This window comes from Engraulis encrasicolus, unplaced genomic scaffold (genome assembly GCF_034702125.1).
Source record: "Engraulis encrasicolus isolate BLACKSEA-1 unplaced genomic scaffold, IST_EnEncr_1.0 scaffold_28_np1212, whole genome shotgun sequence".
Classification (NCBI taxonomy): domain Eukaryota; kingdom Metazoa; phylum Chordata; class Actinopteri; order Clupeiformes; family Engraulidae; genus Engraulis; species Engraulis encrasicolus.
In genome coordinates this window covers 1,619,250-1,680,197 of record NW_026945577.1, presented here as the reverse complement: position 1 = coordinate 1,680,197, position 60,948 = coordinate 1,619,250, and the positions used below count along the sequence as shown (strand labels likewise).

Here is a 60,948-nt window from a genome sequence, read left to right as displayed (position 1 = left end):
TACAATTTAATAAGAATGAAAAAAAACATGTATTGGGGATATCAATTGTTATTGAATCTGAAATTCATCTTGCATCCCTGAACAACACTGATTTAAGTAGCAGGTAGGACAAGACAGCCTACATGTGGGCCTAACACCACGGGACTATTGCACATTAGTACCATGCATGTGGAGCATCAGACAAGCAGAACATGGAGCCTGACTCCACAGTAAACCACACTCACATCCACAGATACATGCAAGTTGTTGAGAACTTTTTGTGATGGCAAATGCAGTTTGATTGGTCAAATAACTCATGTTCAAATACAATATAGCTTTTCTTTTTTTGTTGTCATAGCCTAGGCCTATTTGTTTCAATTTGAATTAGCCTACACTTTGTAAAGTTGAAGTTTTCTGTTAACTTGACAATATACTCTAGGCCCCTACTTTAACACGAGTCCAATAAAATGCATTGTGAGCGATTTCCCATATCAAAGTGGCCTAGATGTGAATTAAAATCCCGGCCTGATTACAGGGCCCACTCCGGGCCTGATGTGTGCACTACAGGATTTTAAACCTCTGTGGCATTAAGTTCTACCAGTAGTTTTCTCAGTGATTTTGGTCCCAGTAGCTTTGATATCATTGCCTAGTTCATCCCGTACAGGTCTAGGGTGCTTTCTTTCTGTTCTCATGGTTATCAAATCCCCAAAAAAGGGTAAATCTTGTATAGAACCCCAGACAGGCTGATGGATAGTCATTTCGTATTCCTCACATTTTGGAAGAAATGCATCAACAGCTGGGTCATTAATACCCAGTCTCTTTCTTGTGGCTTTGCAGCCCATTTAATCTTTGTTCAGGTCTAAAATCTTGTCCCTGATATCATTTGACCGCTCTTTGGTCTTTCCCATGATGGTGAGGTTGGAGTGTGACTGATTCACTCATACTATGGACAGATTCTGCTGATTAAACGTGTCTTTTATGCATGTTAGTATGTACAGGTGTCTTTCATTCAGATGACAAGTTGATCGGAAGTGCCCATCTGGTCTGTGGGCCCGGAACTGTAATCAGTTGGCAGGGGATCAAATACTTATTTCACTCGATGAAATGGAAATAAATTGATATATATTCTCTTAAGTTAATTTCTGGATTTTCTTTTTTATATTGTGTCTCTCCATATTAGAATACATGTTATCAAAACATTTATTGACTGAGCATGTCTTTGTTAGTAGGCAAACCAACAAAATCAGCAAGGGATCAAATACTTATTGGACTCACTGTATGTATATATATATATATATATATATATATATATATATATATATATATATATAAACAATGTGGTATGAACATGACATTGCATTGGACCAATGTTTGCTACCTGCAATCAACATTTCTATTTTGCATTTTTTGCATTTGTTTTGTTTTACTTCGTATTTGTACGTCATTTATGTTTTTTTCTTGTTCTTTTGATGAAACTGACACCTCCACAGAACAGACAATTTCCTCATCTACAGTCATTAGAATGGAACTGGTGCAGGTAGAGTCACCATTTATTTTCCCCAAGAAATTATCAGGAATGTTTTTGTAAACAATTGAAATGTACAATTTGAACCAATGGTTGTTTTTGTAGTGATAGGAATCCCCATTCAAAGATTATTTGTAAAAGCATAAAAAACGCACAACATTGGCAGTTCAGTGCCCTGCATTCATAAGTGTCAAATTACAAGAATATTAAGCCATTTTGTACAGAAACTGCTTGAAATTGACTTTTTCTAAATGATTGCACTTTGCGTTCTTTGACAATGCATTTCAGGAAGAAGATGAAAAGTTAGACACGACTCCAGTCGTCAGCTCTGATCCACATCCAGTCGAGTTTTTGAGATTATCAGTGCAGTTGGTTGACTGTTGTGCAACACAAGGTCATCAAAGAGAAAGCCCCAATAATGGTAAGACTTTAGTTGTTTATATACTCACTAAACCAAGACGTATTATAAAAAAATAATGCTGTTTTTTATTGTTATTATAGACATTCTGTTCACAGCTGTGCAGTTAAGTGTGTGTTTATCAAACTTTTTCAGACCGAGGACCACTTTGTCCCCCCAAAACATTATCAAGGACCACCTATCAACTGAATTGGCAGTTGATGGATGCTAATTTGACACTGCTAATTGTCTGTCTTATTGTGTTGAAAAAATGAAAATGTTACCAATATAGCCTACTGCTAGCTTATCTTGGAAAAGTAGAAATCCCCTCGCGGACCACCTGAGCTCTGTCGCGGACCACTAGTGGTCCCCGGACCACACTTTGAGAATCACTGAGTTAAGTGTGTGTGTGTGTGTGTGTGTGTGTGTGTGTGTGTGTGTGTGAGTGTGTTTTCAGTAGGGATAGCAGGAAAGGCATCAGATTTACCATTGTCTGCAGTCCCCAACTTCCCAGCCGTCCCAGAGACAGAGGTGGATAATGGGAGGCTATACAAGTCTCCTGTCTGTGGAGAGAATTTCTCCAGAAAGTCAGCAATGGAAATGCACCAGCAGGACATTCACACAGGAGAGGAGCCTCATCTCGAACAAGACCAGCACACACACACACAGGAAAAACACCCCACCACCACAAACATCATGGCAAACGTGTTACGAGGACAAATGCTCTCTCCGCACAGAAGCACATTAACACAGGAGAGAAGAGCCACCACTTTGGAGAATGTGACCAGAGTTTCAAGCGAGCAGGAAACCTGAGCAGGCACAATCTCATCCACTCAGGAAAGAAGTCCCACAAATGTACTGAATGTGGCAAGTGTTTTACTCAGCCGGGCGATCTCAGAAGACACCTACTCATCCACACAGGAGAGAGGCCGTACTGCTGTGACTGCTGTGCAATGTGGTCATAGTTTCAGACAAGCAGAGCACCTCAGGAATCACAAGCTCATCCACACAGGACAGAAACCCTACAAATGTACTGAATGCAGCAAATGTGGCCAGAGTTTCACACATGCGACCAACCTCAGGACGCACCAGCACATTCACACAGGGGGGAAGCCATACCAATGTACAGAATGTGGGCGATCTTTTAGCTGAGTGGGACATCTCAAAGAACACCAGCTCATTCAAACGGGAGAGGCCGTATCATTGTGTGGGAAGAGTTTTGCACAAGCAGAAAACCTCAGGAATCACCAGCTCATCCACACAGGAGAGAGACCGTACTGCTGTGGAGAATGTGGCAAGAATTTCACACACACCTCGCCAGGCACAAGCTCATCCACACAGGACCGAAGCCATACTATTGTGAGCAGTGTGGCAAGAGCTTCAGGCAAGCAGGACACCTCAGGAGACACAAGCTCACACATGACAGAAACCCTACAAATGTACTGAATGCAGCAAATGTTTTAGAGAATCTAGAACTCTCAAAAAGTACCAGCTCATCCACACAGGAGAGAAGCGCCAACGTTTTGGAGAAACGTGAACTCTCAAATAACACCAGCTGATCCACACAGGAGAGGGGCCGTACTGTTGTGACCAGTGTGGGAAGAGTTTCAGACATGTGAGCTTCCTCAGGATGCACACGCTCGTCCACACAGGAGAGAGGCCCTGCCAATGTACAGAATGCAGTTGATCTTTTGGCCGTGTGGGACGTCTCAAAGAACACCAGCAGCGCATTCACACAAGGAGGCATCTTCACGATGCCAATGAATGTGGGTGATCTTTTTATCATTTGGGGCAACTAAGAACACAGACTTTGCTCTCACACACGACGCAAGCCCACCCAACTGCAACTGTAAACAGTGTGTCAAACGTGTAAATGTTCGACATCTCGCCTCACACGAGTAAGAAAAATGTGGGGAAAGTATTCAGGGATTTTGGCACTGCCACATGTTAAAAGTTAAGATTAAACATTTAGACACTTTGGGATTGCTACATGGCACCAGTAGACGTGTGGTGTCCTGATGTAGCCTGGCATGACGGACTGTTACATTAGTCTGGAATCTCACCATTCAGATAGTTGAGGGATGAGAGTGGGACCACATCTTTGTTCTTATAGTTCAAATTGCCTCTGCACTGACTTCGCCAACACTGACTAATCAAATGACTAAGTTTCGTGGGTTCATCTTGTTCACCAGTTTACTATTCCTGAAGGCAATGCATAAAATAACTTTTGTAAAGGCTTGTTTAACGATTTATAATATAATTTTGTACCCAAATCGGTTCTATTTCTGTTTCAAAATTTTACTGAAATTTGACTTCAAAGAAAACAGTAAACATTGTCTAATTCATTCTCAATACTTTCTGTTTCATTATTTACCGTTGGTAGCTATTCTGGCTTTAGAAAATAGAAATATTTTTGGTAACCCTAAATCACTTGTAACAGATGTTAATTGAATGGCAAAGTGAGGGATGTAACTCGTATGTACATAAAGTCATCGCTTATACTGTAGAAACTTGTAAAGGCTTGTTTAACGATATACAACATACTTTTAATTTGTACCTTAATTGGTTATGTTTCAAAGTTTTACTGAAATTTGATTTCTTTTGTTCTTCTTTCTGTCATTATTATTCTGGCTTTAGAAAATGGAAATATCACTTGTAAAAGAAGATTTAATAGACAGATGTTAATTAAATGCCAAAGTAAGGGGGGGGAAACAATTGTGTGTCTGTTGGGGCCACATGCATGAGGCCACAAGCAAGAGGAGAGAAAGGGAGGTTAGATATTGAAAGTCACTCTTGATGTGCTCACACCACCATTTCCACTCAGAAGTCATAAATCTTGGACGTCATTCTAGTTTTTTCTCCTGTCCCTCCCCCCAGCCCTGTGAGGCTGTATGTTTTATTTAATAATAAAAAAAAAACTAAAGAGGTGCTTGTTGATTTCCTCACAGAGGAGGACCGATACCAAGGCACAAGGTAGCAGGTTGGACTAGGAGAGGATGGGAGGATCTAGAATGACTTGTTTGCATCTATATTGTGTCTTTTAATCATTCCAAACTGAAAGGCATGGCAAAGGCTTGTTGCTTTTGATGTGCTATATAGCAAAACTTCTGGTTTTCCTATATGACCATCATTGAAGAAACAACACTATTACCACAGTAATGTTAGCAATTTAATTAATTAGCTATACAATATTGCAGCACTGCAGATAGAGTGGCAACCCTCCTGTTATACACTGGCGACATCTAACCTTTTTAGATTCGATGTAGAGAGCCACACCCCCCGTACAAATATGGATATGATTCTATAATGTTATGTAGCTGCTATGTGTTCCTCGAGTCCTCCCCGTAGCAGCAGGGGGCGATAGAAATTTGCCGAAGTTGAACCCGGCGGAACGTCTGCGGTTGAAGAAGAGTGTACCACAGACTTCCTTGTTTTGTTTATGCCCGTGTTCAATCATATGTTTTGTAAAATACCTCTAGCTTATTACCGTCACTAACCGAAAGAAGAATAGAAACACCACGGTAAAGTTTGGTAGAGACTTTGTGATTCAGCATGAACTGAAGGTGTGTAAAATAGTTCGGTTGTTGTTTTCATTCTGAAATTCACGGGAGTGGGAATAGTCGTGCCTACTCGGCTTCTGTTGTCAAAGTAGCCTGAATCTGTTAATTTAAATTTATAAGCACCCTGGTAGAACTATTTCACGGCCAAATCGAGCCGATCCATCATTAATTGACTTGACGTTCCACATCATCCGCATCTTCCTACCAGAGCACCAACAATGGCCTGCGATGTGAGTTAAAAGGCAATTTGTTATTTTTCAAGAGATTTTAACTCATTACAACGGTTTTATTGTAATGGAAAATGTATTTACTTTTAGATGACTGAGATTTATTGCCATATTAATGCGAATCACAAGGAAGTCTGTAGTGACCTTGAGAAGGCCGGTCTATTCATCACAGAAGCATTGCAGGTAGGTAATTCACTTTGTGTCACTTTGTGTCTTTCCAAAACTATATGGCAACTAAACAACTCTGTGCACTTGGCACCATAACACAGTTGTTTAGATTCACATAATGCATCTCATTCCGCATGTATCACTGCGTCATCTTGCCCAGTGACAGTAGATAGCCTCAATGATCTTGCCCCATTGTTTACCCATTGAGTTATTGAGCACGGGGCAGGTTGGCTGCCCCCTTGCACGGATGAGGCATGCAATTGCGTTGTGTGCAGCTATGTGCTGTGTCATAATGACAATGGGAGTTGGAGTTTCGCAGTTGGGGTTTGCAAGCAGGGAACACTTAGTGAATCTGTTTTAAAATGCACATATCACAGTTTATTATCAAGTTTTTGGAGTAACTGGTTCCATGAAGTGCTCATAAACTGATTAAACAGTTTATCATTATCTGTTTATTGACAGTCTCGAATGATAAGTTGCCAATCACAAGCCTTGAATTCCAGTTATGTGTCACGCACTTGAGTGGAAAACACACAACCGACAGACTGCATGTAAACATCAATTTACGGTTTATTACTCCAATAACCTGTTTAATCCAATAGCTTTATTATTGTGGTAATGTAAACAGGCTCAGTGTCATCTGTATACAGCGTCACTGGTAGAAAATGTGTTCTCGTTCGTGCTGTCTTTCTTGAGGAATATGAATTTCCCCCCCAGAGTATGAAAATAATGTGTGTTTCAATCAGAGTGAGATCCGGAGGAACACAACTCTGTGCATGTTAATCCACCGTCTGGAAGAGAGGGCGGCTGAGAATGGAAGGAGCCAATCAGAGCAGGTGGAGTCAAACCGGCAGCTGAAGCTCCAGGTGGATGAACTACAGAAACAACTGGAGGACAAAGACAACTCGCTAACACAAGCCAAACAGGTGTGTATTTTCAGAACTTATGAGATGAAGAAAAGAAAGACAACGTTCACCGACCTAAGTTTCATACAACAAGGGAAAAAAAATGGTGTTTGTGTAGAGTTGCTAGACATGACTAAATGGCATATTACTTGACATACCACTTCTCTATAAATTGTGAATGTTACATTGAAGAGCCCATTCTCTTAGTTCAACTACATCGATACACCGATTTTTTTTTTTACTTCAGGCTTTTAGTTTGAAGCATTGTTGATTATATTCTTGTGAAAACAGGCAGCCAAATCTACTATGTTTATGGACAAGGAAAGATGTCCACGTTGAAAATGTTAGGGCCAGCTTACTCAAGGGGGAGAGATAACGCTCATACAACAACTACAGCCATGACGTGAGTTTTTATGGATGCACATCGAGTGAGTGTATATGCACATTGTTCTTTTCTGCAGAGTATTGCTGTCCTGAAGAATGAACTGGGGGACCTAAAACAGCAGCTGCAGATCCATCAGTGTGATCACAGGTATTTACATTTAACTACTTTTATTTGGAGACAAACATTTAAGGTACAAGATTAAACCATTTTAGAATCTACATTTTTGTTTTCTCCTGGCTGCACGAAACTAGCTGCGCACAACTCAACCTCTGATTGTTGGAAACTGCTGTTGGTCAAAAAATTAGCTCACGTGATTGGCTGCCAGTGTCTTGCCCCTCCTCACAACACTGTGTTTATTAAAAAAAAACAATCTATAGGGTATTGACTGGCTCTCAGATCTTCGATGATTAAGCATTGCACAAACAGACACAATAAATGACCCCTGTAGTGTCCCCCTTGTTGTCCACGTCTACAAGGGCGCCGCCATTACTGTTTTGGTAGCCGTTGTAGCAGACCGCAAATCCTGTGAGAACACGATAACCATTGAAATTAGTTATTGGGGTAATAAGATGGATAGATTTGTATTTGTTTGACATTATCATCAGTTGTCACTTTTGAACTTTGACCTCTGAGATACTGTATGTCTCTGTTGCAGGATGACTCAGGAAGTGAATGAGTGGCAACAGGATGAGAGCCTGCCCAATATTGTGGTACGCACACCTACGCACAGACATGCATTCTCTCTCTCTCCCTCTCAGTTTCTTGCTATCTCTATATTTTCTATATGTCTATCTGTCTGTCTGCCTGACCAATTTTGTGGTACGCAAACCTACACACACGCACACACACACCCATTACTTCTTTATTTGGATTGACAGATATACATTTATCATGGCACAATAGGGTCATTTCACGTGAAATCAGACACTTTGGGACCCGACCGACACGGATTTCAATCATACTTGCTGTGCCTGTTTAGTAGCAAGGTAGCACCCCAGAACTGCATTTTTTTTTAAAATCTGACACCAATATTAAGGGAGAAACAGACTACCAAAGGTTTACATGTGAGGGTAGGACACTATGCATTCAGACTTGATTATATCAGTCAGTGTAAGTCACAAAAGGATGTCTGAGGTATTGTTTGAAAGCTCTTGTCTGGCTCTACAAATTACACACACAGCATGGAATACAACAGCCTTCAGAATATGAATTATGATACATTGAAAAATGTAAAATTGAATATAAAAAAACTTATATTTTAAAATGGCTGGTTTCTTGTCTAAACATAGTCTGTAGGGTCATAAACAACACCTGAAAACACCTGGGGTGTTTGGTTCTTTATTCATTTCAGAGCTAATGGGACATAAAGGTTGAAATGAGTTGTAATGAAGTAGTAATAGAGTAGTGTCAGGGACAGGACAGGACAGGACTGAACTGGTCATCTGGCATAACAGGCATTTTCCCGGTGGACCCTGCACCCTCGTCGGTCCCTATTCCAGGTACTCAAAGACTACACGACTTTTGCCCATTGTCATTGGACACAGAAGAAGCTAGAGCATTTAAGCATTCAGAGAAGGCAGGGTTGAAAGAATAAGCTCAGTTAAGGAATTCTGTAAATGGTCAAGCATCAAAGGGTATGTTGTAGCTTTATATGATGGCAACTAGTGGCTAGCATGTGTTGAGGAATGTATGCCGAGCACTGGAGAGGTGAAACTGAACTTCCTGCATCCTCATGGACCATCTCCATCCTTCACATATTCTGATAGACATGCTGTCATGTGATATTACTACGGTATCACCATATTATTACTAGGTGATTTGTATGATGCCATATTTTTGAGTCCCATTGTCTCTGAAATGAATAAAGAACCAAGCACCAGCATTTCAGGTATTGTTCATGACAATGCATGCTATGTTTAGACAAGGAACTGGCCATTTTAAAATACAAGGTTTTTTTATATTCATTTTTTAATTTTTCTGAGAGTAGTTGTGTTCCATGTTTTTGTAATTTGTAGAGCCAGAAAAGAGCTTTCAAATAACACCACACAGACATATTTTTGTGGCTTACACTGACTGATATAATCAAGGCTGACTGCATAGTGTCCTACCCTCATATAAACCTTCGCTAGTCTGTTTCTCCCTTAATATTGGTGTCAGATTCACACAAATGCAGTTCTGGGGTGCTACCTTGCTACTTAACAGGCACAGCAAGTATTATTGAAATTTGTGTCGGTCGGGTCCCAAAGTGTCTGATTTCACGTGAAATGACCCAATACAGATTTGGCTCAAATGAGTCTTATAATGCACTAGAATCTTCTGTTCATAATGTTCTAAGGATAAAGGTGGCACCTGCATTTCCATATGAAGAGGCTCCCAAATTGGTCCCAATGATACAAGATATTGAACAGAATTTTGTTAATTGCTTTGCCCTTTTTGACAGTTCACAGATAGGTAGACCTCGCATGCACAGTTTGTGCTCATTGTTTGTAGTCTGGGTCATGTACATAATTACTTTAAAGAAGTAATTGCAGTTATTTAAAGTAGTACAAGTTGGTTGGCATTTCAGTAGCTTCGTTGAGTATCACATATCCATATATGAATCAGATGAACATCCAATTTCTAAAATGATAACTTATCTATTGTTCTCATCAATCAAAATCACTCACACAACCACTCAGTCATTTCCATGCAGACATGATAAAGTTGTCTATACAAGGTGTAGTATTGGGTTGCATCCCAATATGTGACCTTGCCTCCTCCACTTGTGCTTGTCTCCTCGTCCCGCCTCCTGGCCCCTCCTCCGTGGAGAAAACGATAAAGTTTCCCAGCTGTCAGCCTCGCCACAAGAACTTTTGAGGGACTGTTTTTCATTCACCATCCCAATTGCAAATGAGAAAAAGACGATATTGCACGATATTTAAATATAATGCTGTTGTCAGTGATGTCATCATGACGAGAAGCAAGTGGAGGAGGCAAGGTCACATATTGGGATGCACCCTAGGACATTCTAGACCAGTGGTTCCCAACCTTTTTTGGGTGACCCAACTGCGCTAGTGCCTGCACGAGAGAGAGTCACATGATACCCTCTGTGTCCTGCGAAACCTCATTTTAGTAATTTTATTCCTCAATTCGTCTTCGGTCAAATATAGAATAAATGTTTGTCAGATTATAACTTTATAAATGCTATGTCATTTATTCAACATGGGTGATATATGGTATTTAAAATTAAACCCCTTGAAATCAAGAGGGCTTCGCGACCCCCTGTGGATCTTTGGCGAGCCATATGTTGGGTCCCGACCCATAGGTTGGGAACCACTGTTCTAGACTCACTCATTGTTCTTTGAGGTGAACCTCCCTTGCGTGATCTTTGTTGCAATCGCTTATCAATTAAGCATATTCTACTGCTTTGCCCTTAAAATGAAAATGCTGCATTTTCTTTAAAGAAAGCACTATATTAAGTCATTTTTAATAAGGTTTTTAACTCTTTAAATTGTATTGATGTGAACAAACTTATTTAATGTATACTTATTTGTTGGTTTTTAACAGGCTATAAATGAAAACAGACACACACACACACACACGCACACACATACCTGTAGTCACACACCAAATATCTGCTGTGTGTTTTTCAGAAAGAAGAGGATGGTGTCCAGCAGAATTATCTTGTTGCAGTTAAAGAGGAAGATAGTGATGATTGGTATCCATTTAGTCAATCAGGTATGATGCGCTCTATCTCTCTCTCTCTCTCTCTCTCTCTCTCCCTCTCTCTCTCTCTCTCCTCTCTCTCTCTCTCTCTCTCTCCTCTCTCTCTCTCTCTCCTCTCTCTCTCTCTCTCTCTCTCTCTCCCCCCCCTCTCTCCTCTCTCTCACACACACACACACACACACACACACACACACACGTCTACCAGTGCACAATGTTTAATTTAACAGTCCAGAGTAGGCAGAAGAGTGGAGTTTAGGGATTAAATTGACAAGTATCTGCTTTGTGTACCTCTGGCCATTGGTGGCAGCTGCCTTGGCTTGTAGGTTAAGCCAACATGGATGCATCCCACGTAACTTAAAAGGAAACGGACACAAGGGTCGTAAGTGGAAGTTAATTAGAAAGTCAAACAATCAGGGGAAAGTGCAGGGGAAAGACCTCAGAAGCTTCCAAAAGTTTGGAAAATGAATAAACGATTTGGTAGCAAGCCAAGCCATTGAAGGACGAGGCATTTTTTCCTGATGGGGCCCTTATTTATTCATAGTGTAAAATGCAGTTTGCTACTCACCCATGGTAGCTTCGCGTCATTTGGAGCATTCTCAAAGATATTGGGTTTGGTGATATTGGGTCATATCCATGAAACAACATTCTTTCTGGGCAAGTCAACATACTACTGTATTGTGTGGTATTATCCGCATGGACGAAGGAACACCACCTTCTGCTAAACCTCCCTAAAACTGAGCTCGGGATGATCCCAGCCAAGGACTCATGTTGCCACGATATCAAACTCAATATTTGCTCAGCCACTGTCGCCCCAAATAAGCAGAGGTGGAACGTAACTAAGTATTTGTACTTTATTACTGTACTTAAAGAAACACTATGCAACTTCTTCAGTCATGAAATGGCTTGTAACTCAAGGTTTTGCTTGACTGATCCGTTATGGCAATATTTCCATCACCATCTCGTGGTTCTGCTCCGAAACAGCACTTGCAGTTTTGCCTGGAGGCGCCGCGCCCGTTGTTGTGGAATTAGTGGCCGCTAGGGGCGTCTAGATTTCTATGGTGTATGAGTGGAACGAATTCATCCCCTTCGTATGCTAACTAAGCAGCAGCAGCTCGCTGAAAGCTGGCTACTGGCTAGTTGATTGTAAAACATCACGCTGACATGCAGCAAAAACAACGAATGGGACTGAAAATAAATCAAAAGCTAATTGAGATGAAAGGTTTGGACAGGCAATTTAATCACTTGTGTGAACATTGGAAAAGGGCTTCAAAACGGAGAGAGCCGAACGCCAAAAGAGCAAATATGTGGATTTTATCACTCATTCACTGCACTGGGATATATGCATTAGCATTCTCAAAGTCCACGCCACCTCGTTTTAGTTTACAAAGCTACACAAATGTATACGAGTTGAAATCTGATGGCGCACATTTTACTTGATGTCAAAGGACACAATCAGTCGAGCGAGGCTAAAAATGTTGTTGCCGATCAAGAGGAAACAAAACGCCCACTTTCACTTTCAACACCACACAAGATAAAAACGCGTCTTGTCACCTCGACTTGGAAATCAAATCTTTATTATTACAACAAAATAAGCAATAGCCTTTTGTCTCCTCGTTCTCCTAATGTACAGGCAATATATATACTGGAAATGTGAAATAAAGACGGGGATATCTGCCGGGAACAAGTGGATCAAATAATAGTATCCATCTGAAGGAAGTGCAAACGTGATTGCAGTTGTGTGAAGTGAATAGACGAAGCAGCGAACTCATAAGCAGGGGGGAGAATCGCTGATAAAGCCCCTTAGAAGTGGAGAGAGCTGAATGCAAGGAAGGGAATCTGGCTAATTACAGAAGACGAAGAAATTTAATTCGCACATAATCTCGAAGCCAATTTAGTTTAATGCACATTTTCGGCAGAACCACTAGAGGCCGCCATAAAGTTGTTTACATCGGTGTGTTTATGTCAAAGTTGCATTGGATATCTTTAAGTAGTTTTTTCAGGAATTTGTACTTACTTGAGTAAAAATAAAAATGCAGACTTTTACCTGACCCAATATGCTAATCAACATCTGGTACAGACCATTGTCATCTCTCGCCTTGTATACGGCAACTCCCTCTTGATTGGTCTTGTATACTGTGCAATAAGACCCTTACAAATGGTCCAGAACGCGGTGGCGCGTCTTGAGTTCACCCAACCCCAAAGGGCAGATGTCACGCCACTTTTTGTTAACCTGCATTAGCAACCAGTGTCTGCTCCAATGAAATTCAATGCCCTGGCCCTTGCCTGCGAAGCTTAAGGTTCTGCCTCGGCTAACCTGAAGGCCATGCTAAATCCATATGTTCCCTCCAGGGTGTTGCATTCCTCCAATACCAACCGTTTATCCTTGCCATCTATAACTCATACAAGGCCATCTGTCATTGTCCCTCAATAGTGGAATAAGCTACCAGTTGCTACAAGAGCAGGGTCCTCCCTCTCAACCTACAAGAAACTAGTGAATACTCTAGATCTAATCTAGATCTAATAGACTCTAATCTTTTCTGAGAGAGCTTCCCTGCATGACATCTTAACTACTTGACAACCCCAAGTAGTGTCACTTTTACCTCTTATTGCACTTTACTTGGAAACCTGCTGCTACTAAGTATTGCACCCCAAACAATTTCGTTGCCTTTTTGACAATGACAATAAATTCTTGAATCTCTTGAATCTCTAACTCTACGTAATCATGGGTACTAACCTGCATTACATTTCATAGGTCCTCCACTACTTTTCTGCTCTCTATCTGTTAAACATTACTTGTATACTGCTGTACTCTGGACTGACCCCTTGGCCAAGGCCCACACTGTACTTGCTTGAATGTCCTCCTTGTAAGTCACCTTTGGTCAAAAGCGTCTGCTAAATGTAAATGTAATGTAATGTAATATGGTATTTTGCATCATAACTACTGGTCAGATTGCAAAAAAAGGTCTTGCACGTAAAATGAACTGTGACAGCATCATAGTCGTTAGCAGATTCATCTGGTGTCTTGTCATTTATCTGGTGGCCCACATTGCAAGCCGTCCTACTAAGCCTTTAAAACGCACTTCAGTGGCGCCCCCTAGGGGCTGGGGTTAAGGCAAGGATTTGGGTCAGAGCAGTGTCTGAAAAAAAAACGTTTCAAGGTCGCATCAGAGAGGCTTTATGGGTATTACGAGACAGAAAACTCCCGACATTGTCTGGGTGGTACTGTACTGTATTAGTGGCATCAACGGAGGAGTGCAGAGCCAGTAAGAATGAATGGGGTTCGATGGAGCTCCACCATTGATGCTGCCGTTACTTGGAAGACAATTGGTATCATGTTTTAACTTTCCCAAAAGCAGGATGAATTATCATTTCAGACAGCACTTAGTTTGACTTTTTAAACCCACTTGATCTTTATAAAATATGCCTTTATTGACAATTACAGCTGCGTCCCATTACTACCACTTTCACTCGTTTTGAACCTTAACACTCGCTTTTGCGCGTTCCCGTGAAAGTGTAGGGTGTCCCGTTTCTTAGGGAGGCGAGTGAAAGTGCAAAAAATCCACTTAAAATTCCACTTCGACCGAGTAGGGGTAGGACCCCCCCTAACGACCGAGTGAAAGAACACATTACCCAGAATGCTGTGCGAACCCCACCGGCAAAAGCAAAAACAAAAACATGGCGTCCTAGCAGAGGGAATAGATTCCCTGATTGTCGCTCCCAACGCGGGACGATCCCCGGTCGGCACGCTCCCACTAGCCAGACTATCGAGCCCACCGCCATATAACGGAGCTAGTTATCTTGATGATGATGTTAGTTTTTTGTTACGTACAAGTGTATTTCACATATAATTAGTGCCTAACCCTAACAACAACAACAACTCCGGACTAGCAAAACAGTCATATTACTGCCGTCCTGTTACTGGCATTACTGCTGCTTCGACGTCATACGACCCTAAACCTAACCCTAACCCTAACCCTAACCCTAACCTTAACCCTAAACCTAACCCTAACCTTAAATCGCTTGTTTGAAATGTTTGATTACCATGTGAAGTACCGAGAGGGCGTATATATATGATAATACGTGAAATATAATCGGGTGGGACAGAACGTCTGGGAGTGATGGAACCACCTGGGGCTACACGTCTGGGAGTGATCTCAGTTGGGAGTGTCCGTCACCTACCGGAGGGAACAGCGAACTCACTACTTGGAAATAGATGACCACTATTTGAATATTGTTCGAAAATAAAAAATAAAACATATGAAAATAGACTATAAAGACAAAATAAATCCCCCTCACTGAAAAAACATCACGTTTAGTTTGCTGGTTGGCCTACATTAGTGTTCGCTAGTTAGCTCAGCACAATTAGCGGTAGCTAACGGTTGCTATGAACTGGTAGCTTGCTTTGAAAAAGTTTACTTCTGCCTAATAATTAGTCTTGAAACATTTAACGTGAAATGGCTCCCAAAGTTGCGGATTAAAGTCCACATTGTGAGCAGATCAATATGGAGGACAATAGAGTTCACTAATTAGCGTGGCTTTAGCTTTTGGCACTGATGATGGCAGTGGTATTGGCTAATAGCTTACCTTGCATTTGAGAAATTAGATGCAGATATGAAATGACTCATGAATAAATGCAGATTATATTCCATGTTTACAAAAACACCGACAAATGCAGATTTACAGTGTGCTTGTGAACGATTTATTGATAAATGCAGTGTCTTGTCCCAGACACAACATGAATGGCCTCTTCCCTGACTGTAAACAGTGGTTGTGGAGTTGGACTGGATCCGGAACTCCCTGACACTGGCCTTTCCTGTTGAAAATTACAAACGGTCCATTCGTATTTGCTATTTGCTGTGTAAATACAATAATAAAATGAAACAGTAGGCCTATTGGAGGAAGATCTTTTATGAGATTATGTGTACTTGAACCACCTGAAGTCTGTCCCAATCTATAGGGGAAAATTCGACTTCTCTTTATTCTCGAGGGAATGACTCGCTTTTTAATTTCACTCCAAACGAGGTGACGTTCAAGTGGAAGTGTTAGTAATGGGACGCAGCATACGTCACTAGTGGCTTCACACACTGCGATTGGATTTGTCGAACGGCTGCGTTGTGGTGGTGATCATGATTCCCGTAAAACAATTTCGTTAGCAGATGCTAGCGGAGGCTGACTCACAAATGCCAAACCTGTAATAAATCAGAAGGATGTACAGTGAGTCCAATATGTATTTGATCCCTTTCTGATTTTGCCGGTTTGCCCACTAATAAAGACATGATCAGTCTATACATTTATGATAATATGTATTCAAACATGGAGAGACAGAATATCAAAAAGAAATTCCAGAAAATAACTTAAAATAATCTATTTTAATTTATTTGTATTTAATGTAGGCAAATAAGTATTTGACCCCTCTAGCAAAAGAAGACAGAGTGCTTTGTGTCAAAGCCCTAGTTGTCTAGCACTGAGGTCAGATGCTTCTTTTAGTTGATGACAATGTTTGTGCATATAGTAGAACATATTTTTGCCCATTTTTCTTTGCAGATTATCTCTAAAACATTAATAGTTTATGGCAGTAGCTTGGCAAATGGGAGGTTCAGTTCTCTCCATAGATTCATAAAACACTGGACAAGATGGTGTTACTATCCATTGTGCCATTAGATGTTTTACACATGAGTCACATGAGCTTCCTTGATGGTGAGAGTGGCGTGTGTGTGTGTGTGGGGGGGTGTACCATGTCAATTTAGGACACATCGTCAGTAGTGTTCCTTCGAATCAGGGGATGTTTCGGCCCTTTAACACTAAACACCCTCATCAAAGGTGGCCAGCTACGAGGTGATCAAGCCCGAGCTTGTGTCCCATGCCCAATTACAAGTCCAAGGGACTATGCATGGCAGGGGCGTCCACTCCCCTGAGTCAGGCTTGGAACTGACCGCATACCTTGGTCCCTTATCTCCTGGTTGGGAGAAAGGGTGTTGGGTGGGTGAGCCTAGTGAGTGTGTCCTGATGTTTTTTGAGCCCAGCAGGGGTCCTTCCGCTTCATCCAAATCCACTGGCTGCTTCTTTCAGCTGCTTCAGACATGGATTTAATTATCTGTCGAAGTGCCTGTCCTTGGATACCAACATCTTTTAAAATCCTGATGGTAGAAGCGGCCACAAAACCTCGGCATCCTACTTCCACTGGGTACACTTGCGCGTTCCAGCCACGATGTTGTGCATCAGCCGCCAGCTCTGTGTAGCGCAGCTTCTTGCGTTCGTAGGCTTCCTCTGTTGCCCCCTCCCACGGGACTGTGAGCTCAATGATGTTGACGGCTTTGAGAGAGGGAGACCAGAGTACCAAGTCAGGTCTGAGTGTTGTAGCTGCTATCTCTGGTGGGAAGATCAGTTGCTGTCCAATATTAACGAGCATCTTCCAATCCTGAGCCATGCCCAACTTTCCAAGTTTTGGCTTGGTAGGGGGGTGTTTGGGTTTTGGCTGTCCCTCTCGAATGAATGCTTGAGCTTTGATGGAGTTGGATGCCCTAGGTGAGGAGTTGATGTTGGATCTCTTTGTCTCCAGAGCTGCTGCCAAACTCTTGAGGACCTGGTTGTGCCTCCAAGTGTAGCGTCCCTGTGTGAGGCTGGTTTTACACCCGGTCAAGATGTGCCTAAGGGTAGCTGGAGATGGACATAGGGAACAGGTTGGATCTTCCCCATACCAGTCCTGGAGGTTTTTTTGAGATGGTAGCACATCGTATGTTGCTCTGATGATAAAGCTTATGGTGCTTGCCTCCATTTCCCAAAGTTGCCTATAGAATTACTATAGGTTTAATATTTGGAGACTGTCTAGGCCACTTCACGACTTTAATATGCTTCTTATTGAGCCACTCCTTCCTTGCTTTGACTGTACAGTTGAGGACGATATTATTAGCCCCCCTCCTGAAATTAGACATATCTCTTCATTGATAATTGAGAATGGTCATTATTATCAAATGTATGTTATTCTGGAAACAAATACACCATGGAGATAGTATCCAATAAGTTAAATTTGGGCTTTTCCATTTTCACAATGAGTTTAAACAAAAAAGTGTAAAAATGGCAAGGACAAAATTATTAGCCCCCTTATCATTAATAGTCAATACAGTGCCATTTATGAACAAAAATTGACACCAGGCACTTTGATTAGTTGTTAACTATGTTGGCACTTAGGGGATTTTGGCCCATTTTTTTCATTGCAAATAGTTAAGCTGGTCCAAATTGCATGGATGTTGAGGATGGACATTCATTTTCAGCACTCTTCAAATACTATCTAAAGCAGTGTTTCCCAACCTTTTTTGTCTTGTGTACCCCCTAAGCATTTTCGTTGTGCCATGAGTACCCCCTAAGTCAAGTTTTATATCGCTTTCTCTATCCCAATATAACTAAGCTCCATGTATTTGTTAAAATTATATTTTTCCAAGTACCCCCTGCAATGTGCCCGCGTACCCCTAGTGGTACACGTACCCCTGGTTGGGAAACACTGATCTAAAGGATTGAGGTCTGAACCACTCCATGACCATGGTTTTAGTATCCTTGAAGAACATTTGAACTATTTTGGATGCAAGTTTTGGGTTATTATCTTATTGAAAGATCCAGTGAAGATCTTAGCTCCCTCTATGAGCATATTTCTGCAAGGTCACTTTCCACATTCTATCATCATTTTCAGTTTTTATGGTGCCGTACACCCAAACCAGGTTTCCTGTGGCTGAGGCTGCCACAGAATGATGCATCCACCACCATGTTTAATTGTGGAAACCATCTTATAACGATTCAAGGCCTATACCTTTCTTCACCTGACAGAAGCAGAATTCATGCATCAAGGTGCAGGTGCAATTGAATATCATCAGATGAAAGCAGAGACGTTGAAAACTCATTTTGACTTTCAAATGTTCACAGGCAAAGCTCAATAACACTCTGATATGCACTGCCTTTACTAAAGGGGTTCTTCTGTGATGATGGCCCCAAAGCCCAATATGATGACAAGCCCTAACAACTGTCTTTCTTGGGGGGGGGGGGGCCTCTAGGTGAGGCCAGGTCAATAACAATCATCTAGGCAGGTGTCCGATGCTTCTTTGGTCTAATGAGGTTAAGCAGTTTCCACAGTTACACATAGTGGAAGGACATCAAGTTTAGTCTGTTATTCAGCCTCAGACACAGGGAGTCTGGGCCTGAATCTGGATTGCTGGGTCTTCCAATAACATTGTAACCCAAAGCATACATTTAGATTAGTTCAGAGGTTCTTCAAGGACACTAAAACCATGATATTGGAATCACCCGCTCATAGTCCAGTCCTCAATCCCACCGAGAGTCTGTGGTTAATGTCTATGCTCAGCATCCATGGACCAGCTAGAACACTTTGCAGTGAAGAAATGGGCCAAAATCCCTAGTGGGGCATGTGCCAAGCTAGGTAGCAACTTATCAGAGCCTGTTGTCAGTTTTGGTTCATAAATGGCGCCATATTGACTATTAATGATCAGGGGGCTAATAATTTTGCCCTTGTCATTTTTGCCCTTTTTTGTTTAAACTCATCGTAACAATAGAAAAATCCAAATTCAACTCATTGAACATTATCTCCATCAGTGTATTTGTTTCCAGAATTACAGAAATGGTTAATAATGGTCATTCTTACTGAGAAATCAAGAGAAATGTCTAATCAAGAGGGGGGCTAATAATATCGTCCTCAACTGTATGTTGTGTATTATTGTCATGTTGGGAGATCCAAAAATGGCCCACCCTTCAGTGTAGTGGTGGAGGGAAGGACGTTTGCACTCAGGATTGCACATTACATGTCTCCCTCCATCCATTCGTTGACGATGTGAAGTTGTCCTGTGCCTTGGCCAGACAAACACCCTCAAAACATAATGTTACCACTTTCCTGCATGATGGTGAGGAGGGTGTTCTTGGGATCACAGACAGCAGTACTCTTTCTCAAAACACATCGAATTGTGTTAATGCCAAACAGCTTGATTTTGGTTTCATCTTACTACAGCACCTCCTTATCTTATCCTAAACCAGTCTGATGTCCGTTGGCAAACCTCCGGTGGGACTGCACAGGTTCGTTCTGAAGTAGAGGTACCATGTCTGCACTACAGGATTTTAAATCTCTGTGGCATTAAGTGCTACCAGTAGTTTTCTCAGTGATTTTGGTCCCAGTAGCTTTGATATCATTGCCTAGTTCATCCCGTACAGCTCTAGGGTGCTTTCTTTCTGTTCTCATGATTATTAAATCCCTACAAAAGGTCAAATCTTGTATAGAACCCCAGACAGGCTGATAATAATAATAATAATACTTTCGTTTTATATAGCGCCTTTCAAAACACCCAAGGACGCTTAAAGGATAGGATAGTCATTTTGTATTCCTCACATTTTGGAAGAAATGCATCAACAGCTGGGTCATTAATACCCAGTCACTTTCTTGTGGCTTTGCAGCCCATTTAATCTTTGTTCAGGTCTAAAATCTTGTCCCTGATATCATTTGACCGCTCTTTGGTCTTTCCTATGCTGGTGAGGTTGGAGTGTGACTGATTCACTCATACTATGGACAGATTCTGCTGATTCAATGTGTCTTTTATGCATGTTAGTATGTACAGGTGTCTTTAATTCAGATGACAAGTTGATCGGAAGTGCACATCTGGTCTGTGGGCCCGGAACTGTAATCAGTTGGCAGGGGATCAAATACTGATTTTGCTCGATGAAATGGAAATAAATAAATATATATTCTCTTAAGTTAATTTCTGGGTTTTCTTTTTGATATTCTGTCTCTCCATATTATAATACATATTATCATAACATTTATTGACTGATCATGTCTTTGTTAGTAGACAAACTAGCAAAATTAGCAAGGGATCAAATACTTATTGGACTCACTGTAACTCCCAGGTTATTGTACATTTGATTTAAATCCACATCGGTTTCTCAGAACCCACAGTAATATTGTCAGGTCTCAGCCAACAGCGAACACAATTGTGAGTTGTTAGTGCCAGCCTTATGGGCTGTGCTCTCTCAACAGCGTACTGAGGTGAACTGCAGGCACGGGTTGGATGGCGAGGTTGGACGTTGTATATCGCATGCAGTAAACAATCAATGTGTTATGAACGTGACATTGCATTAGACCAATGTCTACGAACTGCAATCAACTATTCTACTTTGCATTTCCCTTTGTATTTTGCTTCTTTGTGTTTGCATGTCACTTCTGCTCTTTTCTTGTTCTGTAGATGAAGTTGACACCTCCACAGAACAGACAACCTCCTCGTGTGCAGACATTAAAATAGAATTCTTACAGGTATTTTCCCAAGAAATTACCAACATTTTGAACCAGTGGTTGTTTTTTGTTGTAGTATTAGGGAGCCACATTGAAGAGTTGTTCATCAAAATTGTCAATTCTGTTTCCCTTCTTTTGTATTGGTTCTATGAAATTATTTCCTCATTCCACCATTTGGTCCAGAAACTGTTTGAAATGGATATGTTTTCTTAACAATTGCACTTTGTGTTCTTTGACAATGCATTTCAGGAGGATGAAGAGAAGTTAGACATAACTCCAGTTGTCAGCTCTGATCTAGACCCAGTCAAGTGTTTAAGATTATCAGTGCAACTGGTTGACTGTTGTGCAACAGAAGGTCATCAAAGAACAACCAGCCAGAACAATGAAGATGGAGAAAACCACAAGAATGGTAAGACTTAAGCTGTTCATGCAATTACTAAATTATTTTTAAAAATAATACTGTTTTTTACTTAAAGGGACACTGTGCATGAAATGGTCAAAAAAGGTACTGCAACTATGGTGCTCATTGAAACTGGGCTGCCTATTGCCAACTTTGATGTTTACATGAAAGTTTACTAAGTAATATACAAATAAGTTCTAGTATGGTCCAAGCACAGTCATTTTTGCAGCTAAACATTTCTGCAAATAAACAACTAAAAATCTCACACAGTGTCCCTTTAAGTTGTTAATATGTTTGTTATTAGCGGTATTCTGTCCACAGCTTGTGTGTGTGTGTGTGTGTGTGTGTGTGTGTGTGTGTGTGTGTGTGTGTGTGTGTGTGTGTGTGTGTGTGTGTGTGTGTGTGTGTGTGTGTGTGTGTGTGTGTGTGTGTGTGTGTGTTTCAGTGATGGCAGGGAAGGGATCAGAAAGGGCATTGTCTGGCGTCCCCAACTTCACAGCCGTCCCAGAGACAGAGGTGGATAATGGGAGGCCGTACAAGTCTCCTGTCTGTGGAGAGGATTTCTCCAGCAAGTCAACAATGGAAAAGCACCAGCAGGACATTCACACAGGAGAGGAGCCTCATCTCAAACAAGACCAGCACACACACACAGGAAAAACGCCTCTCTACCACAAACATCATGGCAAACATGTAAAGCATCATCAAACGCACACTGACACAGGGCACAAGAGCCACCACTGTGACCAATGTGATCAGACTTTCAAGAAAGCAAGTATTCTCATTAGGCACCAGCTCATCCACACAGGACAGAGACCTTATCAATGTGCTGAATGTAACAGAGGTTTTAAGCGGTCGGAGCATCTCAAACTGCACCAGCGCCTTCACACAGGGGTCAAGCCCTACCACTGCCGACAATGTGGCAAGTCATTCACACAAGTAGGAAATCTGAAGAGGCACCAGCTCACCCACACAGGAGACAGACCATGTCCACACACATGTCCAGAATGCGGCAAACTGTTTAGCCATTTGGGAAATCTGAAAACGCACCAGCGCCTTCATACACGTGAGAAGCCGTACTACTGTGAAGAGTGTGGGAAGCGATTTTCCCAAGCAGAGCACCTCAGGATGCACCACCTCATCCACACGGGAGAAAAGCCATATCATTGTACTCAGTGTGGCAAGTTCTTTAGACATTTGGTAAATCTCAAAACGCACCAACTCATTCACACAGGGGAGAAGCCCCATCGATGTCCAGAGTGCAGCCACTGCTTTAGAGATTTGGGAAGTCTGAAAAGGCACCAACGCATCCACACAGGAGAGAAGCCCTACCACTGTTTAGAATGTGGCAGAGATTTTAGAGAATTGGGAACTCTGAAAAAGCACACACAGCGCACACACATAGGAGAGAAGCGCTAACACTGTGTAGAACCCCCATACTCAAATAGTGGCCCGCGGGCATCTATTTTTGGCCCTAATTTTGAAAATTTAAAAAAAAAAAAAAATGAGTATTATCGATCGACTTACGATTAATTGATAAGCGGCATTTTTCTCCCGAAATCTCTGTTTCTCGGAAAAAAACTACTAAATCTAAAGAATGTAATACAAAATTGACATAAAATACCACATTTAAATTAATTCCATTTCAATTTTTTAATCCAAAGGTGATTTAACTAGTGAGTCTCTAGATGTTAGACCCTGTGGTTTGTCATTATTTGCACCGACTTCCACAGACTTCTATCATAATTTCCTAAGTGTCCTCAGGCAGCCCTTCTGTCTTCACATTGGTCAAAGACGCACACGGTATGAGAGGGGGCTCTTTAAAACATAAATATAAAACTTCCTTGCCTAATTCATGTCCTATGGGCAAAAGCAAGTGACAGAGGAGATTCCCATTTCTTATCTACCATATTTGAGTCAAAGTCCCTTTGAAACCACACAGGTTCAAGCAGGCTACAGGTCAGACTGAGGCACATCTTTTCACCAGTACAGTGCAGTAACTACATATTTTGTCAGACTTGAGTTTAGATTGAAAATAGTCTTCATTTCACCTCGCTTATCTTGTGACAAAGCATTAAGGTCCAAATGAGTCCCTTTTTAGAGATACTGCTGTCAAATCCGCAGTAACTACAATATCCAACCCAATACCAAGAGTTTGAAAGCATTTTTTCTCAGTGTCAATGTTGGCGTAGTTACTGCATTTTGGCTTTGAAGGGCATTATGTTTGAGTGAGTTTGTATGGCTCACTGAAGGAGAGTTTATGTCATCTTGTGTTTGTTTTCATTTGATCAGACGACAGATTGTGAAGGAAAATGATATGTGATAAATAAGTTGAATATGAATATGATAAAATATATTAAAAATGTACATCTGTTCTAAGTATAATATGTGCCTTCAGTTTAAATTCAAGACAAAAATAATAAAAACACACAGACAATTAATAATTGGTTGACTACAGTATGAATGAAACTATGAGTGTCTAGGCGGGCAACACAGGGTGTGCTATAGCAGTGGTTCTTAACCTTTTTTTCTTAACGCACCCCCTTACTTGTGCCGAAGACAAGCCACGCACCCCCAACCCAAACTCCTACACATGTATACGCACTAAAAAAAACGATGATAAGTGATTGATGGCAATGATTCTTGTGTGAGACACTAATCAATACCTTAATTACTTCAAATGGGGACCAAAACAAACGTTTTTTTGTCTTAATTTGGCCTAGATACCATGTCTGCAAGCTGAATTTTGGTCACAATCTCAACCCAAATTAAATTCCGCGCACCCCAGGTTAAGAACCACTGTGCTATAGTGTACTCCTGCTCTTCTTATCAGCAGAGTTCCAGCTCCAAGGTCTCCTCTCCCATGACGCAAGCCAACACAGTCCTGAGTCCTGACCACCCTCAGTCTTGCTCCGCACTGTCAAGAAGACCACCACCAACAGCTTCATAGCAGGCTTTTGAGTAAGCTCAAAGTAGTTTTGCTCGTTCCTTGAAGTCCAAACGTCCGTCCATGTATTCCGACCAACATCTGGAGTCTCTTCACATGCAGGACCATCGTAGAGCAGCCCAACTCGATGTTTGATGTATGCAGGGTGGCCGCAGGTCCTTAAAAAGTCTTAAATGTCATTTTTTGCCAAATAAGGCCTTGAAAAGTCTTATTTTGTCTTAAATTTTCAACATTAATGTCTTAAATTTGTGGAGCTTAATTTAGGGAGGAATAATTATGTCAGCCATGTGATGAACTTCGCGACGGAAATCGGGAGTTGTAGCCATGTAGTAGTGTAATTTAGAACGCATTATTGAATTTTATTTAGTGTAAAGTTTCATTGTGTATAGTTTTGTGTTTTCAAACGGCTACATTAATGTAAATAACCAATTGGTTTTTGTGCTTCATTTGAACCTGTGTATGATCTTGCGAGTTGGTCCTAATTTCATTTGGAAAATGGTATTGAAAAGTCTTAAAATGTCTTGATTTTGACTTGCTAAAACCTGTAAACGCCGCGAGTTGGTCTTAATTTTATTTGGAAAATGGTATCGAAAAGTCTTAAAATGTCTAAATTTTGACTTGGTCAAACCTGTAGACACCCTGTGTATGGCTTCCTGGACGAAAAGACCCCTGAAGTTGTGTGCAGACCTGGAGGCCACCAGCTAACTTAATTCAGTAACTAATTCACTTTTTTGTAACTCTTAGTGACTTTTTAGAAAAATAACTTAACTTAGTAACTTAATTAGTAACTTTTAGATGTTTTTATTGGACTGTGCTGCCCTAATACAATATTCAATTTCAAGCTTTCACGTATTCCAGGTTCTCAGCATTAGAATAAATGGCATGCGACATGTTTTCACCCCTGTCAATTTCGGCTCTGCCCATAGAAATCACAAGCAATTTGTTGAGAAACAGCAAAATATAAGATAAAAGTTGACAAAAAGGTCTGCAACAGGCTTATGAAGGTTACATCCACAACAGGCTGTTTGTAGCCAGATGAGACAGAGGGTAAAGCCTACAGATCCCAATGTAAGAGGCAAGCACCTCATAATTGACAAGAGCAGCAGTGCTTATGTAGGCCTAGACCTAAAGCAGGGTAAGTCACCTTTATCACACATTGCATTAAAATCCACATGGTTATCATATTTGTAGCATCCATGTGATGGTAACAGATGCCAAAAGTAAACATTCCCACCTGTAGCTCTCCAGTCTATTGCTCCCACACCGTTGGCTTGGCTTGTTCAACACATTTGACCTCGTGCAAGTGAAAGGCAACCCTTTGGAACTCCAATCCTCCACAAGCTTCACACAGCAATGGCACAATGATATAAAAAAAAAACAGTGTGATTGCAACTGTGATTGCTCCCAAAGCAAAGGTGTTTCTATAAGGTGTCTCTTACGGTCACTAGGAAACCAGTAAGCCTAAGTTCAGTAAATAGATAAATAAATATTTCCAGTAATCTACAAATACATTGGCTATTGTAAACAGTGGAAGTTAGAGAGAATTTCGTTGTAGGCCTACTGCCCTCCCCCCTGGAACTTCAATGTGACAGGTGTCAAACTGGTTCTCCTACAAAGGCAGATAGGAACACCTGAGCTATTTGGTGCAAACCACCTGTGGACATCACTGTTGTTGCAGACCACACATACAGTTAGGGCCATAAATATTTGGACATCTGCACAATTTTCATCTTTTTGGTGCTGTACTCCATCCCAATGGATTTGAAATGAAACAAACGAGATGTACATTAACAGCAGACTTTCAGCTTTAATATGGGGGTGTTTGCGTCCAAATCGAGTGAACTGTGAAGGAATTATGACATTTTCTATCGGTGCCACCCCATTTTTAAGGGACCAAAAGTAATTGGACAGTCTAGTATTTATACATCAAACTTTCAATTTTTAATTATTTGGTTGCAAATACTTTCCAGTCAGTTACAACCTATAATTTGCAATCCATAGACGTCAATAGACACTGGGTTTTTATCTCTGGTGATGCTATGGTGAGCTCTCTATTGCAACAGTTTCAGTTCCAGCTTATTCTTGAGGTATTTTCCCTTCAGTTTTGCCTCCAGGAAGTGAAATGCTTGCTCAACCGTACTCAGGTGAGGTGATTGACTGGGCCATTGAATAATATTCCACTTTTTTGGGGTAGAAATGGCTTAGTGGCTTTCAGATGAAGCTTTGGGTCATTGTCCATCTGCACCGTGAAGCATTGTCCAATGAGTTCAGAACCATTAGGTTTAATATGACATGATAATATAGCCTGAAAATCTTCAGAATTCATCCTGTGGCTTTTGTCGGAAGTCCTCATCATCAATAAATACAAGGGGAAAATAGTATTGACAGATATGTGTAGTGGAGCGCTGCTCCTTTAAGGGAAAGTCTGACGCTGCGGCACACGTCACCACGCCGCTCGTAGAGGCTTATGGGAAGTCTCTTCATAAACACTGCCAGTGGCTAGTATTCGGTAAGCCTGCAAAGTCCCCCTTTGCGCGTTTCATCGCCACCGGCGAATGCTGTGGTTGCTTCTCCCCTCGCCGTCGAGAGGAGTGCGGTGTCCAGTTCAGATCTAGGAGATGTGGACCATTTCTTGTCCTCGTGAGTATGTGGACCATTTCTTGTCGCTGTTTATGTGCTAGCCAGCAGCTAGTGGCTAACTTCGCGTCTGCTGTTCTATAGGTTGTGATTCCAACTTGGCGTCTCTTACTTGGCTAGAGTGATCTCTTGCTTCTCCACTGGCAAGGACTTCGGTGGACAATACCAACGGTTACCTTGCGCATTTCCCGTCTCCTGCACGCCGGTATGTATTATAGTGGGTTAGCTTGTGCCTTTACCCAGCCCTGACTGTTTGTTTTCGTACCATGGTTGCTAACGACGGCCATTATTATGGTTTCAGCGTGTGGTCGCTACCGGCGCCTCGGCCGTGTACCTCTGTATTGGCACTCCGACTGTGAGAATCGCACATCGGTGCACCCTCATCTCCGGGTAAGGTAACCTCTCGGCAGCAGAATCGTGTCATAGTGGGTGTCCTGCTAGCTTGGCTAACGCTCTCCTCCTCCCTCGCAGGTTGTATCCGTGTGGCCGTGGTCAGACACACCACGCGTTTAGGTGCACGAGCGGCGACTTTTAGCCCCGGTTGTGTGGTGCCTCTGGAAGCCGGGAACCCGTATCTCGGCTGCTGCTCCGGCCTCGGGAAATTGGACGTTTGTGTGTGTGTGTGTGTGTGGGCGCTCGGCTCGGTGTGAGCTGGTGGTGAGCCATTCCACAGTGTGTGTGCGTGTGTGTACGTTGGTGCGTGTGAGTGTGTGTGGGGATACCTAGGGGACTGCACTGAGCTGAGTCTCTGGGGTTGGTTTACCTCATGTTTTGATTTTCGTTTTCTTTCGTTTGCTGTGCCTAATTTCCTTTTTTTTCATTATTTCATTCAATTATCTAATTTCTTATTTAACTGCATGTGTTAATTGGATTTTGATTTATTTTGCATGGTTTGCTATGATTTCTTGTGGTTTCTGTTTGCCGTGAATTGTTTCTGTTTGCCGTGAATTATTTCTTTACTTTTTTCTTTTGTTAATCCTGAGGTGTGCCATTTGCCCTATTGTGTTAGCCGTGCCAGCCCCTAGTGGCACAGTCTGACAACCTGAGTGTGGGTTCTAAGGCCTTGGGCCTACCAGGTGTGTTGTTTATTGTGAACTAGCGAACATACTTGGGGGCAGGTGTTTACAGATCCGCGGGTGTGGTGGCAGCACGCCCACCCCTGCACTTTATCAATTGTGAGTAACTTTTTATATTTATTGCAAAGAGTGACCAACCTATTTTTATACTGAAAATAATAATAAAGATTTGAATTATTAATTGTCACCACTGTCTCTGCCTCCATTGTGCACGAACCTGTGTTTGCCGGTAATCTATTGTGCGGGTACACTGTGTGTTGGTCCGGGGTATCTGTAACTACCCCTAATTCATTTCCTCCGGGGGCTCCACCCCCGGGGGTGGCGTAGTCGAACTACTTCCTGTAACGGTCTCGCCCACTACATATGCATGCTCACACCATGACACTACCACCACCATGATTCACTGATTGGGTGGTATGCTCTGAATCATGAGCAGTTCCTTCCCTTCTCTATACTCCTTTCTTCCCATTACCCTTGTACAAGATGATTTTTGTCTCCTCTGTCCATAGGATGTAGCTCAAGGCCTATACAGTCTTTTTAAGACGTTGTTTGGCAAAGCCAAGTCTGGTATTGCTATTTCTGATGCAATCAATCATTTACATCCTTTAGTAAACCCTCTGTATTTCCTATGGTGAAGTGTTCCTCAATGTTCTTGATCTTTTTCTTGATTGTTGCCTTGGACATGTATCCACCGTTCACCTGGACACTGTTCTACATCTAGCCAACTGTTGGGAGATGGGTTTTTGTTCACCAGATACAGAATATTGTCTGTCATCCACAGCATTTATCTTCCATGTCTGCCAGGTAATTTGGTGTTACTTTTTTCCAACATTCTGAACTCTTGAATTAGTCATATTCAATGTTTCCCCATCTCTCAAATGGGTTTGTTTTGATTTTTTTCAACCTTATGATGGCTTACATCACTGATGGTGACAGGTGGACTTTGGATCTCATGGATATTCCGTAGAAATATATGGAAATGCAAATGGAACACTTCAAATTAACTCCAAGACCTTGTATTGACATCTTGGTGATGGTGTAGTAAGGGAATAACACACATCTGACTGGAAAGTAGCTGAAAAGCCTACTGTCCAATTACTTTTGATCCCTTGAAAAGTGGGCAACACACACAAAAAACGTTGCGATTTCATTCCTGTTTGTGCGATATGGATTTTAACACCCTCACATTAACGCTGAGTCTACAGTTAATGCACAGCTTGTTTGTTTTATTTCACATCCATTGTAGTGGGGTATAGGGTGGAAAAGGATGATAATTGTGTTGCTGTCCAAATATTTCTGGCCCTAACTGTACCCTCTTGGAAGTGGCCTAAGTCATCAGGGCTTCTTCACGGTGTTCGCCAGCGAGCTGTTCGCCAGCGAGCTGTTCGTATACACGCGGCTGACCGTCATCACGTACGAGCGCTGGCACACCATCACCTACGCCAGTGGTTCTTAACCTGTGGTGCGGGCACTGCCTAGGGGTGCGGCAGAGATTTTAGGGGGTGCGCGGAATTGTGTTTGTGTTGAGGATGTGTCCAAAATTCTGTTAGCAAACATTATATTTAGGCCAATTCGAAACCAAATTTAAACCGGTTTTGTTCACCATGTCAAGTCATTAAGGTACTGTATTGATGAATGGGGGGCTGGGTGGTCGCCTGGGTGGCGGGACAGCGCTGCTCCCAGCGGTGGGTCTCTCCAGCAGCTACGTCAAGGTGAGCATCTGGCTCCCCGTGGACGTGGAGGCGGTGGAGCCCCAGAGTAGGGTGACCCAGTGTTGCCAGATTGGGCTGTTTCCCGCCCAATTGGGCTGCTTGGGATGGCTGTCTGCGGGTAAAAATGGCATTTTTCAGCAAAACCCGCCCAATTTTGACCAAAGAAATCAATAGAATTGGCGGGATTTATTGCTTCCAGGTGGGTTTTCAGCATTTTTTGGGCTGGAAATCATCAGCCTCATCTGGCAACCCTGGGGTGACCACCTGCTAATAAGTCCAAGGGGGGACGCGCGCACGCAGGAAAATGGAGTCACACCACAGGGAATTCACTGCATTTATGGCCATTTTGTATATGACATGACTGACATCTGAGCTCATGCTAACTTGACAATGATATTGTGTTTAATCTTAATATGTGTTTTCATTCATAAAAAAAAACTTTTTTTCCTCCTAAGAGCAGTCACACCACAGGACATCATAAAATGAACCTAAGCATTGTGTGACAGAAAGATTGCAATATGAAGACATATTAAGAGGTTAAGAGTCACCTTAAACTTCCACAGCACTCTCCAATAACTGAGGCACTGACTGGTTAGGAGCCAGTCTTTAAGATCCTTGTAGTTGGCCTTGCAGCTGCCCATTCACAAACATTGACATACATGTCACTGCTACACTTGTAGTTAATATTACTGTCTTGAGTTTTTTCACATTCACATATCTTAATATAAAGTTAATATTTATGCAATCATGCCATGCTTCATACATTATTCAAAATGTTGTTGGTTAATTTATATATATATTATATTCCAGGTTTCATCAATGTTACAGTCACACCGCAGGATATTTGACATAAACCTTTACATAAATCTTAACAAAAATGTTCCTTCTCATCTAAGACTAATATGAAACATAATGTACTACATCTTCTTTCAATGACATTTGTTTGTAAAGGAAAAATAACAGTTTTGTAGGTTTTTAACCAATGTTACGAAAAAACAAGGCGTCACGTCTCCCAGCCATACACACACACACACACACACAAAGTGATAAGAACAAGAAACTCAACAGAAGAACAATCTCTCGGGGGGAAATGCATTGGCCACGGTGTAGTACGGGGGCGTTGCCTGAGGACACGAGTGGATGGAAAATTAACTCCCGTGTGCATGGTCATTGGTCAGTGGGTTCGATAGATACAATTTCCGTACTCCCTTGCACATGGTCAGTGGGGGCGACACCATGATGGATAATTTGTGGCCAATTAGCGGCAGTTGTTGGTCAGCAGTAATTGCTGGGGGTAATTAAGGACAGTTGACAGACATTCACGCTGTCCTATGACCTGTTCCACAGTGAATAACATTTCCGTACTCCCCTCGCCATCATTTCGTACTACGCTGTTATGACGTGAGTAAGCCCTCTTGTCTCAAGCCTCTTTGGGCACCATATACTCACTCGTCCACGTGGGACACTGATCCAAGAGACACTACTATGCTATGCTCCAAACAAATCACTTCGCAAGAGAGATTAAGGGTATTTTCACACCTGTTATGTTCGAAGGAACTATTTTCTGTGTAATAATACAGTAGGCCTAATGATGAGGTGCGCTTCGCGTAGTGATACAATATATAGATATAGGAATGAATGCTGCACCAGTTTGAATCTTTCAAGTAACCAGTAACATTCCCTGAACGACACGCCGCTTTCCGTGTCTATTTTGTTGTTGAGAACGAGCCCTATCTCACGCCTTTCGTAAAGTCTTCACGAAAATAATAGAGTAATTTTCGTGGTGCATTCACGTTATTGGACGCCTTTCGTAAAGTCTTCACGAAAATAATAGATTAATTTTCACGCTGCCTATTCACTTGAATTGCCCCACTGCTGCTATGGTTATCCAAACGTCTGACAGAGCACTGCTGATACACTCGGGACTTACTAATTCGACGCCCTTTCGGTACGCCTTATGTCCCCTAAACCTAAACCTAAACCTAACCCTAACCCTAACCTTAACCCTGCTTAACCCTAAACCTAAACCTAACCCTAACCTTAACCCTAACCCTCAACCTAACCCTAAATTGCTTGTTTGAAATATTTGATTACCATGTGGCAACAGTCGGGCAATTCAAGTGAATAGGCAGCGTGAAAATTAATCTATTATTCTCGTGAAGACTTTACGAAAGGCGGGCAATAACGTGAATGCACCACGAAAATTAAGCTATTTTTTTTTCGTGAATACTTCACGAAATGAGTGAGATACGGTTGTGAGAACACAACAACACCGAGTCCCTTTAAGTGAACCAAACTCAGTCCTCTTTTAGTGGACCAAAAAGTGAACTGTCAGCAAAAGGACTTCAGTTTTTGTTCATATTGTGAGTGTATTAAGAATCAACTGCTCTTCCTAGTCCTGTTAATCTTTTATGGCGCGTCAGTACTCTTTTTTTTAATAACACACGGTCCTAGAGATTAAAAAACAAACAAAAGCTCAAACAAGAAAGAAAGAGGCCCTGCTGTAGGCTAAGTAAGTATGTATGCCCATTATCATCCCAGTGGGGAAATTCATGTGTTGCAGCGATATCATACTATACATGCGTACAACTTGTGCAAAAATACTGACGATGACATACAAACACAAGACCAAAAAGTTGAATAATACTATATAAGGGAGATATACTGTATGCTGTGTCACAATACCTACTCTGACCACCATCCTATAGTGCACTTTTTTTAAAAAGCACTTGTATCTCTACTTTGTCACAGAAATGATTGCTGTTCTTACAGCACTGACATGTTAATTGGCAAATTAAGTCAAGAGTAAAGGGTGACCAGTTGAGAGATGTTCTCATTTGCAGGCCTCATTAAACCGGCCCCATCGCCAACGTTGCAATGCGAAGCTGTTTGAAAAATGAGTTATGATGACAGCCTACAGTGCATTTTGTATTTGTATTGAAAATACATGCAACTGTATCTTTGCCCATCCCTGATTGAAACTGCACTCAATATAGCCTGGTGGACAGAGTGGGTATTGCAACTATACTGCTTGGCTCTATGAGTGCATTCCAATATGTGACCTTGCTTCCTTCACTTGTGCTTGTGGCCTCGCCCCACCTCCTGGCCCACAGACATCATACATGAAGACTAGATACGTCATCGCGTATTTCAAGCACGTCCGCACAGGTCGGCCATATTAGCGCAGCCTAAACTCTCCGCAGACCCCCGTTACACCTGAAGTAAACTGAAGAATTGAAACGTCGAGATACTTAAAAATGTATACTGTTGCTTCGCTGAAATATTGACACGTGTATATAAATGGTAGGGCTCCTTAAAACTTAAGTGTAGACTGGGGTAAAACGCCCAAGAGATGCATCCCTCTTAGTCTATTGTCCAAACATTTAGATAGACCTACAGCAAATACACATTTTAACCATTGCTGTGCATTACGTTGACGGCATGGATATATTCATTGCACCAAATTAAAGACGACAGAGATGACGTACTGGAAGAGAGATGTACAGCGCAACAAGTTCATTCTATCTGGATGGCTTTAGCGTCACGACTCATTTTGAACACAAGGTGGAGCTGTCGGAACCAAAGCATATACTACAAGTGAACGTTTATTTGTTATTTTACTGAAAATATAAAAGATTACGTTGTGCATTTGTTTATGGGATCTATTTAATTACATGAATAAGCCTACTGAACTATATTATACATGATTTTAGACCTTTGCACATAATAATATAATGTAATATAATATAATAATATTGTGAATATTCATCACTATGCAGTATCAACATATACTTTCGTTTGGAATTTTTTATACTGTATAAAAAAACAACCCTTTCGAAAATCGATATAAATTTGAGGGAATTATGGCCATCTGAAGAGTATACAACACCCAAAACTCACTGCAACTGGTTGAGCCAGAAGGCTGCTTTAACATGGCCGCCATGCGCGGACGTTTGACTTGGATGACGGGAACGCGGACGACGCATCTAGTCTTCCTATATGATGTCTGTGTCCTGGCCCCTCCTCCGTGGAGAAAACAATTAAGTTTCCCTGCTGACAGCCGAGCCACAAAAAGATTTAGGGGGCTGTTTTTCATTCACTCATTGCAAATGAGAAAAAGACTTTACAATTGAGCTTTTGTGAGATATTGAATGTAATGCTGTTGTCAGTGATGTCATCACGACATATTACTTCCCAGTACGAGGCCACAAGCAGAAGTGGAGGAAGCAAGGTTGCATATTGGAACGGACATTGGCTACAGCTAGTTTTAAAACAATATCCACAGGTAGTAGCTCAATTCTACACAAAAGGCCCTAAATGGCAAACTGAAAGCAAGTTTGAATGACATGATGGGGAAAACATCAACACGTCATTGAGGAATTAATTAAATGATTAGGCATTCACCTTGAACCAAATTGAACTTCCTGTGCTGTCAAGGATTAAGAAATCCAAGCATGTGCCTCCAATTCAGCTAGGGGCATTCATATACTTTTTAACCTACAGCACCATCTTTGTTCTAAAGAATGTTATTACACAATATGAACACAAGTATTGTATTTTGTAGTTTTGTGAAATACACAAAATACTGGAGAAAAGTATTTTGATACAAAATACAAATACATGTAATTCACCTATATGAAATAAAAATACAAATCAGTATTTTGCATTTCAAAATGTATTTCAATTAGATGTAAAGCAATACTGCCCATCTTTGCAGAGAGTGAGCCCACGTCAATGAAGGTCTCAGTACGGTTCACTTCCAAGGGCTCTGGGTACAATTTGGAGTGTTCACATATGCACAGACGCAAATGCTTAGTCACAGGTCTGAGTTCGCTTAAATGGTTGAAAGGGACCAGGTGTGAAAACCCCATAAGTCTAAGTCAAGGGTTTATGACTCCTGAGTGGAGATGGTGGTGTGAGCACATCATGGGTGACTTTCAATATCTAACCTCCCATTCTTTCCTCTTGCTTGTGGCCTCAGGCTTTTCCTCCGTAGAGAAAACAAATTTCTGTCAGCCTAGGCACAACAACCTTTGCGGGAGTTTAACTATTAAGATTTCAAATGTGAAAATGACTTGAATCATGCTTTTGCAAAGTATTGTACAAAACTTCTATATTCAATGAAGTCTTGCCTCACATCACGATGCCACACAACAGAAACACAATTGTTTGTTTTTTTCTCCCTGGCTGACATTTAAATCAACCTCTCAGTCTATCAAATCTTATCTGTTACAAATGATTTGGAGTTACCAAAATATTTACATTTTCTCATGCCGGAATAATTAACAAAATAATGAGACAGAAAGACTTGAGAATGAATTAGACAATGTTTTTAGTGTTTTCTTTGAAGTCAATAGTGTACATACATTTCATTTAAATTTTGAAAGGAAATAGACAACACGCATGTGTGGCGACATAGTACATTTACATGTTTGCCTCACTTTACAGTGGTTGGGTGGGCTTGTCTCCTGTGTGAAGGCGTAGGTGCTTTCTTAGTTAGAGGGCTTGTCTCCTGTGTGAGTGCCTAGGTGCTTTCTTAGTTGCGGCACCTGAGAAAAACCTCTGCCACATTCTAAACAGTGGTAGCGCTTCTCTCCTGTGTGGATGCGTTGGTGCTTTTTCAGACTTCCCAAATAGCTAAAGCAGCGGCTGCACTCCGGACATTGATGTGGCTTCTCTCCTGTGTGGGTGAGTCGGTGTGTTTTCAGATATCCTAAATGTCTAAAGAATTTGCCACACTGGGTACATTGATATGGTTTTTCCCCTGTGTGGATGAGGTGGTGCACCCTGAGGTGATCTGCTTTGGAGAATCGTTTACCACACTCTAAACAGAAGTATGGCTTCTCACCTGTGTGAAGGTGCAGGTGCGTTTTGAGAGTTGACGAATGTCTAAACAATTTGCCGCATTCTGGACATGTGTGTGGTCTGTCTCCTGTGTGGATGAGCTGGTGCCTCGTGAGGGATCCTGCTCGTGGGAAACTCTTGCCACATTGTCGGCAGTGGTAGGGCTTCTCCCCTGTGTGAATGCGCTGGTGTGTTCTGAGTTGCCCCAACCGAGTAAAACCTCTGTTACATACAGTACATTGATACGGTCTCTGTCCAGTGTGGATGAGCTGGTGCCTAATAAGGTATCCTGCTTGTGTGAATGACTTGCCACATTGTTGGCAGTGGTAGGGCTTATCTCCTGTGTGAATGCACTGGTGTGTTCCGAGTCGCCCCAACTGGGTAAAACCTCTGTTACATACAGGACATTGATACGGTCTCCGTTTTGTGTGGATGAGCTGGTGCCTCTTCAGATTTCCTGCTTGTGTGAATGACTTGCCACATTGTCTGCAGTGGTAGGGCTTGACCCCTGTGTGAAGGCGCTGGTGCAGTTGGAGATGCTCCAACCGATTAAAACCTCTGTTACATACAGTACATTGATACGGTCTCTGTCCTGTGTGGATGAGCTGGTGCGTTGCTTGCTTGAAAGTCTGATCACATTGGTGGCTCTTGGCCCCTGTGTCAGTGTGCGTTTGATGATGATTTACACGTTTGCCATGATGTTTGTGGTGGTGCGGCGCATTTCCTGTGCACTGGTCTTGTTCGAGATGAGGCTCCTCTCCTGTGTGAATGTCCTGTTGGTGTTTTTCCATTGCTGACTTTCTGGAGAAATCCTCTCCACAGACAGAAGACTTGCATGGCCTCCCATTATCCACCTCTGTCTCTGGGACAGCTGCGAATTTGGACACACACACACACACACACACACACACACACACACACACACACACACACACACACACACACACACACACACACACACCTTAACCTCAAAGATGTGGACAAAATGCAGCTAATAACAAACATTAAGAACTTAAACAAAAAACAGCATTATTCTTTTTAATAATTTAGTAATTGCATGAATAGCTAAAGTCTTACAATCATTGGGGTTTTCTCCATCTTCATTATTCTGGCTTGTTGTTCTTTGCTGACCTTGTGTTGCACAACAGTGAATCAGTTGCACTGATGATCTCAAAAACTCGACTGGATCTAGATCAGAGCTGACAACTGGAGTCATGTCTAGCTTTTCATCTTCTTCCTGAAAAGCATTGTCAATGAACAGAAAGTGCAATTGTAAAACGTCAATTTCAAACATTTTCTGTACTAAATGGTAGGGCTGCACGATTATGGAAAAAAAAAATCATGATCACGATTATGTTGGTCAAAATCACGATTATTAATCACAATTATTGATTTTTTGCACATTTTTTTGAAAATTATAACAAGATGAAATATAACCAAGAATGAATTATATACGGGATGAGCAAAATAAAATGAATTGTAATAATTATACAAAAGCAATAGCATGAAACTTAGGTGGACAGATTTCTGGCCAGAAACACCAGCCTGTCAGTATGTTCTGGCTTCAAGGACGCTCTCAAAGGTAGGGTACTGTTGCCACGATTAAATCACGATTGAAATCACGACTTTGATTTCACGATTTTCGATTATTTTTGATTAATTGTGCAGCCCTACCAAATGGTTGAATATTCTTGTCTTTCAAACATTAAGCAACGGAGGGATGGGTAAATAATTTCATTGAACCAATACAAAGGAAAGGAAACACAATTGCCAATTTTGACAGAAACCCCTTACCACTACAACAAAAAACCAACCACTGGTTCAAAATGTTGATAATTTCTTAGAAAATACCTGTAAGAGTTGAATTGTAATGTCTGCAGATGAGGAGGTGGTTTGTTCTGAGGAGGTGTCCATTTCATCTACAGAACAAGAAAAGAGCAGAAGTGACATACAATGGAAGCTCTCTCGGAAAAGATGAGTCTTCACCAGCTTCTTGAAGGTTGAAAGGGATGACCCTGCTCCTGTTGCAACTGGTAGCTTATTCCACCATTGAGCGACAATGACAGAAAATCATTACGCACGACAACATACCTGATAATCCAGACACTTCCAGCACTGACACACTTTTTAAACCCAAGTCAAAAATACTGGATAAGAGAAAGATAAAGCAAAACACGCCCACTCAATGCAAAAGCGTGTGCTCAAGTTGGGTCTCCAAAGGGGGCTTTGTCCCCTCCTTCTTCTTCTCTTTTTGAGGTGTTTGCTCAAGACGTGCACTACCACCATCTACAGCGCTAAGGGGACTTGATTTATTCTCAACCTCAGGACTCCAAAGATCTCCTAACCGAAGGTCTCCTAAAGGGGCGTTCACCCGACATAAAGTGGATACCGGAAAAGAAATAAAATGACGCTTCTTGTTAGATCCACCTTCTTTGCCCAAGTCATACTTCACTCCAGTTGTGTCGAACCCATCCCTTATTGCCTTTTGTAAAAAAGTGGACTATGATGTACAAGATCTATTTGAGACACAGTCCAGGCCCACTCAAAAGCCTAATTTATCGTCGAGTGAACGCAATGCACTTGCAGAATATTATTGTACGGCCTGCGGATAAGGGTGGCGCAGTGGTCGTGTTATCCAAAGAAATGTACATTGCAGAGGCGACACGCCAATTACAATCCAGACATTATGAAAGACTGCGCTCTAAACCCTTTCCCACTCTCACTTCGACATTTCATAATATGCCGTCCCGTGCTGAGACTGAGGGATGGATTACGGAAAATGAGAATGTAAATACAGTGAGGAGAATAAGTATTTGATCCCTTGCTGATTTTGTTGGTTTGCACACTAATAAAGACATGATCATTCTATAATATTAATGATAAAATGTATTCTAATATAGAGAGACAGAATATCAAAAAGAAAATCCAGAAAATGACTTTGAAGAATATATTTTAATTGATTTGTATTCCATTGAGGAAAATAAGTATTTGACCCCTCTAGTCAAAGAAGACAAAATTAATTGGTGGCAAAGCCCTTATTTTCTCATACAGAGGTCAGATGTTTCTTTCAGTTAATGACAATGTTTGTGGATATATTAGAAAGGATTTTTGTCCGCTTTTCTTTGCAGATCATCTCTAAATCACTTAAGTTGTATGACAGTAGCTTGCCAAATGGGAGCTTCTGTTCCCTTCACAGGATTAGTATAGGGTTAATGTTTGGAAACTGTCTAGGCCACTTCATGACCTTAATATGCTTCTGCTTGAGCTACTCCTTCGTTGCTTAGGCTGTATGTTATGGATTATTATCATATTGGGAGGCCAATCCATGACCCAACTTCATTCTAGTGGTGGTGGGAAAGAGGTTGGCATGCAGCATTGTACGTTTACATGTCTCCTTCCATCCATTTCTTGACGATGTGAAGTTGTCCTGTGTCTTGGCCAGACAAACAACCTCAAAACATAATGTTACCACTTTCATTTATGATGTTGGAGAAGGTGTTGTTCTTGGGATCATAGGCAGCATTTCTCTTCCTCCAAACACATAGAGTTGTGTTAATGCCATAACAGTTTGATTTTGGTGTCATCTGATTCCAGCACCTCCCAATCATATCCTAATCCAGTTTGATGTTCATTGGCAAACCTCAGGTGAGCCTGAACAGGTTCCTTCTGAAGCCGGGGTACCATACATGCACTGCAAGATTTTAATCCGCTGTGGTATCAAGTGTTTCCAATAGTTTTCTTAGTGATTGAGGTCCCAGCTGCCTTGAGATCATTTCCTAGCTCCTCCCATACAGTTTTAAGGTGCCAGAGACAGGCCTAAGATTGATGATTGATGATCATTTTGTATGTCCTAAAATTGGGAAGAAATGCACCAACAGTTTGCTCTTTAATATCCAGGAGCCCATTTCAGCCTTGTTGAGTTCTAAAATCTTGTCCCTGACATCCTTTGACAGCCTTTTGGTCTGTCCCATGTTGGCGAGTTTAGTTTGATTGATTGACTGATTCTATGGACTGATTCTGCGGATTCAATGTGTCTTTTGTGCAGGTTACTATTAACAGGTGTGTTCAATTCAGATAACAAGTTGATTGGAAGTGCCATTTGATCTGCGGGATCAGAACTCTTAATGGTTGGCAGGGGATCAAATACTTATTTCCCTCAATTAAATATAAATCAATTATTATATATTCTTTAGAGTTAATTTCTGGATTTTCTTTTCGATATTCTGTCTCTCCATATTAGAATACATATTATCATTAACATTAAAGACTGATCATGTCTTTATTAGTGGGCAAACCAACAAAATCAGCAAGGGATCAAATACTTATTCTCCTCACTGTACATGACTGTTGAGCACACTTCTCTAGCTACATTTCATTTACTGCCAAAGGTGCACAAACCTCCATTCGACAACCCCCCTGGACGACCTATTATATCAGGCAATGGTACCCTCACTGAACCGGCATCTAAATTTGTGGACTTTTTTATTAAATCATATGTTCGGACCATTCCATCATTGAGAACACCATTGATGTTTTGAACAGTTTTTCTAGGCTTGGCAATGTGAAGTCGCAATATCTGATCACGATGGATCTTGAGTCCTCCTTGTATACGAACATTGATCATGAAGAGGGCTTGCATGCTCTGAGACACTTTTTGGCTGAAAGAAAGGACACGAAACCTCCTTCACAATTAATTGAGGAGTTGACTGAATTTATTATTTACAATAATGTCTTTGTGTTTACAGATAAGCTATATAAACAAAACAAAAAAAATCGGTGTTCCTATGGGATGCTGTTTTTCACCCAATTATGCTTGTTTATATTTAGGCCTTTGGGAAACTCTTCATGTGTTTAATTATTCTAACCCTTTCCTTCAATGTGTAACATGGTATGGGCGCTTCATAGATGATCTTATGTTCGTGTTCAATGGCACAGAGACACAATTCAAGGGGTTTCACCAATATCTCAATTCTATTAACCCCAATATCAAACTGTCCCTGGAGTATTCTCAAGACAGTAATAACTTTTTAGCCCTCACCGTCTCTATTGAACAACAAGGTAGTCTGCACACCACTATCTTTAGAAAGAAGACGTCTCGTAATACTATTCTGAGAGCCAATTAACTTCACCCACCGCAGCTCATCAAAAATATACCTTTTGGCCAATTCCAGCGGCTATGCCGCATATGCGACGATGAGGCGGAGTTTGAAAAACAGGTCAATGATATGACCGACCGCTTCAGGAAACGAGCTTACAGGTCCCACACGGTTGAGCGAGCTCGATCTAGTGCGCATGCTCTGAATCGCTCTGACACTTTAACTAAAAAGCACCGCAACAGGAATAATAAAAAATCGTGTCCCTTTTTTGTTATGCAGTATAGTACTGAGGCTAAACAAGCAACGCGCATCATGAAGGATAATTGGGCCATAATTAACGCTGACCCTGAGCTGCAACAGGTTTTGCCTGAACCCCCGTTAGTCTCGTATAAAAGAGCTCCTATACTACGTGACAAACTTGTACACAGCCATCTCCCACCCGAAAGGAAAGAGTTGGCTGAAGAGACCTGTGGTTGTCTTGTTATTCCATCGAAAGCGTTCAGTGATTTTAAATCCAAGAAAGAATACAAAATAAAAGATTTTATAAACTGTAACACCACGTTTGTCATTTACCGTCTGTCCTGTCCGTGCCCTAATATATTCTATGCGGGGCGCACAAACAGACGCCTACGTGACCGACTTGCGGAGCACAAGTATGCTATACGCACTGGTAAAGCAGACTACCAGATGGCCCAGCACTTTGCACGACTGCATAATAAGAATGACTCCCTGTTAAAAATTGAGGCGTTGGAACATATTAGACCTCTGGATAGAGGTGGTGACCATATCTGTAGGCTCAACCAACGGGAGACCTTATGGATCCACCAATTAGATGCACTTAGATACCCTGGGATAAATGAAGATATTGAGTTCAAATGTTTTTTAGAATATTTTCTATGTATGCACTATTTGATTATGAAAATTCTTTGAGAATTTAAAAAAATGGTAAGCCTACTGTTGAATGCCTATTGCTTTTTGTTAATGTATGAGAGGAATCTGTTTTCTTATGATTTAGCCCCCCATCCCCCCTTTCCCCCCTCCCTCGATGGAGGTGCGCCTTACTAATTACACACCTGATTCAGGGGTGGGGTTAAACTTTTTAAACTTTGTGTCAATCCATTGTCTTTGCTTTGCCCTGATGAAGACCTAGATGGTCGAAACATGTTGCCATTTTAATTTCAATTATGAGTAGCCACAGATATAATAATAAAGGCTTTTTAATATACCTCCTTCTTCGGACTGATTTACCTCTGAGTGCCTGGGACCTTCTGCTTTCCTAATGACAGAAAATCGTTAGGACTGGGATTGCATTGTGTGAGTAGAGGGCAAGGATAAACTGTTGTTATTGGAGGATTGCAACACCCTAAAAAGGAACATATGGATTTAGCATGGCCTTCAGGTAAGCCGGAGCAGAACTTGTAGCTTTGCAGGCAAGGGTCAGGGCCTTGAATTTAATTGGAGCAGACGCTGGTTGCCAATGCAGGTTAACAAAAGGTGGCATTACATGTGCCCTTTGGGGTTGGGTGAACTTCAGAGGGGCCACTGCATTCTGGACCATTTGTAAGGGTCTTATTGTACAGGCTACAAGACCAATCAAGAGGGAGTTGCAGTATACAAGGCCATGGTTTGCACCAGAAGTTGATTGGCATATTGGATCAGGTATAGCCTGATCTTTTTTTTATATTGAACTGTGAGAAGCGGCATGACTGGGCAACCAAGGCTATGTGGTCAGAGAATGATAGATGGTCATCAAACATGACACCCAGGTTTCTTGCAACATTATTTGGGGCGACAGTGGCTGAGCCCATATTGAGTTTGATATCGTGGCAACATGAGTCCTTGGCTGGGATCATCACGAGCTCAGTTTTAGGGAGGTTTAGCAGAAGGTGGTGTTCCTTTCAAAGCTGCTACCATCATACCCGTGCCGAAAAAATCATCACCATCATGCTTCAATGACTACCGTCCTGTAGCACTGATGCCCATAATCATGAAGTGCTTCGAACGGCTAGTCCTGTCACACATCAAAGCCACCCTACCCCCCACCCTGGACCCCTACCAGTTCACATACCGAGCCAAGCGATCCACGGAGGATGCAATCTGCTCTGCCCTCCATCCAGCCCTCACCCACTTGGACAATAAAGACTCATATGTGAGAATGCTGTTCATTGACTTCAGTTCAGCATTCAATACCATAATACCACAACAACTCATCAGAAAACTGGACAAACTAGGTTTCAGCACCTCCCTCTGCAACTGGCTGCTGGACTTCCTGATGCAGAGACCACAAGCAGTACGGGTAGGGAATAACACCTCAAGCACCCTGACCCTGAGCACGGGGGCTCCGCAAGGTTGTGTTCTCAGCCCCCTGCTGTTCACGCTGCTGACACATGACTGCACAACGACCCACAGCACTAACCATCTAGTGAAGTTTGCGGATGATACAACACTGGTGGGCCTCATCACTAAGGGTGATGAGACCCACTACAGAGAAGAAGTAGACCTGCTGGCCAGATGGTGCAAAGACAACAACCTCCTGCTGAATGTCAACAAGACCAAGGAGATTGTTGTCAACTTTCAGAGGGTCCAAAAACAACTGCCACCACTGACCATCGACGGTGATGCTGTGGAGAGAGTGAGCAGCACCAAGTTCCTTGGAGTGCATATCAGCGACGACCTCTCTTGGACCACCAACACTACATCACTGGCGAAGAAGGCCCATCAGCGTCTCTACTTCTTGCGCAAACTAAAGAAGGCAAGTGCTACACCCTCCATCATGACAACATTCTACAGAGGAACCATAGAGAGCGTCGTGTCCAGCTGCATCACAGTGTGGGGAGGAAGCTGCACGGAGAAAAACAGGAAGACACTCCAGCGTGTTGTGAACACAGCGAAGAAGATCATTGGAGTACCACTCCCCTCCCTGCAGGACATTTACACCGCACGCCTCACCCGAAAAGCACTGATGATCATCAAAGATACAAGCCACCCTGCACACAAACTGTTCAGCCTCCTGCCCTCTGGAAAGAGGTACAGGCGCCTCCGTTCCCGTACCACCAGGCTTGCAAGCAGCACGATGCATCAAGCAATCAAGATACTGAACACTCAACCCACTCTCCCTTCACTGTCAGCCTCTAGCCAGCCAGGCCACTGACAACACTCCCCCCCCTCATCCCCACCACCATATCTGCGACTGAACATTCCACCTGCACTACTACATCTGTGACTGAACTTTCAACCTGCACTAACTCAAAACATACACACACACACACACACACACACACACACACACACACACACACACACACACACACACACACACACACACACACACACACACACACACACTGCACTTTCTGCACTAAACCCAAACATACACACACTGACACACAACTCATACTCACACACATACACACACACACACACACACATACACAGGTACACACACACAGACGCACACCGCACTTTCTACCTGCACTAAACACACACACACACACACACACACACACATACACACACACACACACGCACACAAACACACACATACACACACACACACACACATACTGCTGCTGGTGTATTTAATAAAAACCTTTTTTAATTATTTATTTCTTCAAATGCTACTATTACTATGTCAGAACGCTATAAAGGACTTTTAGAAAAAGCACAACAAAATACCTCCTCTTAATGTATGTTCTCTACAAGTCTTCTGTTGTCCAGTCTTGCACTTTAAATGTCTGTATGAGCAATGTCTACGTCCATACTGTCTATGTCCATGTATGAGTACTGTCTATGTCTATACTGTCTATGTCCTTACCTAGATTAGTCTATGTCTGCATGGGAGAGCAAGAAACGCAATTTCAAATTCTTTGTATGACCAGTGCATGTAAAGAAATTGACAATAAACTTGACTTGACTTGACTTGACTTGACTAATACCATACAATAGTATGCTTAAAAAAAACCCTGCAAACCCTGCAAATTATTACAGGTACTCCCAGTCAAGATTGTTCTCCGTTGTGGTACCCAAGTGGTGGAACAGTCTCCCAGAGGCAGCAAGACTAAGCACATCTCTTGCAGCCTTCAAGAAACAATTAAAGACATTCCTCTTTCGAGAGAATCTACTAGACTAATGCTTGAACTGGCCTTGCCCAAGGGCAGATTCCTGACATGATGTCTGGTTTAGTTTTGTTTAGTTTGTGAGTGTGTGTTTGTGTGTGTGCGTACTTGTTATTTCCTCTTTGTTAAAAAAAAAAAAAACTAACCCCTCTTTGCAATTGCACTTGTTGTTCTGTATAGCTCCTGTGCACTTTGTATTTGCTTGTGATGTTGGCTTGATTATGTCCTCTTTTGAAAGTCGCTTTGGTTATAAAGCGTCTGCCAAATGCAATGTAATAATAATATTAGTGTGATCATGTCAAAGTTAATAAATTAAAAAATGTACTGCCATAATTGACTTGGATATCACCCAATATCCCCAAACCCAATATCTTTGAGAGTGCTCCAAATGACGCGAAGCTACCATGGGTGAGTAGCAAACTGCATTTTAAACTTTAAATAAATAAGGGAAAAAATGCCTCGTCCTTCAATTGCTTGGCTTGCTACCAAATCGTTTATTCATTTTCCAAACTTTTGGAAGCTTCTGAGGTCTTTCCCCTGCACTTTCCCCTGATTGTTTGACTTTCCAATTAACTTCCACTTATGACCCTTAAGTCCGCTTCCTTTTAAGTTACTTGGGATGTATCAATGTTGGCTTAATCTACAAGCCAAGGCAGCTGCCACCAACGGCCAGAGGTACAGAGGTGCTTGTCAATTTAATACCTAAATTCCACTCTTCTGCCTACTCTGGACTATTAAATTAGACATTGTGCACTGGTAGGTGAGTGAGTGAGTGAGTGAGTGAGTGAGTGAGTGAGTGAGTGAGTGAGTGAGTGAGTGAGTGAGTGAGTGAGTGAGTGAGTGAGTGAGTGAGAGAGCAAGAGCATCATACCTGATTGACTAAATGGATACCAATCATCTTTATCTTCCTCTTTAAGTGCAACAAGATCATTCTGCTGGACACCAACCTCTTCTGTCTGAAAAACACATAGCAGATATTTGGTGTGTGTGTGTGCCTGTGTGCGTGTGTGTGTGTGTGTGTGTGTGTGTGTGTGTGTGTGTGTGTGTGTGTGTGTGTGCGCGCGCACGCTTTCATTTATAGCCAGTTAAAAACCAACAAATAAATAAATACATTAAACATGTTCATATCAATACAATTTAAAATGTTAAAAACCTTACTAAAAAAAGACCTAATATAGTACCTCCTTTAAAGAAAATGCAGCATTTTCATTTTAAGGGCAGAGCAGTAGAATATGCTTAATTGATAAGAGATTGCAACAAAGATCACACAAGGGAGGTTCCCCTCAAAGAACCATGAGTGAGTCTAGAATGTCCAATCCTACACCTTGTATAGACAACTTGATCATGTCTGCATGGAAATGACGGAGTGGCTGTGTGTGTGATTTTGATTGATGAGAACAATAGATAAGGTATTTTAGGAATTGGATGTTCATTTGATTCATATATGGATATCTGATACTCAACGAAGCTTCTGAAATGCCAACCAATTTGTACTACTATAAATAACTGCATTGACTTCTTTAAAGTAATAATGTACATGGCCCCGACACGTTTCATGTCGTTGTCATGTTTGTCTTTTATTCACCTTGTTCATTGCGAGGACGAGAGTTTGGATACCGTTTTGGAACACATGCTACACCGGCGGCTAACCGCTTCGCAGCCGAATCTTTGCCAGTCGCTATCAGCAGTTGTTGATTGCTGAGTGTTGCAACCTTACCGAGAGGAATCCAAGGTGTCGGAGGGAGATGTTCGGGGTACGGACACGATGATAACGGGCACGAACATCGTTGGACGTTTAACAACGCTGTTTGTGGATTATGGTACCCTATGAGGCAACTGGTCGTGAGTACCGGTAGCCTACGTTTCGGTTGGATTTATTGAGGAGCTCCACCGCGCGCCAACTGGGCCCTTCAATGACTGTTTGTTTTGAAACCCGGCCGGGTATTTTTGTTTGTTTGTTCGGGTTTGATTGCTTGTCTTTGTTGACAGCACGACTTATGTGCGCTAAGGGAGTCAATCACAAAAAGGGGTTTAAATAAATGGTTCCTGATCGATTATCACACTTTGACGTTTCACCTTTCATTTTTAATGTTGAGGTGAATTGATAACCTGTTATGTGTACATAGTGTAAGTAGGTGAAATATCTGTCTCTGAGGTGTAACTCAGAGTGCTCAGGGCGCTCAAAGCACAACCTATATACTTTTTACCCCAGGCCTCTGGTAAGTGAGTATTCATCCCTAGACTGCAATATCTTAAAGGGGTATGCCACTATTTTGGGGCTTACTACAGTTAAAATCGCTGGCTGGGGTTCATAAAGGTGGTAAAGTTTCTTATTTTTCATGTTAAGCGTTGTCTTGCTCCAAGACAAGTTAAAAGAGGGAATATGTCGCTAAGCTAGTGAAAGACACTTTACCATCTTTATAAACCCTGGCCAACGATTTTAACTGTAGTAAGCCCCAAAATAGTGGCATACCCCTTTAATGCCATGCTGAAGAGCAGGGGTGCTACATGTATGTCTGTCAATCCAAATAAAGAAGTAACGTGTGTGTGTGTGTGTGTGTGTGTGTGTAGGTTTGCGTACCACAATATTGGTCAGGCAGACAGACAGACAGATAGACATAAAGAAAAGATAGAGATGGCAGGAGAGAGAGAGAGAGAGAGAGAGAGAGAGAGAGAGAGAGAGAGAGAGAGAGAGAGAGAGAGAGAGAGAGAGAATGCATGTCTATGTGTAGGTGTGTGTACCACAATATTGGGCGGGCTCTCATCCTGTTGCCACTCATTCACTTCCTGAGTCATCCTGCAACAGAGACATACAGTATCTCAGAGGTCAAAGTTCAAAAGTGACGACTGATGATAATGTCACAAACAAACACAAATGTATTAATCTCATTACCCCGCCCAATATTGCATTTCAATGGCTATCGTGTTCTCACAGGATTTGCGGTCTGCTGCGGTCTGCTACAACTGCTACCACAGCCTGATCTCCAAAAATTCTGTGCTCCTGGACACGGAATTGTTTTCCGTGATGGGCACAAGTGAGTGCTTTCTATATTCCCACAGCACTGTGTTAACTCTATGATTAGAAAATACATACCAAATAATAATCCTAAACAAAATTATGCTATAGCAATTTAAGTTGTGCCCTGACCAAAACATTCCCTAACCTTAACCTGTCATTAAAGACATATTTTTGAGAAATACCTTTTCCAGTTGGTTGATAGGCTATCAAATTCATGAATGAAACAATACTAGCTGTGCAAAACAATCCCTAACACTAACATGTCAGTAAGAAATGCTTTTTTTTAGAAAAAAATAGTTGAAATTAGAAATATCCTGAGAAAACACAAGACTGGAAACATAAAACTGTGGGAGTAGAGAGAGCACTTCTGTGTGTCCATCACGGAAAATAATTCTGTGTCCAGGAGCACAGAACTTTGGCAAAATCCGTGCTCCTGGACACGGATTTCGTGTCCTTAACATCCGTGTCCAGGAGCACGGAATTTTTGGAGAGCATGTTGGCTACCAAAACAGTAATGGCGCCGCCCTTGTAGACGTGGACAACAAGGGGGGTACTACAGAGGTCGTTTATTGTGTCTGTTTGTGCAATGCTTAATCATCAAAGATCTGCCAGCCTGTCAATAGCCTATACCTGTAGATTGGTTTTTTTGGGTTTATAAACACGGTGTTGTGAGGAGGGGCAAGACACTGGCAGCCAACCATGTGAGCTAATTTTTTGACCGACAGCGGTTTCCAACAATCAGAGGTTGACTTGTGCGCAGCTAGTTTCGTGCAGTCAGGAGAAAACAAAAATGTTAGATTCTAAAATGTTTTAATCTTGTACCTTAAATGCTTGTCTCCAAATAAAAGTAATTAAATTTAAATACCTGTGATCACCCTGATGGATCTGTCTGTCCGTCATGCCTAGGCCAACCAGGCTAATCATCAAAAACAAAGTGGAATATGAAAGTAATATTTTAGATGGATAGAACCATATGATTACCATTTGATATGATTACCTGTGATTACTCTGGTGGGTTTGCAGCTGCTGTTTCAGGTCCCCCAGTTCATTCTTCAGGACAGCAATACTCTGCAGAAAAGAACAATGTCAGTGTTTCCCATACATTGAGGAAACTATGGCGGCCCGCTATAGTTTAAATTTGGCCGCCATAGTTTCCGAAAATGTAAAAAAAAAAAAAAAACTTTTTTTTTTTTTTTTTTTACGATTTCTGTTTTTGTTAAAAACGATTTGAATTACGATTTCCTTCGCATTTTCCTCCTGGAGTAAATTTGAAAACTTGAAAAACTTGAAAACTACAAGTGCTTGAAAGACAGAGGGATCAAAAGCCTAGTCAAGTTGTTGTAGTTAACTTGGGTTTGGGAGCAATAAAAAAAAACATTCAGAGAAGGGACAGTTGGGATGAGTTTACTTACACTCCCCAGGCTTTGCTTTACAGTTGTAATGAGTTAGGTGACAGGCTTTCATTGACACGGCAGAGGAGACATCGGGCTGTATATATATGAATGTGAATATAGACATAAATGTGTAATATGTTGTTCAGTCCTTTTAATGGGAGGAATTTTGAAAAACTGGCCAGCACCCCTCATGTAGAATGTGTACGCCTGTGTGTGTGTGTGGGGAAAAGGCAAAGCCTCTTAGACCCTTTTTGTCTATGCGTTAACAATTTCACAGTACTCTTAAATTCTTATCTCTGCTCCTATTTTGTTTTATTATTTTTTTCATTACATAGACCCTTGCATGAGGGACGAATTAAACTGTTGTAAACAGAATGATTCACTGTAGGCCTACTGCATTTAACCCCCCCCCCCCATTTCCAATCTTTACTTGTCCATAAAAGCATAGTAGATTATTTGGCTGCCTGTTTTCACAGGGAAACAATCAACAAGTAAAAAGAAAATCGGAAGGGGTAGTCTAACTAAGAGAATGGGTACTTCAATGTAACATTCACAATTTATAGAGAACTGGTATGTCAAGTAGTATGCCATTTTGTCATGTCTAGTAACTGTACACAAATACCTTATCAGGGTTTTTTTGGTAGACTTCTATGAAACCTTGGTCGGTGAATGTTGTCTCTCTTATCTCTATCTCAAACCTTCTGAAAACATGTTTATAGGCCTACATGTTATAAGACTAAAGCGTGCTGGAGACAAAGGAGACAAAGGCTGTATCTCAAATGCTGCACTTGTGCACTTCGGGCACTGTTTTTCAGTGCCTAGGGCGCTCACGCTGAAAATTTCAATTGAGCCAGTGCACTGAAAGTGCCAGGATGATCCCCTAACAATGGCGGAAAAATGCAGTGCTTGAATGATGGACACTGCACGCACTAAACGGCGGCCATGTTGACAATGACAGGGAGGAAATGTGGCATTTAGTTCAGTAGAAGAGTTTGGTCAACAGTCTCCTAATTCTGTAAGTAATGTTGATGGGACACCAACCTTTACATGCCAACCAAAGTATTGTATGTGTGATTGTTGTCCTTTGGGGTGAAGGACATGAAAATACAAGCACCAGACGCTGTGCATTGTAAACAGTAGCCAACTCATATTTTGGCAAGCTAATGGCATGCTCAGCAGTCACTTCCAGCGAGGGCACAGTGCATAGTGCTCACATTTTTCCTCGACACTATGCACTGACTGTCAGTGCACTGACGAAAGTGCGCCATTCGAGACACAGCCATACACATACCTGTTTGGCTTGTGTTAGTGAGTTGTCTTTGTCTTCCAATTGTTTCTGTAGTTCAACCACCTGGAGCTTCAGCTGCCGGTTTGACTCCACCTGCTCTGATTGGCTCCTTCCATTCTCAGCTGCCCTCTCTTCCAGACGGTGGATTAACATGCACAGAGTTGTGTTCCTCTGGATCTCACTCTGATTGAAACACACACATATTATTTTTTTATACTCTGAGAAAAAAAAAAAAGATTCCTCAAGACAGCACGAAGGATGACACATTTTCTTCCACTGATGCAGACGAGTCGACACTCACTGAGCCTTTTTACATAACCACAATTTTATAGTTGTTGGGATAAATATGTTATTGGAATAATAAACTGTGTATTGATGTGTGTATACAGTCGGTTTCTTGTGTTCTTCCACTGTGACACAAAACTGGAATTCAATTGTGATCGGCTACTAGACTGTCAATAAACACACAGCACTTGACCAGTAACCAGTTACTCAAAAAACCCGATTGTTAATCTAAACAACTGTGCTGTGTTGCCAAGTGCACATTAAAAGGTGTTTAGTTGGTGTCTTAGTTTGGAAACACACAACGTGTTGCCTACCTCCAATGCTTCTGTGATGAATAGACTGGCCTTCTCCAGGTCACTGCAGGCTTGCTTATGATTCGCATTGATATGGTGGGAAATCTCAATCATCTACAAGTAAAAAAACATTCCGTTAAAATGCAACAGTTATTATAAAATACAGTAAATCTCTTGAAAATGCCAATTTGCCTTTCAACTCACATCGCAGGCCATTGTTGGTACTCTGGTATGAAGACGCGGTTGATATGGAACATCAAGTCAACTGTGGATGATGAATGATGGATCGGCTCGCCAGGGCAATACAATGATGGTGCCGATTGATTTGAAAGGACAGACTTACACAAGCAATAATAGGAGCCCAGTTAGATCCACGTTCTTTGAGCCCAGTATGCACGGCTGCTGTTGTCCTTTTCGTGAACTTCACAGGAAAACAAGTCAACTGTTTTCACACACCTTCAGTTCGACTAAAGTGTACTCTCCTTCTCTAGAAAGTACTACTCATGAACATTTTATGTCACGCATTTTCTAACAAACTTTACCGTGGTGTTTCTACAGTTTTTCTTTTAGTTTGCGGTGACATATCTTCTTCTTCTTCTTCTTCTAGGTAATGGCGGTTTACAATGTAGCTTGTATATCGCCACCTACTGTACAGGAGTGTGTGATACGATCATGAAATCATGGCAGGGCATAATAAATTAAAGGGGGAAAAAAAAAAAAAAAAGAAATAAAGAAAGAAAGAAAGAAATGTGTATCTATATCCTGTCCATTAGACCTGTATCACCTAGGTACCTCATAAGGCCTTTGAGTCTAGTGCCTTGCATTCCCTCTTCCTTCAAGATGGTTTGGATATCATCCTCTCCTTCCTGCTCTCTCCAGTGTGACCTGTGTTCAGAAAATTTACTGCAGTGAAAAAGAATGTGCTCTACATCTTCTTTAACTTGACATTCAGTGCAAAGTCCATCACTTTTACCCAAGACGTGTAATGTGGCGTTGATGCCAGCATGCCCCAGTCTCAGTCTTGTGAACACAACTTCCTCCCTTCTTCCCAGCCCCACTGATGTGATTCTTTTCCCCCCAACCTGCGGTTGCACATTAAAGTACTTCCTGCCCTTTATGTCTGACTCCCATTCATCCTGCCACATATTCATGATTTCTGTCTTGATATAAGATTTAGCTTCTCCTTTCCCTAGTGGAACATGGATTGAGATACCTTGGTGGCCTAATGCATCTTTGGCAGCTTTATCGGCGGTGTCATTACCCTTGAGGCCCTTATGAGCTGGGACCCAGCAAAATTGGACAATGAGCCCTAGATTACTAAGTTGAGCCAAGAGCTGTCTTGTTTCAATAATTAAGTCATCTCTTACTGCATGTCCAGAGATAAAGCTTTCCAAGACTGAGAGTGAATCTGTGCAGATGACTGATTTAAAAGGCTTGACTTCTTCTATCCATCTCAGGGCAGTGATTATAGCAGTTAGTTCTACTGAATATATGGATAAGAAGTTATTCAGTCGGTACCCATACGTCCTTTGGAATTCAGGTATATAGATTCCAATACTACACTGGCCAGTTTGAGGGTTTTTTGAGCCATCTGTAAATATATGTAGGAACCCATAAAAAGCAGACTTCAGATATGTTTTACAATGTATTGCAAATCCATCATCATTAGGGTGGTCTTCCTTCACTTTCAGTAGCTCTGTGTTAACATCTGGGGCAGGAAGGATCCATGGGGGTACATTACTCATTACCAATGCAGAGTTAAATTCAAGGCTTTTTAAACCAAACATGCTTGCATCCCCTTCAATGTTCCACCCAAATCCCTTTCCTTCTTTATAATATTCCCAACAATCTTGGAGCACTGACATGGCTGGGCTGTCGGTGCTACACTGTAGCCTGACCCAGTAGGTCAGTGCCAATTTCTTAAAGCGCATCTGAATAGGAGCTTCCTCTGCCTCCACTTGCAGGGCGCTAATGGGAGTTGTCTTAATGGCACCCAGGGCTATTCTCAGGGCCCTTGAGTGTACTCTTTCAAGCTTCATGAGGGACGTTTTACAGGCAGCTCCATAAACTATACAACCATAATCAGTATTTGACCTAATCAAGGCTCTAAAAATATTGAGTAAAGATTGTCTATCTGCGCCCCAGCAGAGACCAGAGACCATACGCATTAAGTTCAAGACCTTTTTGCATTTTGTTTCTACATATTCAATGTGTCGTTTCCAGGTGAGTTTATTGTCCAACCAAAGACCCAGGTACTTGAAGTCATCTCCTCTTTTGAGAGGCTGGTCATAAAGTAAAATTTCATGGGCTTCTGACACGTTCTTCCTTGTGAAATAAGTCACTTGTGATTTTTGCACAGAAAACTTAAAACCCCACTCCATTCCCCACTGTTCTAAAATATACAGTTCCTTCTGTATTGTTTTAGTGATGTGCGGGATATTATTCCCCCTCCTCCATATGACAGCATCATCAGCATACAGTAAACCATTGTTCATATTGCTCAGTTTCTCAAATATGTCATTAATCATGAGATTAAACAAAATTGGGCTTATCACACTACCTTGTGGAATTCCCCCTTCCACAGAGAATTCATTGGAAAGGACCTCACCAACCCTAACCCTCAGTGTACGCTGTGATAGGAAATTTAAGATGTAATTATACATCTTCCCTTCAATGCCCATTTTATTTAGTTTGATTAAGAGTCCTTCTCTCCACATTGTGTCATAGGCTTTTTCGATGTCTAGGAAGATTGCTACCATTGCTTCCTTCATAGTCAGTGCTTTCTCAATTTCATTGGTTAGTTTAACCAGGGCATCAGTAGTTGACCTTTGTTTTCTAAATCCAGTTTGATAGCCATATAGTAAATTATTATATTCCAGAAAGTAGTTTAGTCTAGTCACAACCATTTTTTCCATAAGTTTGCCCAGGTGTGAAGTGAGGGCAATTGGTCTATAATTACCTGGATCACATTTGTCCTTACCAGGTTTATGAAATGGGAGGATTGTTGATCTCTTCCATGCCGCTGGTATTGCGCCCTCCTCCCATACTTTGTTAAAAAGTTTCAGGATAATTTCCAAAACCTCATCAGGGAGTTGTCTAAACATGGCATAGCAAAGGCCATCACTACCAGGCGCAGAGTAGCCTGTATTCTTTAGGGCCATCTTTAGCTCAGTCATACTAAAATCAAGATCTATACTAGACTTGTTTGATTCCTTCTTAGTGAGGAGGTCCTCATTCATACTTAACATTTCCTCTTTCTTTTTTTTGAAGCAGTCTTCCAGGTGGTGACCTTTATGAACATCTGCAAAAGTTTTAGCCAGTATATTAGCTTTCTCTACATCTGTGGTATAATACCCATCCCTGTCAGTTAAGACAGGAATATGAGGGGGTATATATCTACCAGTCATCTTTTTAATCATCATCCATACTTGATTAAGTGAAGTTTCTCTGCCTATAGATGAACAGAATTCTCTCCAGGATTCTCTTTTCGCCTCTTTAATAATACGTCTAGCTAGTGCCTTCTTGTTTTGATAGTCCAGTAAGTTGTCAGATGTTAAAGTTTTACGTAGTATCTTTAAAGCCTTGTTTCGATCCTTTATTGCTTTAGTACATTTATCATTCCACCAGGGGACATTCTTCATATTTCTTTGCCCTTCACTCATTGGTATCGACTGTCTTGCTATAAAATAGAGGAATGAGCTTATGCCATCATTCATGTTTTCCACATTCTGCTCAGCATCTGATGGACGTTCGGACAATTCTGTAGACATGCTCTGGAATTCTTCCCAGTTAGCTTTCCAAAACAGCCACTTATGGTGGACATACTTCGGTTCAGTCCTGATTTCCACATCCATTTTACACCATATAGGGAAATGATCGCTGCCAATAGTAGTTGTTTGGTCAGTGCACCATTGACATCTGTAAGCTAATCTTCTGTCAACTAAGGTTAAGTCAATGCATGAAGCTTCATTCTTAAGGATATTGAGTCTAGTGCCAGAGCCATCATTTACACACACTAGCATTCTGTCCATAATTACGTCTTCAACCACCATGCCATTCATGTCTGTGTGCTTACTACCCCACAAACTATTGTGGGCATTAAAATCGCCACACCATATCTCTGTGTGGCTCCTCTTAATAATACCATTTAGGAGATCACTTGTTAAGGCTTTGCATGGGTTATAATAATTGATGATGGTATAAGTTTCCTTAGACCCATTAAATATTTCTGTGACAATACATTCATGTTCACCGCTTACTTTAATACACTTATATGGAATGCCTTCTTTGATAAAGGTTACACATCCACCACCTCTTTCATTACTTCTGTCATACCTGATCGCACTATAGCCCTTAATAATAAATTGCAGGTGTGGTTTCAACCATGTCTCCTGAATACATATAACCTCAGGTTTATCAGTTAGTTCATGAATATATCTTTTGAGTTCCTGACCATTAGCTATTAAGCTTCGTGCATTCCATTGTAAAATGAAAAACACCATAATCCATTCAAGTACTATCTTGGCTCTGTCCATATTTGCGATTTATCATTAGATGTATCTCATCCATTGTAGTACTAGACCCCAAGAAACCATTGGCAATTTCCACAATTGAACTAATCCTATCACGTTTCCTTTTGATTTTCAAGGTTGTATTCATTACTGTACACAAGAATGCAATAAATTCATTTTTGTTCACCAATAGTGTATCCTTTGTTATATAATTGTTGCATGCACATTTCCTAGGTTCTGGTATCGGCCTATTCAGGTGCTGACTTCCATTCAGTAGACCCTGCCCATTGCTTTGGCTTATTCTGTGATATTGGCTCCCTGCAGTGCTAGATCGGGGTACGGGTGTAGGGGCGCTAGCGGCCTTGTCATTCTGAACCGTCTTAAGGGCATTCGCATAAGACATTTTACGCAAAACTCTGCATTTCTGTACTTCCTTTGCCTCTTTTTGTTTTTCACAGCCACCATACGCAGCACTATGTGGGCCGCCACAATTGCAGCATTTTAACACATCTGCTTCGCATTTACCATAGTCGTGGTCCCCACCACATTTCGCACACCTGACTTTCCCTCTGCATTGGCTTGCAACATGACCAAATCTTTGGCATTGGAAGCACCTTAGCGGGGGAGGAACATATTCGCGCACCGTGTATGACATATATCCCATTTGGACTCGCGCTGGCAAGTCTTTATCAAAAGTTAGCAAAATTGACAAACTGTCTATTTTCTCTTTTCCTTTTGTCAGACGTTTGACCTCGGTTACACCATACTGGGACAGTGTCTCTTTAATTTCCTCTACAGATACAGAGGTAGGGATTCCTGAGATGACCCCTCTTGCTCTAGACTTTGTACCAGGAACATGCACAGATATCTTCAAGTTATTAAGTGTGGTTTTCTTCAGTATGATTTTGCGTTGCTCTTCTGATTTGGCGTATATCAACAGCCTACCATTTCCCAGGAATGTGGCGCGTTGGATATTACCTATCTCTTTCTGAATGGCCTTAGTGATATGCATGGGATGATGGTCTGGTCCACCTTTAGTTTCAAAGGAAACAATTACTTTCCATGAGTCAGTCACGCTACCTACATTAGCATTGGGCTTAGGTCGTTCTCTAACAACTCTGGATTTTTTGCTTATCACTGACGCCATTGATTCTCCACTGCTATCCCTGTCCGATAACTTCCTCACCCGGCTAAGTTGATCCCAAAACATGTCATCCACATCACTAAAACCAAAAGGCCCGCCTGACTTTTCCGCCATGATCATTCACATTCACTGTACAGCTTTAGTGGGATATAAATAGATCAGCGTTACCGCGTATGACAGAGATTTGAATTCACCGCTGCCAGCAACCGGAAACGACGTCCTCTCCTCGTCCCGGTGACAAAACGCTATGCGTTTTCAAGTATGTCTGGCTGCGGACTGTAGCGCCATATCCCTCTCTATATCCCTGTCGGCCATCTTGGCCCAGGCATCCATCCATGTCCCTGTCGGCCATCTTGGCCCAGGCAGTCAATGCAATCATGTTGTACGGTTAAAAACCCATATCCCTGTAGGCCATCTCGACTAAGAATCGTTAAAACTACCATGGGACACTTATTGATGCATTTAACTGACGGTTATTGTATTGCAGCATTTTGTTTAAGAGTCTGTTAAAATCCACTAAGCAGCAAAATAGGCCTACTTAAACATTAATATTTTACTTTTTTTGTTTAAATCATGACAAGTTCAGTGTACACAAGTCCTACAATGTACAGTCATTAAAATTCACGGCAAAGAACCTTGAATTAATGAGTATTATTGTTGCACTTACCTTTGATTAATCACATAGGCTGCATGTTAACCCTCTAGCTACCATAACGGCCGTGAACGTCCGGCTGGATCTGTACCAGAACGGCCGCGGCCGGCCGGAATATTTTCATATGAATTTTCATATATTTTCATATTTTCATGCAGTTTTTCCAGCTTTCAAACACTTTAGCTCAATATTATAGACCCTCCTCGATATACTTTCAGTATAAAAACTATATGTTTATATTATTTTATTTTTCAGTATTTTAGATTTTATTACGAGATGCGCCGCTTTATGCGATTTGGCAATCTGCCTTCAATTCAAATGACGACCGTCCGAGATTGGATGGCTACAAACACAACCATTCTGTTTCTACAACCAATATACACTAAATATGAAAACTTCCAACCCTCTTCGATCTATTTTCATGTTCAACAGCACATGTTTATGACTANTTTAGGCTATTTTAGATCATGTTGTTTTATTGGGCTTATGAGATGGTGTTCAACTGTGATGAGTTCTGCCATGGTCCTAAATAGCAAACACAACTGTCAGCCGATGTCTACACGCTACATATTAAAAATGTAAACCGTCTTCGGTGTGTTTTCAGAGTCAAACCATATGTTGGTATCCAACTATCTTAGTTTCCTGGAACAACGATGCGACAGCTCTGCGTAACAGCGCATCTGGAAGCGCAGCATGATAGGCTATTCATTTTGCGTGTCAGCTTTGGCAAAGCAGTCAAGGACTGTTACTACTGTGTCCTTCACAAAAATGTGCGTGAAGACGTTGAGTTGAATGCTAACTTCCAATAATCGCCTACCAACGTGGTGTTTGTAGCACTTCAATTCCGTATTACTCGGTGATGCCTGGCGCGTCTTACCTGTGCCAAATTGGGAGGGGAAACTTCCTTACAGCTCCATTCATGTCCTGGCTGCTATCGCTGACACTTCTCCGGTTATCCGTACACGTCTTTGGCATGGTTTAGTTCAAACATTATTAGCTAGTGTAGTCCATTACAGTTATACCGCTTGAAACCGCTTGAAAACAGGACTTTTGGGTGAACGACATTTGTTGTCGTCACATGATCATTGTTCAACTTTGACCCTGGATGGATGGATGGATAGACCAAGGATAGATAGATAGATGGATAGAGAGATCGATAGAGAGATAGATAGGCCTAAATATATAGATATATAGATAGATAGGCCTAGATAACATCGGATTTTATGACATTTTTATCATTTAATCCACATCAAAGGCACTCTATGGGAATACTGAACAATTAATTACCCATAAATGATATACCATTTGAAAGTGTGTTTTCTCTCCTTTAATGTGAAAGTAACTTGTAATTGACACTTTTCATTTCTTTTCAAGTTATTTGACATTGTTTAGAATATGACAAAAATGTCAATTTTTCCTTAGAATTCCTGGTAGGATTCCGGCCTATTCAAAAAAAATTCTGGTAGCTAGAGGGTTAAACTAAGATAACCCAAATATAAACATAAAATGCATTTTTCATGATAAAAAAAGGCCGCCCAAACATCCACAAGTCCCGATAGATAGGCCTACTTCTAGCAGATATTACTGTTTAAAGACAGTAATATCCAAATGGAAAAGACAAGGGAAGGCCAAAGTAGCCTATGTTTTCAATTGGTTCAATTCAATCAAATTTGTTTATTAGACAAACACAGCTTCAAATCCACCAAAGACGGACCAGGACAATCAAACAAAAACAACACAAAAATAACTTTTAATTAAAATATGAATAATTACATATGTGCAGACATTTAACTATGTGCACTCTCAGCCTCTGAAGCATCTTATTTGTTAAGATAAAAATGCCATCCAAACACAATACTAAATGAAAACAATTGAAGTATAAACGTGCACATAAATAAAACATTTACTACACATTTCCAAGAGTGGCTGTTATTCTGATATCATCCAGGAAGACCGTAATGGTGAGATTAGAAAAGAACATTTTCTCAACTGGAGTTGTGTTGGAGTGTGTGGGAGAGTCAAAGGAAATGTTGGGAGTGTGTGTGTGTGTGTGTGTTTGTTTGTTTGTGTATGAGTGTTAGCCGTTATAAATCGAATACAAATCCACAGGCTCAACTAGCTTATTAGGTACTTATCTAAACACTGTTGCACTGAAATGCTGACCATATTTTGGTAATAACAATTAATTCGCCTCGCATCTTTGTTTCAGTTGGCCAAGTGGTTGCTTACCGCAACACCACTAGGTGTGCGCAAGTTCATTGCACTGCCAGACACAGACCTTGATGATACCAAAACTTTAGGGAATGTGTGAGTGTTATGGTGGGCACATGTTGCCAGTACGGCTAGGTTTTGCGTGTCCTGGCACTCCTTCGAGAAGTCCTCCGTGTCCTCTTGTATTTCGAAGTCGAACACAAAGGGCTCCATGTCCACCTCCACTCCTCTACCTGTCCTTTCAACCCTTATTGGTCAGCAGTCACTGCACAGCCTGGTGTAGGTCCGTCAACAGCAGGAGCTCATTCTAAAACAAAACAATTCAGGAATCATGTGTGAATTGTAGACACATACTGTGTCTCTGAGGGCACACTTGTGCACCTCAGGCACTAGGTTTCAGTGTGTATGGCAGATTGTAGGGACCTCGAACTCAGGCCCGGGGGGCAAATCTGGCCCGCTGAGTCCTTTTATTCGGCCCACAAGGTCATTTCAAATGTGTATTACAGTTGGCCCATTCACTATTAATGTATAGTGTATGAACATGAAATTTGGTGTGTCAAAGGAATATGAGTGGGCCCAGGCCAATGAAACAGCTCACACTCATATGCAGCACAATATGTGCAGTAGTGGAATGCATTGGCACTGCCCTTACAATTCGATTACGATTCAGGAGGTAACGTTTCATTTCAAATCGATTCAGTCTGATTCTATGATGCATTGTAATGCATTACATTTCTACTAAAAGCAACGCACATTTTTATCGGTCATGAGACAGTACAAGCACTGAACAACATTTTATTGGCTGCTCTGTGTCCTGTAATTCTCCAGTTTTCAATGCTTTGAAGTGCTTTAATTTAATGTAAAGTTCATTTACTCCGGAAATGCCCACCGAAGTAATTGAAACATAAAAAAATATGCTGCATCAATTTGGGCATTTGCCCCGCTTTGCCTAATCGAATATTGTTGACATCACTAATGTGCAGGCACATTTGAAATGTCATATTTGCGTAAAGAGTGTGAGTGAAATTTAAGTGCATACACAACAAATTTGATTTTGACACCCCTGGCATATTGGTTATGCATTGAAACATTGTGCTCGAAGTGCATAAGTGCGCCATCTGAGACACAGCGATACTGTATAACACGTCACACTCACCACACACACCACCTGGCCGCTAAACAAGCACACCAAGTTGT

The 60,948-nt window shown here is 41.5% G+C and overlaps 2 protein-coding genes across 4 annotated transcripts in view; one reads left to right on the top strand and one right to left on the bottom strand.

The window, feature by feature from the left end:
- Window positions 1-5,301: 5,301 nt before the first annotated feature.
- LOC134443200 (zinc finger protein 436-like) lies at window positions 5,302-25,148 on the top strand. Of its 3 annotated transcripts, none has more exons than XM_063193086.1 (9): window positions 5,302-5,691; window positions 5,779-5,871; window positions 6,603-6,782; window positions 7,223-7,293; window positions 7,802-7,856; window positions 10,779-10,863; window positions 21,084-21,151; window positions 21,380-21,539; window positions 21,985-25,148. In XM_063193086.1, the coding sequence occupies exons 1-9, from the start codon at window positions 5,680-5,682 to the stop codon at window positions 22,944-22,946; spliced, it is 1,686 nt and encodes a 561-aa protein (XP_063049156.1). In that variant the 5' UTR covers window positions 5,302-5,679; the 3' UTR covers window positions 22,947-25,148. The 3 variants fall into 3 exon arrangements, with proteins under 3 accessions (XP_063049156.1, XP_063049155.1, XP_063049157.1); XM_063193085.1 differs by having other exon boundaries at window positions 21,976-25,148; XM_063193087.1 differs by lacking the exon at window positions 21,985-25,148 and having other exon boundaries at window positions 21,380-21,837.
- Window positions 25,149-35,214: 10,066 nt separating this feature from the next.
- The window catches only part of LOC134443192 (zinc finger protein ZFP2-like), a 32,417-nt gene continuing 6,683 nt past the window's right edge, over window positions 35,215-60,948 (bottom strand). The window contains exons 2-11 of the mRNA XM_063193079.1: window positions 51,438-51,818; window positions 51,255-51,347; window positions 50,659-50,838; window positions 48,971-49,041; window positions 48,839-48,889; window positions 47,697-47,751; window positions 45,826-45,910; window positions 37,595-37,662; window positions 36,821-36,980; window positions 35,215-36,614 (exon numbers count right to left, since the gene is read on the bottom strand). Coding sequence (XP_063049149.1) covers window positions 35,392-36,614; window positions 36,821-36,980; window positions 37,595-37,662; window positions 45,826-45,910; window positions 47,697-47,751; window positions 48,839-48,889; window positions 48,971-49,041; window positions 50,659-50,838; window positions 51,255-51,347; window positions 51,438-51,449 — 1,998 coding nt within the window. The 5' untranslated portion in view covers window positions 51,450-51,818 and the 3' untranslated portion in view covers window positions 35,215-35,391. The remainder of the gene's footprint in view (window positions 36,615-36,820; window positions 36,981-37,594; window positions 37,663-45,825; window positions 45,911-47,696; window positions 47,752-48,838; window positions 48,890-48,970; window positions 49,042-50,658; window positions 50,839-51,254; window positions 51,348-51,437; window positions 51,819-60,948) is intronic.

What these genes read in the sequence shown, in the direction of transcription:
- LOC134443200 (XM_063193085.1), top strand. An exon ending in CGCTAACACAAGCCAAACAG is followed by an intron (nt 6,783 to 7,222) that starts GTGTGTATTTTC and finishes TCTTTTCTGCAG; the next exon opens with AGTATTGCTGTCCTGAAGAA. An exon ending in ATCCATCAGTGTGATCACAG is followed by an intron (nt 7,294 to 7,801) that starts GTATTTACATTT and finishes TCTCTGTTGCAG; the next exon opens with GATGACTCAGGAAGTGAATG.